This window comes from Taudactylus pleione, unplaced genomic scaffold, assembly GCF_031769625.1.
Source record: "Taudactylus pleione unplaced genomic scaffold, aTauple2 ptg000041l, whole genome shotgun sequence".
Lineage (NCBI taxonomy): Eukaryota > Metazoa > Chordata > Amphibia > Anura > Myobatrachidae > Taudactylus > Taudactylus pleione.
In genome coordinates, this window is record NW_028284443.1 from 50,291,693 (window position 1) to 50,352,640 (window position 60,948).

The 60,948-nt window shown below is 40.7% G+C and overlaps 2 protein-coding genes across 2 annotated transcripts; both read right to left on the reverse strand.

Annotated features, from left to right (window-relative positions):
• Positions 1-27,820: 27,820 nt before the first annotated feature.
• Positions 27,821-30,427, reverse strand: LOC148538158 (uncharacterized). The gene has a single exon (XM_088457587.1). It carries the CDS (start codon positions 30,413-30,415, stop codon positions 27,821-27,823), a length of 2,595 nt encoding a protein of 864 aa, XP_088313713.1. The 5' UTR covers positions 30,416-30,427.
• A 3,999-nt stretch (positions 30,428-34,426) lies between these two features.
• ADPRHL1 (ADP-ribosylhydrolase like 1) lies at positions 34,427-59,275 on the reverse strand. The gene is made up of 7 exons (XM_088456831.1): positions 59,019-59,275; positions 49,879-50,043; positions 46,648-46,773; positions 42,466-42,606; positions 41,837-41,964; positions 40,555-40,687; positions 34,427-37,588 (listed from the first exon to the last, which is right to left on the reverse strand). Exons 1-7 carry the CDS (start codon positions 59,230-59,232, stop codon positions 37,431-37,433), a joined length of 1,065 nt encoding a protein of 354 aa, XP_088312957.1. The 5' UTR covers positions 59,233-59,275; the 3' UTR covers positions 34,427-37,430.
• Positions 59,276-60,948: the final 1,673 nt, after the last annotated feature.

The window sequence follows — 60,948 nt, forward strand, 5'->3', positions numbered from 1 at the left end:
GTAGTGTGCGAAAAACACTAACTTAATGAATTGAATAATGAAACCACCTGTGCTCAAGCATGGAGATCCACCAGATGGGATGATAGTTATGAGATCGGAGGCCGTGAAGCCCCTGGTCTCCATCCTGACACTGGAAGCCTGACAAGGGACTTAAGATAGGCGTTGAAATACCGACGCCTATCTTAATCCCAACCCCGGAATCCAGGAGGACGACAGCCCGAACGAAGGTAAGCCGGGCGCCCTTAGTGTTATCTGTGCAGCGGGGGTTACATTTAGGAAGCATAGCATGGTTAGCGAAAGGTTTGGGGGGAAGGTTAGGGTTAGACACCCCTAGGGGGGGAGGGTTATGGTCAGGCACCACTAGGGGGGGGAGGGTTAGGGTTAGGCACTAAGGGGGGAGGTTAGGGTCAGGCACCACTGGGGGGGTTAAGGTTAGGCACTAAGTGGGGAGAGTTAGGTTTAGGGATGAAGGGGGAAACTTAGGTTTAGGCACTAATGGGGAGGGTTAGGGTCAGGGTGCGGGATGGGAAGGGATAGGGTTATCCTACAAGAAGGGAGGGTTAGGGGGAGAAGGGGAAGGATAAGTATACCTACCCGGCCCCTGTTGGGATACCAACCAATGGGATGCCACTATCAGTATTTTGACAGTAAGCATCCTGACAGCCGGCATTACGTACCGACTTTCCACCAGACATGTATTGTTATAAATGCCAATTTGCTAGATACAGTATATTTAAGTTACATACTGTAGTATGCCAACTTAACATTATTTTGTACTTTCCAGGTACTTCTCGTGCAGCTCTCCCAAGCTCAGTGGTGATTGAGGAGTTATCAGATGAGCAGGAAATTATCCTCACCCCAGTTGACCCAGTTTTGCTGCCAGAGGACACAACACCAGCCATTGCCATGGAGGTACAGCACCAGCTCACACCCATACCTATACCAACGCCATCTTTGGAAGAGATGGCCCACTAGCTGGATAGCTACCAGCAACAGCAAATAAACTTTATGGCCACGTAGACACAGCAATTAGACAACATCAGTAGCCAGCTGCTTAAACTAACAAATGTGGCCAGAGTAGAACAGGCTAAGTGAACCCGAATGGCCCACCAAATTGATATGTTGCTCCTTGACAGTAGTCAGGCTATTCATGCCCAAACTGAAGCCCTTATTAGTCTCACAAGGGAACTTGCAGGCCAAAGAGCTACCGAGTGTGTCAACGGTGAGAAGCCAGACAACCATCCCACAAACTGGATCACCAATCAGTCCCCCAAAGTGCAGTGAGCTCACACGTGGTGGTGTGGCTAAAGGGGCAGAGGTAATTTAGGGCCTAAAAAATTATTGTTTGGGGGGGGATTGGATCTGAATTGTGTTTTTTACTGAGTTTAGTAAAATGTGTTAAAAAAATATTTGTCATTATTTTTACAATATTTTAAGTTATATCTGTATTTATGAAAATGTGTTTTAAAATAAAAAAAATTTCAGTATTAGGCCTTACATTATTGTTAATGGATGTATTAACTCAAATGTGTGTACAGTATTTAGGGGTTAAATTGGTGAAATTATATTTTTAAAATTAATGTATTTAGATGTGTTTAATAAATGTTAATGGTCTTCTGTGTTATTTTAAATTTACACTAATATATCACATTGTACTCACCTATCTGAGGCAAGTCTTATTTTTAACAAGTTTTATTTACTAATTATGTACGAGTTTACAACTCACACCCTATTACATTTTGCAAGTTGTATGTTTTCCATGGGGAAACATCTGCATGCTACTTTGCACCAAACGAGTAGTGAAAATGCAAGAAACATACAGCATTGCATGTTCTCGCAGCCTACTACATGTGCGAGTTCTGAAAAACTGTGAGTTTTGCACAAACCTTGCACCTTTTTAGAACTCACACCTCTTACATTCCGCATACTTTCTGCTAGCTATTATCACCCAGGAATTACCACCAGTGGTGGCTCCAGAGGTGGGGCTGCAGCGCAGCTTAAAATTCAAAAAGGGGAGCTACACCAACTGCCACCCCAAATGCTGCCAAGCATTGCCAGTCAGGATTCACTGTTAGTTGGTGTGGCTCCCCTCTTTGAATTTTAGGCTGTGTTGCAGCCCCACCTCTGGAGCCGCCACTGATTACCACCATATTATTGTACACCGTCGCACCTCTTCTATCCTGCCATTGAATAATTATTTTTGCCTTTGTGTCACTGCATCATTTGACCTATAACCTACAAATGTGTCCTCATCAACCTATTGTGAATACGCCATACAGCGCGAGACGCCTGGTGTGACTGAGCCTCTCTGAGAGGAATAGCGTGCCATGTGTTTCTTTTAATTTTGTGTCGTATTCACATCGCAGATGCAGCAAAATACAGTTCAGAGGGGTAAATTTACCAAAGGTCAATTATTTGGTGTTTTTATGCGATATCCCGTTGATCTTGCAAATCCGAGCTTTACTAAAGGCAAATCGCAGGAAATATATCCAACTTTTGACGGCAATAGACGGCATTAGACCATCGGACCTAACAACGTATCATTTTCATAAACAATAATAGAAATGCCAGATTTAATGAGTATTGTGTTGTTAAAAACGATAGAACCTGCAGAAAAATCGCATCACAATAGAAGAAATAAACAGATCTGCCAATGAGCAGCAGGTTTGGCTGAAGCATACTGATCTGTGCAGGCTTTGGTGTGTAAAAAAGTAAATAAATGGTTAATTTAAAAATAAAACTTTGTGGGGTACTCCCCCACAAAATGGTAACAAGCCATGGACCCCTTAACCTGGTCTGATACTGGAAAATAGCGGAAAAAAACAGTTATATAAGGGTGGGAGTAATGGTGAGAGGCTTCAGATGTAAGTTCTTGCAAACAGGTCAAACAGAGAACCTGCTCAACCAGCTTTATCTAGGGGAGGTAGAAGGTGTCAGACTCACGGGGAGGAAGACTGTAATGAATATACACCTGTCAATCAGTGGGTGAGGAGCTTATGGCTTATAAAGCTTCTGTTTCCTGTGGGCGGTGCTGTGAAAGCTGGCCGATATAATAGACAAGTGATCTTTGTTAGGTAAGTGCTAGGGTCAGCAAAAGAGAAAAGTTTGTATGTGTCAAAGCCAATTTATATCAGAATTACTTTGTAAGCCTCATCTTGAAGGTACCAGTGCCACAAGTGGTGTCATCCCTGGGTGATTGTGGAAGTCAGATTCCATTTCCCACCCAGCCAACAAAACAGAATGGATAAAATATTAATGGGCTATTTGCAGGTTACGTCTACACAGAAACACCTATGGCTCAGAAGGAGACTTGTAAGCTGTTGCCAGCACAGCTGAATCTGCTAATGCAGATACAACAGGACCTTCGCTTCTCAGAAAGCGATGCAGCGTGTGTTGTCGATCTGTACCTGATAGCGAATCAGTGAGCTGCTAACTGCAAAATGGCTGCAGGAGAGGTGGGTTGAGATCCCAGCACAATGTTTGTATGGCAAACACCTAATCAGTATATATGGATTTAGGTGATTATATATATAAAAATGGAACTAAAACTTAACATTTTAAATATATGCCAATAATATATGCGGTAGGTAGTCATAATTATTGCTTAGAAGCAGAAAAAATGTACACTCTTAGTAGTTATATTTTATTGTCTATATCCGTGATTCATGTTACAACAGACTGGACATAAGAACTGAAGGGACTTATATATTTATTTAAACCTGTTCTCCTAATTATTTATAAAATATGATTGTTATACTATACACTTAAAAGACCCTAAACTTATGATTGACACACAAACAAAAATACTGAATGTCAAAAAAACTATACTCCAAATCAATTTTGACATGTGACTCATGTTACATATAAACAGGGGCGGATTGGGCCGCCGGGAACTCGGGAGAGTTCCCGCTGGGCCGGCTCCTTCCTCCCTTATGTGGCTTGCTGCCAGGCTGTCTGATATTGCTGAGGGGCAGGCTGCCATGTGATCGGAGCGCTCCGATCAGCAGCGTTCCCCGTTCGGGCTCCAGCAGCAGCCGGAGCTTCTGCGCATGTGCAGAAGCTCTCTATGAATATAAACGACAAGGTAAATGGTCCGTGGCCAAGGGGGAGCTGCTGTGTATGCCCGCCTACAGCAGTTCCTCCCATGGGCCATTGCGGAGCCTCCTCATGGCTCCAAGTCAAGCTGACAACTCGGCCCCGCCCCTCCCCTATCTCAGTGGTATCTCTTAGCACTGCCTGCAGCAACAGAGGAGAAAGAGGTAAGGGATGACAGAGGCTGGCACTGGCAGTAGCAAACACTGACTGGGTTACACAGGCACAGTGTCTGACAGTCAGTAAAAGTTACATGTATGTATATAGTGAGATGATATATATATATATATATATATATATAAATCTATTATACAGTGTGAAAGTAAAAATTACGTGTACATTGATGAGATGATCTCACTCAGATCATCCTCTCATAAATGTACTTGTAATGTACATGTAACTTTCACTTTTACACAGTATATTATATATATTATACATATATTTACTCACAGCTATGTATAAATATTCTCACAATGTACATCTAACTTTTACTGACTGTCACTGTATACAGATACAGAGGTACAAGTGAGATGATTTTATATACATAACAGTATATAACATAACAGTATATATGTAGCTTTGTGAATATATATATATATGTATATATATACAGGTTGAGTCTCCCATATCCAAATATTCCGAAATACGGAATATTCCGAATTACGGAATAATTTTGGCATGACTGAGATAATAAAACCTTTGATTTTTGATGGTTCAATGTACACAAACTTTGTCTCAGGCACAAATTATTAAAAATATGGTATAAAATTACCTTCAGGCTGTGTGTACAGGGTGTAAATGAAACATAAAATTATTTCATGTATGTACACAAACTTTGCTTGAGCCACAAAATTATTGAAAATATTGTATAAAATGAGCTGCAGGCTATGTGTATAAGGTGCATATAACACATATATGCATTCTGTGTGTATATTGGGGTCCCATTCCCAAGATATTTCATTATGATATGCAATTATTCCAAAATACGGAGTATTCCGTTATCCAAAATACCCCTGGTCCCAAGCATTTTGGATATGGGCGACTCAACCTGTATATATATAAATATATATATATATATATATATATATATACAATGGCAGAGGTACCCTAAGCTGCTATGCACCGCAACCAAGCACCACACATCACTCCTGGATTTTGCAAGAAGAAGTTTACTAAAGCAGGCTATGTTTCAAGGCTCAACAGGCCCGTCGTCGAGCCTTGAAACGTGGCCTGCTTTAGTAAACCTCTTCTTGCAGAATCCCGGAGTGACGTGTGGTGCCTGGTTGCGGTACCTCTGCCATTGTGTATGATTACTAGCACGAGCACCCGGGTCCTGTTTATTCTGAGGAGCTTTATGAGTGCCGAGCCGTTGCTATATGTATGTATATAATATATATAATATACTGTGAACACGAATATGTTACATTTACATTGATGAGATGGAGTGATATATATATATATATATATAATATATATATACATATATATATATATTAGGGGTGAGCGGGTTTGGATTTCTGAAATCCGAACCCCCCCGAGCCCACCCGATCCGAGGCCGATCCGAGTCAGGCTCGACTTTTCCCGCCTGACTCGGATCTGAAATCGAGGCAAAACGTCATCATCCCACCTTCCGGGTCTCGCGGGTTTTGGATCCTATATAAGGTACCTGCGTCTGCGCCATTTTCTCACTCGGCTGTGGACAGTGAAGAGGGAGGGTGGGAGTTAGGGCTGGCTGGGCTGTGTAGTGTAGTGTAGTGCAGTGTAGTGTTGTGCTGTGCTGTGCTGCGCTGTGCTGCTGTTGTCCATAGGGACTGTGTCCACTACTTCAAAGTCCATAGGGGCTGGCTGGACTGTGTTGTGCAGTCAGTTGTCCATAGGGGCTGTGTCCACTCCAAAGTCCTGTGCAGTGTCCCAGTCCTAAAGGGGTGCTGTAGTGTTGTCCAGGGGGTGCTCTGTCCGTCAGGGGTGCTCCCCCCAAGTGCAAAAAAAAATAATATTTTTTCTGTGTTTGTGAATTGTGTGCACTGTGGCTGCACGTGCATCAACAACGGAGCAGTGCCAAGCGTGCGCCTGTGTCCCATAAGTAAAATGCCGGCTGGCTTGTCCGTTAAAGGGTGCTGTAACCCCCAAAGGGCACTCCAAACAAAATAAAAAAATATTATTTTTTCTGTTTGTGAATTGTGTGCGCAGTAGCCGCACGTGCATCAGCAAAGTAGTGCCAAGCGTGCGCCTGTGTCCCATAAATAAAGGGCCAGCTGGATTGACCACTAAAGGGTGCTGTAACCCCCAAAGGGCACTCCAAACAAAATAAAAAAAAATATTTTTTTGTGTTTGTGAATTGTGTGCGCAGTAGCCACACGTGCATCAACAAAGTAGTGCCAAGCGTGCGCCTGTGTCCCATAAGTAAAAAGTCGGCTGGCTTGTCCGTTAAAGGGTGCTGTAACCCCCAAAGGGCACTCCAAACAAAATAAAAAAATATATTTTTTTGTGTTTGTGAATTGTGTGCGCAGTAGCCGCACGTGCATCAGCAAAGTAGTGCCAAGCGTGCGCCTGTGTCCCATAAGTAAAGGGCCAGCTGGCTCATTTCTTAAAGGGGGGTGTAACCCACAAAGTGCACTAGTCTCCAACAAAAATAAAAAATTATTTTCTGTGTTTGTGTGCGCCTTAGCCGCACCTATATATCAATATAACATAAATGGAGGACCAAACTTTCTCCGATAAAAATAAAATAGGGAAAGATCAAGAACCACTTCCTCCTAGTGCTGAAGCTGCTGCCACTAGTCATGACATAGACGATAACATGCCATCAACGTCGTCTGCCAAGGCCGATGCCCAATGTCATAGTAGAGGGCACATACAATCCCAAATGACAAAGTTCAGGAAAATGACCTTGAAAAAAACATTTAAATCATCTGAAGAGAAACATAAACTTGCCAATATGCCATTTACGACACGGAGTGGCAAGGAATGGCTAAGGTCTCTCCCAATGTTCATGACTAGTGGTTCAGCTTCACATGACGATGGAAGCCCTCCTCCCACTAAAAAAATCAAACGAGTTAAGCTGGCAAAAGCACAGCGAAGAACTGTGCGTTCTAAGAAGATATCACAAATCCCCAAGGAGAGTCCAAGTGTGGTGGTGGTTGCGATGCCTGACCTTCCCAGCACTGGACGGGAAGAGGTGGCTCTTTCCACCATTTGCACGCCTCCTGCAAGTGCTGAAAGGAGCACCCACAGTCCACTTGCTGATATGCAAATTGAAGATGTCACTGTTGAAGTACAACAGGATGAGGATACTGGTGTAGCTGGCGCTGAGGAGGAAGTTGGCGAGGAGGATTCTGATGGTGATGTGGTTTGTTTAAATCAGGCTCCAGGGGAGACAATTGTTGTCCGTGGGATGAAAAAGCCCATCACGGTTATGCCTGGGCAGAAGACCAAACATTCCACCTCTTTGGTCTGGCAATATTTCTATCCAAATCTGGACAACAACTGTCTTGCAATATGGACCATATGTAAAGGTGAAATAAGTAGGGGTAGGGACGTTAACCACCTAGGAACATCCTCCCTTATACGGCACCTGCAGCGCGTTCATAAAAAGTTACTGTCAAGTTCAGAAACTTTGGCTAAGACCGTAAGCAGTCCAGGGACACCTAAATCCCGTTGTCCTGTTGTATCCAAGCGCCTGCAAACCACACCGTCAACTCCCTCCTCGTCAATTTCCTCCTTAGTCAGGATCGGAAGTAGTCCTGCAGGCCATGTCACTGGCATGACTGACTCTCCTATCCGGGATTCCTCCGGAGGATCCTGCATTGCTACGCCTCCTGCTGCCGCTGCTGCTGTTGCTGCTGCTGGGAGTCGTTCATCTTCCCAGAGAGGAAGTAGGAACACCACTACTTTTACTAAACAATTGACCCTCCAACAGTCCTTAGCGAGGAGGATGAAGTACGACAGCAGTCATCCTGAAGCAAAACGTATAACTGAGGCCTTGACTGCTATGTTGGTGTTAGACGTGTGTCCGGTATCCGCCATTAGTGCAGTGGGATTTAGACAATTGATGGAGGTAGTGTGTCCCCGGTTCCAAATCCCGTCTAGATTCCACTTCACTAGGCAGGCGATACCGAGACTGTACAGAAACGTCAGAAAAAGTGTCCTCAGTGTCCTGAAAAATGCCGTTGTACCCAATGTCCACTTAACCACGGACATGTGGACAAGTGGAGCAGGGCAGACTAAGGACTATATGACCGTGACAGCCCACTGGGTAGATGTATCACCTTACGCAGCAACAGCAGCAGCGTCACCAGTAGCAGCATCTCAGAAACGCCAGCTCGTTCCAAGGCAGGCTACGCTGTGTATCATCGGTTTCAGTAAGAGGCACACCGGTCGACAAACTCTTAGAGAAACTGAGGGAAATCATCGCCCAGTGGCTTACCCCACTTAGACTCTCCTGGGGATTTGTGATATCTGACAACGCCACCAATATTGTGCGGGCATTACATCTGGGCAAATTCCAGCACGTCCCATGTTTTGCTCACACAATAAACTTGGTGGTGCAGAATTTTCTGAAAAGCGACAGGGGTGTGCAGGAGACGCTTTGGGTGGCCCGAAAAATTTCTGTCCACTTTCGCCATTCAGCGACTGCGTGCCGAAGACTGGAGCGCCAGCAAACACTCTTGAACCTGCCCTGCCATCACCTGAAGCAAGAGGTTGTGACGCGGTGGATCTCAACCCTCTATATGCTTCAGAGGATGGAGGAGCAGCAAAAGGCCATTCAAGCCTATACATCCACCTATGACATAGCCAAAGGAGGGGGTATGCACCTGACTCAAGCGCAGTGGAGAATGATTTCCGTGTTGTGCAAGGTTTTCCAGCCCTTCGAACTTGCGACACATGAAGTCAGTTCAGACACTGCCAGCTTGAGTCAGGTCATTCCCCTCATCAGGCTTTTGCAGAAGCAGCTGGAGAAAGTGAAGGAGGAGCTAAGACGGAGCGATTCCTCTCGGCATGTGGGACTTGTGGATGAAGCCCTACATTCGCTTTGCCAGGATTCCAGGGTGGTCAATCTGTTGAAATCAGACCACTACATTTTGGCCACCGTGCTCGATCCTAGGTTTAAAGCCTATGTGGTGTCTCTCATTCCGGCTGACACAAGCCTGCAGAGGTGCAAAGACCTGCTGGTGAAAACACTGTCAGCTGAAGCGGAACGTGACACGTCAACAGCTCCTTCTTCATTTTCTCCCGCAACTGGGGCTGCCAGGAAAAAACTTAGGTATCCTAAGCAACCCACTGGCTGGTCCGGACTGAAGGACCTGGCAACAATTTCTGACATGTCTACTGTCACTGCATATGATACTGTCACCATTGACAGAATGGTGGAGGATTACATCGGTGACAGCATCCAAGTAGGCATGTCAGACAGTCCGTACCTATACTGGCAGGAAAAAGAGGCAATTTGGAGGCCCCTGTACAAACTGGCTCTATTTTACCTGAGTTGCCCCCCCTCCAGTGTGTACTCCGAAAGAGTGTTTAGTGCAGCCGGGAACCTTGTCAGCGAAAGGCGTAGGAGGTTGCTTCCACAAAATGTGGAGAAGATGATGTTCATAAAAATGAATTATCAACTCTTCCAGGGAGACCAGCCTCCAGAACGTACAGAGAGACCTGTGGTGGTGGATTCCAGCGGAGACGAGTTAATTCTCTGTGAGGATGAGGATGTACACAACACTGAAGAGGGTGAGGAATCGGTGGATGAGGACGACATCTTGCCTCCGTAGAGCCAGTTTGTGCAGGGACAGATTAATTGCCAGCTTGTATGTGGGGGCCCAAACGAACCAATCATTTCAGCCACAGTCATGTGGCAGACCCTGGCGCTGAAATGATTGGTTTGTTAAAGTGTGCATGTCCTGTTTATACAACATAAGGGTGGGTGGGAGGGCCCAAGGACAATTCCATCTTGCACCTCTTTTTTTTCTTTGCATTTGCTTTATGTACAGTTTGGGGCCTAGTTTTTCAAACTGCCATCCTGTCTGCCACTGCAGTGCCACTCCTAGATGGGCCACGTGTTTGTGCCGCCCACTCGTATCGCTTAGCATAGTCATCCAGCTACCTCGGTGCAACCTTTTGGACATAAAAACACTATTGTGAGGTGTGAGGTGTTCAGAATAGACTGGAAATGAGTGGAAATTAAGGTTATTGAGGTTAATAATAGCATAGGAGCAGAAAAACCCACACATTCTGTGATTTTAGCTGTTTTTATGCTTTTTTTAAAAAAAAAAATACAGATCCAAAACACAAAACCCAGAACCCAAAACACGGAAGGGTGGTTTTGGCAAAACCAATCCAGATCCAAAACACGAAGAAAGATCCAGATCCAAAACCAAAACACGAAAAGTGGCCGGTGCACACCCCTAATATATATATATATATATATATATATATATACACACACACTGTATACAGTGTGGCACTAAAATTTACATGTGCAGTAATGATATATATATATAAAATAAATATATATATATAGCTTTGTAAATTATATATATTTATATATACATTTATGTGTAATATGTATATATATAATATATATGTTATGAATATATATCTGTATATTTAATAGAAGAGAGACATAGGGGATGGTGCTGGAGAGATGCAGGTTGGATAGTGCTGGAGAGACACAGGTTGGATAGCTCTGGAGAGACGCAGGTTGGATAGCTCTGGAGAGACGCAGGTAGGATAGCTCTGGAGAGACGCAGGTAGGATAGCTCTGGAGAGACGCAGGTAGGATAGCTCTGGAAAGATGCAGGTAGGATAGCGCTGGAGAGACGCAGGTAGGATAGCTCTGGAGAGTTGCAGGTAGGATAGCTCTGGAGAGACGCAGGTAGGATAGCTCTGGAAAGATACAGGTAGGATAGTGCTGGAGAAACGCAGGTAGGATAGCTCTGGAAAGATGCAGGTAGGATAGCGCTGGAGAGACGCAGGTAGGATAGCTCTGGAGAGTTGCAGGGAGGATAGCATGGTAGAGATGGAGGTAATGTTTCTTGAGAGTTGCAGGGGGAGTGGAACTGGAGAGATGCACAGTTGATAGAGCTGGAGAGACAGATAAGATGAGGGTGGAGAGACGCAGAGGGGATGAAGTTGGTGAGATGCAGAAGGGGATGAGGCTGTGGAGATGCAGAAGGGGATGAGGCTAGCGAGACATAGAAGAGGATGAGGCTGGTGAGCCATAAAAGGGGATGAGGCTGAGGAGATGCAGAAGGGGATGAGGCTGAGGAGATGCAGAAGGGGATGAGGCTGAGGAGATGCAGAAGGGGATGAGGCTGAGGAGATGCAGAAGGGGATGAGGCTGGAGAGGCAAAGAGGTTGTGAGGCTGGAGAGAAGCAGAGAGGATGAGGCTGGAGAGGCATAGAAGAGGATGAGGCTGATGAGCCATAAAAGGGGATGAGGCTGAGGAGACGCAGAAGGGGATGAGGCTGAGGAGATGCAGAAGGGGATGAGGCTGAGGAGATGCAGAAGGGGATGAGGCTGGAGAGGCAAAGAGGTTGTGAGGCTGGAGAGAAGCAGAGAGGATGAGACAGGAGAGGCATAGAGGGTATGAGGCTGGAGATTATTCATAACAGGTAGATTTAGAAGGATAAGGCTGGGGCAGAGTAATCTTTTTGAAGACACCTAGTCTAAAGAAACCATATAACTGATACAAATGATACCAGGTGGGGCTAATTGTGTTTATTTTCTTGTCGGGGATATTGTGTGCTTTTTTCCTGTGGTTGCAAATGTGTGTTTATTTTGCTGTGAGGGACAATGTGTGTTTTTTTCCTGTGATGGCCAATGGTTATTACTTTCTTTTTTGTGCAAGTCTTTTGTCTGCGCATGCATTTGAGTTACACTGCTTCTGCTTCCCAATGGTGTTCATACAGAGTTTCAGAAAAGATTCAGGCGTACAGTACGCACAAGTGTATTAGAAATGTTTTGGGCATTGCTGGGTGGGTACAGGGGGTTGGCTAATCAGATGCAGAAGTAATGTAGTATGGGCGAGTTATTGGAGTGACATGGGTGTGTTGCTGTAAGTGATTGCGTACAGAGACACTGACTTGGTCACATTGGACTGATGGTCTGCACCTAGCATAGGGCTGGTGCAAGTTTCAATGATGCAGCCAATGGTGGCATCTTAAGACGCACAAAGCATGGTTGCAGCACCTGTAGATACTGAAAGTCGGCATCTCAGTCCTTGCATATTCTGACGCATGGATGTACACCAATGAAGGGCTTGTAGCGGCATTAGCATAAAGTTGCAGACGCAACTGCAGCTAATGAAGGTAATGACTGCATCCAACTCAGAATCAGGCTCTTTGAGGAAGGGGAATCCTGCACCCATCAACAGACCCTGCTTCCTTTAGGGCTGCTTCCAGAAATTTCCCGGGCTGGTTTTCTATCCCAATCCGCCCCTGCATACAAATGTGACTCATGTTACATTTCTGTCCCCAGTCAAAGGGCTCTAATACAAATTACTCAAACCTGTAGAATCCACATGAATTAATCAATGTAGGCCTGTTTGTCTTCCTGACTAACTGTGAAGATGTATAAAATATTTCATCTGGTGATGATGGCCATTTCCAGTTGTTGCCTGCTTTCTCCATTGTGCTCACTAAGTATTCACCATCTCTGATGTCCTTGATCTAATCTGGGTAACTGTTTTCATCATATTCAACATAAAACTAGATACCAACATTCACTACATCATCTGAAGTCACTGTGACAGTTACATTAAGTCCATCAGTAGAAAGAAATGAAGTTGAAAATGTCTTGGCATTTGATATGTATTTTGATACAATTTAATTTTCATGTATTGTGTCCAATATTTCATGGAATGACCCATATATATATATATATATATATATATATATATATGTCAGGTGCATAAATATTGGGACATTGACAGAATTTTCATATTTTGCCCTCTATTCACCACCACAATGGCTTTGGAATGAAACAAACAAGATGTCCTTTAACTGCAGACTTTCAGATTTAATTTGAGGGTAATTACATCCAAATCAGGTGAACGGTGTAGGAATTACAACGGTTTCTATATGTGCCTCCCACTTTTTAAGGGGCCAAAGTAATGGGACTATCAACTCAAAAGCTATTTCATGGACAGGTGTGGGCTATTCCCTCATTATTTCATTATCAATTAAGCAGGTAAAAGGTCTGGAGTTGAGTCTAGATGTGACATTTGCATTTGGAATCAGTTGCTGTCGACTCTCAATATGAGATCCAAAGAGCTGTCACTATCAGTGAAGCAAGCCATCATTAGGCTGAAAAATCAAAACAAACCCATCAGAGATTGCAAAAACATTAGGTGTGGCCAAATCAACTGTTTGGAACATTCTTAAAAAGAAAGAACGCACCGGAGAGGTCAGCAACACCAAAAGACCCGGAAGACCATGGAAAACAACTGTGGTGGATGACAGAAGAATTATTTCCCTGGTGAAGAAAAACCCCTTCACAACAGTTGGCCAAATCAAGAACACTCTCCAGGAGGTAGATGTATATGTGTCAAAGTCAACAATCAAGAGAAGACTTCACAAGAGTGAATATAGAGGGTTCACCACAAGATGTAAACCATTGTTGAGCCTCAAAAACAGGAAGACCAGATTAGAGTTTACCAAACAACATCTAAAAAAGCCATTACAGTTCTGGAACAACATCCTATGGACAGATGAGACAAAGATCACCTTGTACCAGAGTGATGGGAAGAGAAGAGAATGGAGAAGGAAAGGAACTGCTCATGATCCAAAACATACCACCTCATCAGTGAAGCATGGTGGTGGTAGTGTCATGGCGTGGGCATGTATGGCTGCCAATGGAACTGGTTCCCTTGTATTTATTGACGATGTGACTGCTGACAAAAGCAGCAGAATGAATTCTGAAGTGTTTTGGGCAATATTATATGCTCATATTCAGTCAAATGCTTCAGAACTCATTGAACGGCACTTCACAGTGCAGATGGACAATGACCCGAAGCATACTACAAAAGCAACCAAAGAGTTTTTTAAGGCTAAAAAGTGGAATGTTAGGCAATGGCCAAGTCAATCCCCTGACCTAATCCGATTGAGCATGCATTTCACTTGATGAAGACAAAACTGAAGGGAAAATGCCCCAAGAACAAGCAGGAACTGAAGACATTTGCAGTAGAGGCCCGGCAGAGCATCACCAGGGATGAAACCCAGTGTCTGGTGATGTCTATGTGTTCCAGACTTCACGTTGTAATTGCCTGCAAAGGATTTGCAACAAAGTATTAAAAGTGAAAGTTAGATTAAGGATTGTTTAGTTTGTCCCATTACTTTTGGCCCCTTAAAAAGTGGGAGGCACATATAGAAACCGTTGTAATTCCTACACCGTTCACCTGATTTGGATGTAATTAACCTCAAATTAAATCTGAAAGTCTGCAGTTAAAGCACATCTTGTTTGTTTCATTTCAAAGCCATTGTGGTGGTGAATAGAGGCCAAAATATGAAAATTCTGTCAATGTCCCAATATTTATGCACCTGACTGTGTGTGTATATATATATATATATATATATATATATATATATATACAGGTTGAGTCTCCCATATCCAAATATTCCGAAATACGGAATATTCCGAAATACGGAATAATTTCTGCATGACTGAGATAATGAAACCTTTGATTTTTGATGGTTCAATGTACACAATCTTTGTCTAAGGCACAAATTATTAAAAATACAGTATAAAATAACCTTCAGGCTTTGTGTATAAGGTGTATATGAAACATAAATGAATTTCATGTATGTACACAAACTTTGCTTGAACCACAAAATTATTGAAAATATTGTATAAAATGACCTGCAGGCTGTGTGTATAAGGTGTATGTAATACATTCTGTGTGTATATTGGGGTCCTATTCCCAAGATATTTCATTATGGAATGCAAATATTCCAAAATACAGAATATTCCATTATCCAAAATACCCCTGGTCCCAAGCATTTTGGATATGGGAGACTCAACCTGTATATATATGAAGGTGCAGCACTCCCCTCTCAATAAATCAAGCAGAGACCAAAGGATCTCTTTGGTCTCTGCTTGATTTATTGAGAGGGGAGTGCTGCACCTTCATGCTTCTATTTATCCCTATGTGAGGGCACCCCTGCAGGATTTGGTTGATTATCTGGAGTGCCGGACCTGGAGACTTTACATATAAGGGTCGTGTCTTATCGACACTTGAGGGGTATATTTATTAATGTGACAGTTTTTACAGGTGGAGTTTTTGCCCATAGCAACCAATCTGAGTCTACTTTTCTTTTATCTAGCACCTTCTAGAAGATAATAGGTAGAATCTGATTGGTTGCTATAGGCAACATCTCCACTTCTAAAAATCCGCACTTTAGTAAATATACCCCTAAGGGCCTATGTAGGTCTAAGCCTTGGAGAGTGATAAAGTGGAGAGAAATTACCAACCAATCAGCTCCTAACTGTAATTTTTTCAAACACAGCTTGTAAAGTGACAGTTAGGAGCTGATTGGTTGGCACTTTATCTCCATCCACTTCATCTCTCTCAAAGGCTTAGACCACTAAGACACCAATACTAATCATCGAATAGAACACTTCAATCGAAGTTTTGACAGGGCTCCTGAGAGATGTACTGTAGTGTCCACACATTTTAACAAAAATTCTTGCTAAAAGTTTTAGAATTATATTTTATACCAGATTTACAGAGCATGATTTTCAAAGATTTGTATGAAAGGGTTTGATCCATATTAAGTATTTGGTTTCCAGAACAAATTTCAGTTTATTGACTTTAAAATAGACATTTCCTAAATTTAAACTACATTCTGATCAGACATTCTTGTTTATCCAATCCAAATGCTATACTCGTCTAGGCATCTGTTGGGATGTTAACAGATGTGGAAAAGCCAGATTTAACATTAAAATGAGGTGATTTGTAGGTGATTTTACTTAATACAGTATTTTGAAATAGATACATTGCTTTTAATTCTTAAATATAATGAGCATAAGATGTGCACCCTCAAGTGTTTTGGTTCGGTTTGGGATTTGGTTTTGTTTACAATTGATAAAAATAGCTAAAATCATGTAAATTGGATCTGTTTACATGCGATCCAAAATCCGAGATTCGGTTTTTACATCTAAGTTCCGGACTTACAGCAGATCCGAGCTAGGATTCAGTTCTACTCGGACCCCAGAAGTGATCCAAAATATTTAGCTATGCTTGTGTGTTTGTAGCCGCAAATAAAGGACTGTATTTTCATTTCCATGCCATTACTGCGCTAATTAGAAAACCTTTATTTGAGAGATGGTAGAAATAAATATCAGTCGGGACTATAAATGAATAAAAATATATATTTAATCACATACTGTATTGTATCTGAACTATGTATATAAACAAAAACAATCGCAATAATAATAAAGCTTATGTAATCAGATCTAATTTTCCACTTTACTAATAAAATGTCCAATATAGTCTTTAGTAACAATTATTACTTTAAAAGAACATCATTATTTCTTTAGTGCCTCATCAGTGTTCATACTGATTTTGAATGAGTATCTCTCACCCCATGGCCATAATCTAATGCATCCACAAAAGTCCCATGTATCTTTTGGAGAAATGTTAACATCATATAAACACTGTTAGGTTGTTGAATTGAGTCCAAAATAATTACTCCGTCCTGGCTAAGTATATTCTGTCTGACAGCGATCCGGCTTACATAAAGTGAGCCGTCTCTGTATGTACTCCCAGTTCGTCAGCAGGAGGCCGGTACGTGTGACAGCTGCAGGTTACTTATGATGCCAGTGGGGAAAGGACTGTCCATGCACTTACAGTGGTGAATTATCCAAAGACTGCTGATTCACCTATAGACATCCAGGATTCTAAAACCATCAAGGGAATCAATCTATCTGGGTTTTCCCTGACTCGTTTCGCCTCTTACCACCAGAGTTGAAAACAGTGAAGATACACTGGTCCATTTGTCCTTATATCCCCCAAGTCCAAAATCCGTTTGGATGGTAACTTTTATTATCATTAATAGACTCAGGTGTGTGAATATCACACCTGAGTTCCGGTCTCCAGCCTGAAATTCTCACATATATAACATATTGCATTTGCTATTTAGACACTGTCAACATTATTAAACATTCTCAATAGTTTAAAACACATACATACTCATACCTTTATAGTTCCTATCTGATATAAATAAAAAATGTACATTTAAATAAATGAATGAACCTTACTTGTTACAAAATTGGCAATCTGAAAACCTATACATTCCCCACTTGAGGATAGGCTCACTATTCCCTCGCTCTTACCTCTACCCTATTCAGGTTGTTGTACTTTATAAGTAGTTTTAATTAATACATCCCTTTTACTTCCCAAAAGGTATTTGAATAGTTCCTTAAAGCTACAATCAGAACCTAATGCATATGAATACCCCCATTTCTCATTTAGAACTCTTTTTGTTATTTAAAGTTACTTCTGTACCATTAAATCATTCCATAATAGCTTAAAATATTATTTACAATATATTTAGTGTATACACCTAAGCAAATTAAATCGTATTGTCCCCACAAAAAATATAGTTACAAGTAAATGATTATAATAACCTAACAAACCATCCCCTCTATTTGGGAATTGAACCCACAATCTCGAATACACCAAACCTCTACTACAACCTCTACTCCATAAGGTCACTGTGTCTCCCAGAGAATATTTGAACACACATCACCTATAATTCTTACTAACCGAGTAAACACATGCACTTCTGTGTGTGAACTGCCTTTCTCATCTTACATTTATACAAATAAGAATGCACCAATCAGCTCTATTCACATCCATCCCTCTACTACCTCAGCCACACAACAGATTGTTCAGGTGGTATACAGCCTATATCGGTCCATATCTAAAAGTATACAAATCCATATACCCCAATAAGTCAACCCGGCAATGAGTGGTATTTGCTTGATGGAATGTTCTTGTCATTAAGTATGAAAATCGACCTTTAAGATGCTTAAATATATTGTGTGATTAACCAATGACCCTATAACCTCAGTTTACATTTAACCATTTATTGTTTGCTCTGTGTCTAATTGGAACTACAGGTTGAGTCTCCCATATCCAATTATTCCGAAATACGGAATATTCTGTAATACAGAATTATTTTGGCATGACTGAGCTAATTAAACCTTTGATTTTTGATGGTGCAATATACACAAACTTTGTCTAAGCCACAAATTATTAAAAATATTGTATAAAATTACCTTCAGGCTGTGTGTATAAGGTGTATATGAAACATAACGAATTTCATTTCTGTACATAAATTTTGCTTGAGCCACAAAATTATTGAAAATATTGTATAAAATTACCTGCAGACTGTGTATATATATATATAAGGTGTATATAACACATAAATGCATTGTGTGTGTATATTGGGGTCCCGTTCCCAAGATATTTCATTATGATATGCAAATATTCCAAAATATGGAATATTCCGTTATCCAGAATACCCCTGGTCCCAAGCATTTTGGATATGGGAGACTCAACCTGTATAACTAATGAGATCTCAAAACACCTTACTGTTAACCCCTTAATTTATAATCCCATATTCATTCAATACTACCTAATGGATCAATACAGACCCATTTGACAAACCTCACTATCTAGATCAAGAAAAAGATTCAAAGTCTATATTTTCATTTAAACCTGTGGGATATAGAGTGTGCAATCTAAAAACCCATTTTTCTTCCTGGGAACAAAGGAATCTAAATCTGTTTTTTTAATATGTCTAATGCCTGTAATAGAAAGACCTTCTGGATTTCCTTCATGATGGGAACAAAAATGACGGGATACACTATACTGTTGATATTTCTTGAGAGTCCTGATTGTTCTACCAACATATTGTAGCCCACATGGGTACTGCAATTCTTAAACACAATATGTGGAATTACAATTTACGAGCTGGGAGTAAGCTGTGAGTACACACAGAGACGGCTCACTCTATATAAGCTGGATCACTGTCAGACGGATTGGGGGTAAATATTTTGGACAATTCAACAACCTAACAGTGTTTATATGCTATACGGGACTTTTGTGGATGCGTTAGATCAGGGGTGGGGTACCTTTTTTCTGCCAAGGGCCATTTTGATATATATAACATTATTCGCGGGACCAGTGCAGGCCATGTCCCTCCGTGTGATGTCACATTACAGCAATGCCAACAGCATCCTGAGGAGCAATTTCTTCCTCATTAAACAGAGATATTATAAAAAAAATTATTTTAATATCCTCACTATTCTATATACAAAAATAATTTTTCTTCTAAAGCGTGCCCTTTGCAAATCAACTCGCCCTAAGAGCATACAGTATACGTAAACAGCATAAAAAAGCATTTAGTAATAGGAAGGATTCTCTAAAATATATATTGCTTGTGTATATGCAGATATACTGTATTGAACTCTTTGGTATAAAGTAATTTATTATTTAAACACAATTTTATATACACAATACAAATATGTTGTACAGTAAATATGCTATATTTTCATCTGGATCCTTGGAAGACTTTGCTTAAAAAAATGTAATTCTCATTCTAGTATACAATAACAATAATAATGACTGCGCAAACCGTGGAATGCAACCTATGAGAGAATAGAATCTTCAGACAATAAATAAGAAACACCAATGATCCCCTCAAATGGCGCAAACAACACATATAAATAGCAATAAAAAATTATTCCTTACATCCAATATTTCTTTATATTATATCTGAATTAAGTTTATATATTTCTTATATGTGTCCTTACTCCAGAATCAGTGAGAATACAGTACTTCAAACAATAGGAAAAAAATAAAATGTTTTATCTCCCAATTGCGATCCTCAATCACTCGGATAAAAAAGAAGAAAGAACATAGTGCAATATTGCAATTAAAAAGGAACATGGTTTATTTTAACATCGCACTCACATGTAAACATAATTAGGGGAACATACATATATTATCAAGAAGGGTCTTGAGACCCATACAGTATCCAGTGTTCTTCTCAGAAAATTTTTCCAGCCGGGTGGAATGAAGAAGTAGATGGTTGGGGGCCTTCGCAATGATAAAATAATATATAAAATGTTATTTCAAAATTAAATCTTATTAAGTCTCCTCTTCTTATTAGAGGCCCAGTCGTCTGATTATGAAACAGCTGCAAAGTCTGTAGGATCTGGTCATTTTTATACAGCTCCCACATACTGTCCCTACTTGCAGGCTCCCAAAGTGCCGGGTGGTAGGCGGTTTCTTGCCGGGTGGTGCACCCGCAAAAAACAGCCTGGGGAGAACACTGGTATCTATGCATTTTAAGACTACTCATAAGTCAAATCCCTGCTATATGAAAGCCTTTTGGGGCATTCAGACCGTAGAATCAACATGGAGGAATAAAGATTTGGAGGTCAGATTATCCAAGACAGAAATTATATGGATATATAAATTAGGGACTCCAACCCCAAACGGTCTGAATGGCGAGTTTGAATTGAAATGGTTTTTATAAGATTAATTTTAACTTTTTTTAAAATGTGTTATAGTGCTGCCTTATATCTACTGCTGTTTTATTTGTTATATAATATATATATTTTGAATGCATTATATTAATATTTTATATCTATTTCAATATCTCTATTATATTTCTGTCTCTGATATATTAGTATCTAATTATTATATTTATTTATTTATTTATTTATTTATTTATTTATTTGTATATTCCACTCCAGATGATTATGGATTCATATGGACAAAGTTATTGTGTACTTAGGCTGTTTGGATTATAATGTACCGAAAAAACCAATTGGGAATTATAGGCGCTATATTCCCCGGGTCCTATAAATGATGGACACTGACTGACAGTGGAATTGAAAAAACCTTGCCCTCTATATTTACAGTCCGGATACTTATTGGAGCGCATGGTGGAACAGCGGACATATTTTTGGTTATGGTCTCTGTCACGGTGGAACGCATGGAAGTGCGTAGTACGGATTTCCGGTTCCGGCTTTTAGTAATGATGTCACTTCCGCCCGTATGCGCCGTAGAATGGAGCAAAAAATGCAGGACTCCTTGTGGGTTATTATCTTAATTAGTGTAGGTATATATACTCTATATTGTGCAGGATGTCACCATGCTACTGAGGAAGGACATAAGGTCCGAAAAGCTTTAAGCCTGGTGACAAACGTGTTGATTGTTTCTGACTGGGGAACCGCTGCTGCCATCTTTAACTGCCCAAAGGAGTAGGGAGAATCCCGGGACTCTGAACCTCCTACCCAAATCGATCTGGGAGGGTAACATATTTGATGAAGGAGTGATTTGATACCCCTGTATACAGCCTTGTGGCTACATGCTTTTTAAGTTTGTTTACATGTGAGTGCGATGTTAAAAAAATAAACCTTGTTCCTGTTTATTTGCAATGTTGCACTATGTTCTATCTTCTTTTTTATCCGAGTGATTGAGGATCGCAATTGGGAGATAAAAGATTACATTTTTTTCCTATGGTTTGAAGTATTCTCACTGATTCTGGAGAAGGAACACATATAATAAATTGATAAGCTTCATTCAGATATAAAGAAATATTGGATGTAAGGACTTTTATTTTTTATTTATATGTGTTGTTTGTGCCATTTGAGGGGATCATTGGTGTTTCTTATTCTCCTTCTAGTAGTCATAAACGTCAAATACTAAAGCATTGACCCCAACGTAAATCTCCCATCGTTTCCATGTTTAAGTCAGAACTCATTGAAATAATATAATTTGATAGAAAAGTGCCTTATCTGATCCAGAGAAGCGAGTGTAGAAATCCTACAAAACCTACACATGCGTTATTGTTATATTGATCCAATTCAGGTTTTATTTTCCAATGCATGGATCCAATCTAGTCACTTGCGGGTACTGTCAAACAGTTGAATATGCTGAGGTTAAGCAACAACTCAACAAGAGCAATGAATAAACACAATTTATTTACTATATTTGTGATGTTTTATGTTTGTAGAAATGATGTACACACCGTTCAGTAATGTAATATATATTATGTATATTAAAAGAACTTACAATAGTCCATAACACATGAATACAGGATGCTCACACACAATTTTACATAATACAACTCAGTCACATAGACATTTTAAACAGCACTTTATTATATTTCTTTTAAAGTTCATAATACAAGAAGATAGATGTGAACACAAAAGATATATAATAAATAAATTATACACACTAACATTTTTTTTAATTATGTAATCAACAGCAACATAAAAGGCTGGAGATTGCTCCTAATAAGAATCCCATTTGATTTTCTGCAAATAGTACAATACACATAGTATAATACAAATTGGACATCTAGGTGCATCCAGAACTTTTTCAAAGAGAAACATTAATTAATTAATGTAACTACCATACAGTAGTTATAGTGCTCATATGCTTTGTACAGTTGTCTAGCAAATAAGATGAAGAAATCAATACATTGTAATTAACAAAGCTGAGCTGCAGAATGAGAGCCTGCAATGCAAATGACATTTCCTTATGTAATTTGTCTACTTTTGTGTTATGCTCCCATTTGTGCTGATTAACAATATAATCTGGTGTTGTCTGCTGGGGTAAACAAGCTAAGTACACCCACTTGTAGAAATTAGATTTTTTTTTCTGGGACAAGATATTTGAATGAGACTGACAGTGTGGAGAAGGCCTATTTATAGGGGCTTAGCTGTACATTTTATCACTGCTGTAGGGGAAAGCACAATTTTTTTTTTCTACAAATATAATGTCCTGAATTCTACACAACCTTGACAGTAAGGAAGATGGCTAGGGATGCGATCAATATCCCGGCATGCGGGATGCCGGTGCTTAGAATACTGGCGCCGGAACCCCAACACCTGTCAGAATCCCGGTGCTGGTATCCTGACCGCTGGCATCCTGAAGGCAAGAGGCGGGGTTAGGGGGAGGGTTAGGATTAGGAAGGGTTAGGCACTAAGGGGGGAGGGTTAGGTTCAGGCACTAGGGGAAGGTTAGGTTTAGGCACCGGGAAGGGAGGGTTAAGAGAAGGTAGAGGGGAAGAGTTAGGATACTAAGTAGGGATGCCGGCGTCAGGATGTTGACCGCCGGGATCCTGAGCGCCAGCATCCCGTACCCAACTAATGGCTACTCAGTCTAGATGTTCAATGGGAATACCATGCTGCAGTTTCCATTTGCAATTTATGTACATTTTCAGAAATAGGGGGAGATGTACTAAGCTCTGGAAAGTGATAAATTGGAGAGTGATAAACTTCAATCAGCTCCTAATTGTCATGTCACAGGCTGTGCTTGCAAAATGACAGATAGGAGCTGATTGGTTGATACTTTATCACTCTCCAATTTATCCCTTTCCAGAGCTTAGTACATCTGCCCCATAGGGGTGAATTCAATATGCAGCTAATTTGATCCCTCTGTTCTATTCAAATAGCCTCGAAGGCAGGATGGCATGCTGCACTTAAGGGGGATTATTTTGGGGGTCTGATCAGCAGTGGCGTAACTAGGGCAGGGCGAGCAGGGTGTGTGCCCTGGGCGCCATGGGACCGGTGGCACGGGGGGGCACTGCCGGCCATGGTACTGGCCCGCCCTAGTTAGCCAGTGTAGTGCCGACCGCAGTGAGTGCGGTCAGCGCTACACATTTACACAGGACCGGCGCTAGGCTTCCAGCACCGGCCCTGTGTTGCACAGCTGAGCCGGTTCCCTCCCCCTGAGCGCTTGCCCAATAGCGCCAGGAGGAGTGTGGCAGGCGGGCTCATGCTGTGCATAACACACATCGCCATCAGCGCTGGCGGCGATGTGTGTGTTAACCAGCAGCCAATGAGAGTCAGACGATTCTCATTGGCTGCTGCTGCTACTGCACACACATCACCGCCGAGCGGCAGCGATGTGTGTGTGAATCAGCAGCCAATGGGAGTCTATCTGACTCTCATTGGCTGCTGCTGCACACACATCACCACCAGTGCTGGCGGCGATGTGTGTGCTAAACAGCAGCCAATGAGAGTCAGATAGACTGTCATTGACTGCTGCAGCCGCAGCGCCAACTGCTAGAGCCGGCTCGCTTCCGGCTCCTGCAGTGGGTAAATGGGAGACAAGTCATGACATCATGACGTCTCTCCCATAATGCAGAGTGCGCCAGCCCGGGAGGACTGACGTGCGGACGACGGCGGCGGGAGCGTGGATTCAGGTAAGAATTTTTATTTTATTTATTGTTTAATTTCTGTGTGTATTTATCGGGAGGGGGAGGGGGGGATACTACTGGGGGCACTGCATTGGGGGGGACCACTACTGGGGACTACTACAGGGGGGGATACTGCTGGGAGCACTGCATTGGAGGGGGACCACTACTGGGGAGGATACTGCTGGGGGCACTGCATTGGGGGGGACCACTACTGGGGACTACTACTGGGGGGGCTACTACTGGGGGCACTGCATTGGGGGTGGGACCACTACTGGGGACTACTACAGGGGGCACTGCATCAAGGGGGACTCCTACTGGGGAACTCTATAAGGGGCTTACTACTGGGGGCACTGCTCAGGGAAGACCACTACTGGGGGCACTGAAAAGGGAGAACCACTACAGGGGGCACTGAAAAGGGAGATCCACTACAGGGGGCACTGCATAGGGAGGATAACTACTGGGGGCCTGCATAAGGTGCACTACTGGGGGCCTGCATAAGGGGGATCACTCCTGGGGGCACTGTATAAAGGGCACTGCATATGGGGGATCACTACTGGGGGGCTGCATATGGGGATCACTACTGGGGGCACTGTATAAGGGGAACTAATGGCAGGCTGCATAAGGGGAACTACTACAGGGGGAACTGTGTAAGGGGCACTGCATATGGGGGATCATTACTGGGGGCCTGTATAAGGGGAACTAATTGGGGTCTGCATAAGGGGGACCATTACTGGGTACTGGGGGTATTGTATAAGGGGCACTACTGGGGGCCTGCATAAGAGGCACTACTGGGGGTCTGCATAAAAGGGACCACTACTGGGGGCATTGTACACTGGGGGTACTATATAAGGGGTACTACTGGGGGCCTGCATAAGGGGGACCACTACTAGGGGCACTGCATAAGGGGGACTGTATAAGGGGCACTGCATTAAGGTGCAAATGGAAAGAAATGTTACCAGTGACAAGAAAGGGGTGTGTCATGCTGACACGCCCCATTTTTCAGTGGCCACGCCCCTTGCAACCACGCCCATTTTTCACTGCACGCGTGCCTTGCGCACACATAGGGTGGAGGGAGGGCTCCTTTTTTAAATTTGCCCTGGGCTCCAAATACCCTAGTTACGCCACTGCTGGTCAGACCCGAAAATAAATCCCCAATAAATAGCCTGTTAATGCCCAATAACATGTGTTAACGCCCGTTAACTTGTTAATTTAACAGGCGTTAAAAAGATCTTGGGTAAAAAAGGGGCAGGAATTGAGTATCCCCTGGCATTAAAGCCTGAGGCTACCACTCATTTTCACCCTTTGTTATATTAACAGGGCTAACTGAATTCCCCACATAATCTTAATAATATAATAAAAGCATATGGTATGTATGATAGTTAGACATTTCACAAAAACAATCTCAATGTGTCCTCACGCTTTTGATTGAGGCATGACTGTGCAGTATTTAAGGAGAGAATAGGCAAATATATGTGCAAGGCAAACAACTGCACTTTCCCCAAAAATAAATTGTCCTGTTAGGAGTCAGGACTCATATTCTTTTTGGGAATGTAGCCCAGTGATTTCAGTATCAGTGATGTTTTATTGTTTCTTCCACTACTGGACAATTGCATACACTTAGGGATCACATCCTTTTTACCTATTTTTGCATTTGAAATTCTCACTCTCAGAATTCTGCTCTCGGTAGACTGATACTATTGATGCTATTATAGGTAGATAATTTGAAGAGGTTAAAATACATGTAATTTATTTGAGCACATATACAGTGACATTTTAGAAAAACCTATACACCTTAGTCAATAATTTACTCTAAGGCCAGTGCCAAGTGCTAGTGAGTGGTTGGTCCCTTGATCCAACCTCCCACTCAATTGTGAAAAAAAACCTGACTGCTGTGATGTGTTACTTACTATGCAGAGTGCAAGGCAGTCTCCCTGCCAGCTACCTTCCTTCACTGCAATGCAGTCTGTGAGGCCAGTGTCTGTACACTGAGCCTGTGCAGGTTTTTACTGCTCATTGGCTGGCCGTTTACAGCGGCTGAGGATCACTTTGATAAACTAGTCATCCAATGGTGGGGAGCTCTGTGAGTGCATGCCCTCAGACCCCCCCCCCTCCCTGCAATCTGGCCCTGGCTGTGGTGTGGGCCACTGGATCCACAGAACCCTAGAGAGGAGCACCTGCTGCACTGCCATTAGTTTCATTGCTGTGTAAAGGGCAGGTAGTACAAAAGGAGATATAAAAAGCAGCAATCCCATGAATAAGTCAGGTGTGTTCTTTAAACTTTAACCACTGTGACAGTTTATAAGTAGCAGCTATTTACCTTACTTTTTTACTCTTTTAGCCATCATTGTTTAATTTTCATAGAGATTTTGAAAAAGGAGATATTGATTTGAATGATGATAACTAGAAAAATGTGATGCTTAAAAAGTATATAACTTGCTATTTAGAGAACTAAAACGCCTTCTATGTTGGATTTTACAGCTTCTGTATAATGTACTGTATACAGTATATATTGTACAATATTAATGTATCCATTTAAGTGTCATGCCTTAGTACAGCTACAAAGAGGTATATGAAAAACATATGTCTTCAGCTCGGTACACACTAAACGACCTGTGTACCCAGCAGATGCGATGGAACGGCATATCATGTGGTCCATACACACCACACAATCTAGTGAACGACCGCACGATATGTTGTACCCCCGCTGCATCCAAATGCATGGGGTCGTCAGTCAAATCTTCAGATTGAGCAGCAGGGACGGCAGATCTGAAGATGTGACGGATGACTCAACGGGAGCGTGCACACTGTACACACTGGAGGATTTGAACGATTTGTCATTCAGATCCATCGGAAATCTGCAAATCTTTTAAAAAAATGTCTAGTGTATACCTAGCTAAAGAGTTTCATTCAAAGTACCAGGTTGGGATTTCTATACACTTGATGTACCTTCAACAAAATCCTAGTTTGCTCCTTCTATAATTATTTAAAATCTATCCAACATTTTAAACCACATGCTACAATTCTACAGTTAACAATTCTTCTGATTTAATTGCTTAAAAATTGTAGACTAAAATATTTTTTGAAAGATAATTATTTTATTTATTATTAAAAAAAATAATTACAAACAATCTGCAAATAAAGAGTAATTATACCATTTTAATAATGGTCAGCATATCACAGAATCTAGATAATTTCTGAAATATTGAATCAGATAATTATTACGTTAGAGATGAAAATGATAATGATGATGCAATGACGCTTTTTGAAATTAGAGCAGCTCAGCATGATAATGTACTAAACTAGTTCATTTATTGGTATAAGGCTAATCTCAGCAAGCAAATCTCATCAAACACATCAACATGTCAATTAATAACTATACAAATTGTTTGAGCAAACTTCTTACATAAAGCTCTCAAGAATATTTCTGATGTAAATGTCCAGCACTTAAAAATATGGTTGAACATTTGTTTTGGAAATATTATATGATTATATGGACAAAAAGCAGAAATCAATTGCAATGTTTAAAGGTGTCACAAGCAGTGACAACTAGCGGTTTAAATGATTGTTTTGATGATATTTCAGTGTCCTTGTAACTCTGCACTTTATATTTGGACAGTTCATTGATGGTGACATTATTTTTGCTATGGGTGATACATTTTATGGATTGCTGTTCACTTGTAAGATCCCTGTGAGAAGGTATTTGATATTTGGAAGTTACTCTTTTATGCATTGTATTGTTGTTATCTTTCAAATGGTCAGTTGACTCAACATTAGTCATTGTTTGTTGTTGTCCTTTGTTTTCATGAATCAATGTCTTCATGTTCAAGGACTGTTGTTTTGCTTTTGTGTTTCCTAGAGGACATTTTTCGCAAGGTGCAAGAGATGGTTCACAAATCTTTTCTTCACGTTTTTGGTCATGTTCCATCACTGATAAAAGTTTGCTCTCCAAACTGTCATCTTGCCTGACAGTGTTTAAAACCGTCAAGATCTCATTGTCTGTGCTTTCTGTAGCACATAATATTGAGTCCTGCTCACTGTGAAGATCGATAGATGATTGAATTTGATACTTAGAGGTCCCTCTTTTATCCACTGTATGGTGGTTCTCATTCAAATTATCATCTGACTCCATGTAGGTCATTGTGTCCTGTAGTCCGATTAGATGCAATATCTCTGACTTTAAAGACTGTTTATTCGCTTTTAAGTTCTGTAAGGGACATGTCTCACAAGGTAAAAGAGATGGTTTGCAATTCTTCTCTACATGTTGTTGTTCCATAATTGGTGAATACCTGTTCTCCAATTCATTAGCTCGTTTAACAGATTTTACAACATGTAAGATTTTTTCATGAATTTCTGTGATTTTGCACAATGCCATTCCAAACTGAACACACGGTTCTGTGCTACAGGATGCTTGCTTTGTAAGACTAAGGGTTGAAGGAATATTTTCGCGCAATTGCTCTAGTACATAATAGTCACAGCACATCCCATATCTAGGTTCAACATGAATGGTTGCAGAAGATTTACCTCCTGTTTCATCAGACATGGGTGTGACATGGTCATTCGTCAATGAAGCATAAGGAATGCTATAAATAGGCTTTGAAACTTTAGTTTTTTTATCAATACTTTGGAGCTGCTGTTTATTTTCCTTTTTAAAATCATTATTGGAACTACAGTTATTGGCAGTATCATTAATTTCATTTTCTGCTGCTCTTTCAATATTTCTACTGTACCTATAATCACTACTTTTGTCTTCTACAGCACTGTGCTTATTTCCTAGTTTGTGGTTGTTGTTGTTGTTGCTTTTGTATGTGTATGTGTCCTCATTGTCATATAGTTCATGTTTCGTAGCTTTGCTGCTACTTTGCAGCTCATTATTTGTATTGCTGTTAGTAATATCATTGTTCCAATTGGTATCCAATTGTTTATTATCCACATTGTCTACACAGGGTTTATTTATTTCAGTGTTTCCACAATACGCTCCCCTTTTAGCTGGGGGTTGTATATAAGTTACTTCTTCAACTTGGATATCACCAATCATATTCAGTGTATCCATAGAGCTTTTCTCTGTTGTTTCTGCGTCAGACAAATTTTTCACTTCTAGTTGTATTGCTTGTATTCCTTTCTTATTGTCCTCCAATGCACTTTGTATAATATCTTTTTTAACCCATGAACTTTCTTTGTCAGAGGAGCTGGGATCACTGGAGTGTACATATCCTATTATTCCTGTAAACCTTTCGTCCCCATGTATGTTTGGAGCAATGTTACTATCTCCTGCCACACCCAACTCATCACTAGTGGTAGAGGAATGACTTGCAGGAAAGCCTTCCCTTTGCTCACACATACCAAGTTCATTTTGATCATTCCTGAGTGTTTGTTCCTCTGAATCTATCACCGTGGAAGACAAGCCTAAAGCCTCCTTAGTATATGCTTCCATAATTATACTTGTTGCCAGGAAGCTGGGAACGGTCTGTTCCTTTAGATCTGCACATTCAGGCTCTGGCAGCTCAATACATGTAGCACTCACTGTGGGGGTCTGTAGCAACTGAAAATCTGCTTTATTAATGTATTTAGTGTTATCTGTAGAGATTTCTGTTTTCACTGTATGCTCTTTTGAAACCAATGAAGGTTTCACCACTAGACATATTTTGGAGTTGTGTTCAAACTTTTCCTTCAAGGCACAAATAACTGTACTTTTTGTGTTTATTTTGGGTTCATTCAGTTTGGTAGATTCTGGTTTTAGGCAAGAAGTCTTGTTCTTGTTTTCTTTTTCTTCTGCAGCTGCAAATTTATTCAGGATGGACTTCACTCTGCTTTTCCCATTGCTTTTATTCCACTGACTCTTATTAATCTGGAAGTGCAGTTCATTTCCTGTTTTTTCATCTTTGTTAAATTTAAGTTTTGTGGAATCTAATTTTTTGACAATGCTGCCTGAGGAAATTCTACCGATACTTTGGTGTTCTCTAAAGGTTAATTTTCCTACTTCCCTTGGCCTTTTCATAGGAGGTTCATGGTTTGGGTTCATAAACTTAGACTGCAACAGCTGAAATCTGCTTGGGCGTATGACATTCTTGCTGTTAGCTTGTTCTTGCTTATTGTGTTGTGTCATGTTTTTCTGAATTTTGTCTGTCTGCTTCTGTTTGGTTGATGTTATATCACCGGAAGCATTCGAATTGGTGATGTAGTACAGTAAGCTACTGAGAACAGCTAGTTCGCCTTGATGCCCAATTTTTTTCATCTTCTTTTTCAAAAGCAGTGGGTCTACTGAGCTTTTAACGCCATGAGTCATTGATTTTATGGTGCTGTATAAAAGAAAATGAAGGGCCTTTGGAATCATTAAATCAAAGACTAACTTAACTTAAACTCATGCTACATGTCTACTTGTTGTCTGTGTTGGTAAGTGCATGAAGGTCACATTACAGCACTCATGCTACAAACGCCATGCTAGATTAATAGATTCACAGCTTTTCCAAAAAAGCAATAGTTAAAGATGGAGCAAGCTGGGAAAAGAGGGATGATTCTTAATTTTAGTCACATGAATTAAGCCACAGATGAAATCACAAAGGCTGCTGGTATGAATAGAGGTCTAAGAGTGATTATTATTATTATTATTATTATTATAATTATTATTATTATTATTATTATTATTATTATTATGAATGTAGATAATAATAAGCTATTAAGATCTATTTTCTACCTTATTGCATTGGATTTGTATATAACATAATGGTTAATATTATCTTATTAACTAGTTATATAAACGTATCTGTCATATGATGATTAATACTTTGAGTACAGCACTAATATGCAGTTAGGATATGGTGTGGTGCCTTGTTAAACAACCAAGTTCACTCCATGTTGCTTTTACTTTACTCTAGCATGTAAATGAGATAATATCTAAGTTAAACATTTGTAAATTATGTAATTAAGTAAATCTGCAAAATTCAGGGTGCTCTCATAGCTACCTAATAATACAGTGCACACTATAATTTATCAGAATTTTTTTTAAATCAGAACCACTAGACACAAGACTAAAGTGTAATGTCTAGTTTATGTGTCATTTGCATCCTATATATAAATAGTTATAGGCTTAAAGTCAGACTGTTGGGGGAAAATGTGGCAGTCTTTGGTCTATTTTAAAACTGATGAACACCTGCAATTTAACTATTTTATTACCAGTACCTCTGCACCCAAAGCCCGGGGGGTTGTCTTTGGGGAAGGGAACCCCTTTTTTTTTGAGACGACACTTCCCTAGAGATTCCAGACCAGGGATGAACAGATTTGGGCTGGCTGCAGTTATTACAGGGGGACCCCACTCTGTGTGTCCCCCTGTTATAGCATCAGCCCCTTGGCTGGTTCAGCCTAGTGCTGGTTATTGGTAAATAGGGGGAACCCCACACAGTTTTCCACCTATTTCCCAGTAAATGCTTAGGCTCAGATATCCAGGTATGGTTATGCATTTGGGGGGACCCCACATGTTCTGTATTTCTAATTTTAACCATTTATTATCATCATCATCTAACAAAGCCTGCACAGATCATAGTGATCTGTTCAGGGCTTCACCCAAACTTGCCTGCCACAGTGAGGACTATTGTTTGGGTGGGCATCATTTTATGGTCAGGTTTTGGTCATTTTGAAGCTTAGTAAATCTGCACCTTCTAAACTTGACTATGTAAAATAAGCGATAGTTGTTCTGATGTTCTAAAGTCAGTATTTTGGTTGTTTTTTCCATTGGTTTTGCCATTAATAAATGGACTGTTCGCATAACTGATGGAAAAACAACCAACTTACCAAACTCGAGCTTTAGTAAATATACCCATTAGAATGTTTTTGATTTTTATATATTGTGCATACTGTATACTGTATTGCATGGTAAATATGATGATAGGTGCAAATGTAGACCACATGTTAATTTTGCTGTTAATTGCTTTGGATGTAAAGCTTTCTTTTTTGTAACATCTGCTATAGCATACAAACTTGTCCAAACAGAACACTAGCCTAGTACATATATCCATTTAGCTGCATCAAACATTAAATATTTTTCCTAAAACTTTCATTTACATTTGTATAGCTCTCCAGTCCTATCATTTATGCACATTGTATTGTGCTGTATATCAGTGTTGAATAACTTGGTGTGTCTACAATTTAAACATACAAAATACTAAACTGTATCTGTTTTGTACAAACATACACGACATAGATTGTTAAGGAACACTACAAACTTTCATGCAGATGCCTGATGAATTTAATGAAATGTTATGATTCTGTATCTATAGTCAATGGATTCCAAAACTACATATTGCAAACATTAGAAGTTTGCTGATTATATGGAACCACTTAATGAAAATATGATAACATTTAAAAACAAATTGTATTGAATCCTATTTTGCACCTATTTGTTGGTCATTGATTACACCACTTCCTAAATCTCAACCTTTCTAGAACCGAAGTTCTTGTCTTTTGCCCATCCAAGGCCTCCTTTCAGCCCCAATCTCTCGCTGATGACAATAACTCAATTTCCCTGATCATCAAGTTCGAAGCCTAAAATGTCATTCTTAGCTCTGTCCTTTCTTGTTCCCCCACATCGAGCCCCTTTCTATAACCTGTGATTTCCATCTCCACATGTTTTCTAGGATCAGGTCATCACTCTTGAAGCCACTATAATACTAATTATTTCTCATATTGGTTACTATAATCTTCTCCTCACCAGTCTACTGAAGTCCCCTTCAGTTTAGCTTTAACTCTGCTGCCCACCTTAATTTCCTCTCTTGCAGTTCCACTTCTGCTGCACACTCTGTTAATTGCTCCAATGGTTCAAACATGGGGTTTTCTGTTGGGTAATTCACATGTATATACATAGAAATGTGCACGTATGCTGAGCTTTATGCATCTCTGTGGATGGACTGCCCCAATCCTATGTTCCTAGCCATCATCATTATCAGTGCACACTTGCAGCAGCCTTGTCCCTGGTGCAAAAGATCCCTTTGAAAACAGGTGTAATTATGTTCTAGCAACAGGCCCTCTCTGGACTTAGCCTAGGCATGAATGATCAGCTACCATCCAGTTAGCAGCAAAGTCTACTAGAACAGATTAGTTTTACATGTGTAACCTGTTTATAGATGGTGTTTTCAAACAAAAACACAAATATAGCAAAGCATTTCCATTGTCATAGAATGTTCTGTGCTCTACATATACTGCATACAGCACAGCATGGGCCAGCATGAGATCATTATGGCAGTTCTTCTTGTAAAAGCTGACACAGCACAATTTGATGTAAGTAGGGCTTCCAGATGTCCCAGTTTTCTGAGGCCATCCCAATTCATCCACCCAAAATGACTGATAAACTTAAATACACAGATTGGAAGTTGTAACATGTTGCCATCACTATTTTATATTTTATGACACCTACAAAGAATTATGGGGTGGGTATCATGGCAAACTTCAGGTGACATCAATCATAGATTTATTTCAGTAAATATTAACCATTTATCATGCTCACATTGTAAAATATGACTCTTTCATGGTTTATAAAATACATGTTTTCGTTTTTTAAATTAGGCTCTCCATTCAGTTTAATATCCATACACTGCCAATCCTTATTTTACCACCCTTTATATCCAACTACTGTAAGTGCAGCTTCACTGAACACTTAAGGGTGAATGATATTTCTGCATGGTGGTAAAATAGTGAGTAAATCAAGGTGACTGATTGGTGGGAGGTAGGTTATTAGGTTATTACATAAATACTTTAACACTAGTGACATTTTAACATAATTCAATAAAATAGAAATTGCGAAACTTGTATATGAAAAGTAAAAGCATCAAAACTCATCAAATAAATGCTAATTGTAAGTGTAAATATATGATGAACAGAATGTTCTAAATAATCATTAAACATGTTCATTTTACAGAATGCAATTGTAAGCACTTAATGCGCATTTAAATTACTTTTTGGAATCTATAGAAAAACTATTCACTGTTTCAATCCCTTATTATTCCTTTTGTAACTAACTTGCTAATTAGTAATGTCTGCCATAAAATTTAGTAATAAAAGATTTATTAAAGACTGTGCTGAACATTTAACATTTCACTTCCCCCACACAATCAAAACCCATAACAGCTGAAGTTAAAGCATAGTTTATTCACAAGCACATAAAGCAATAATGGAAATACCGCTTCCAAGAAACTTTAAGGACTTTAAGGACAATGCTTCTTTAATTCACCTTTTACATATTAATGCTTCAGACCCGTGCTCACACCACAGCACTGCACATTCATCATTCCAAACATAAAGGACTGAAAAATAACATTACATTACACTGATTAAATGATCAGGGGAGCAGGAAAGACTTTGGGACAGTGAGTTCTGTGACGGACACCAGACATGTTCCCTACTATGGTAGTAGCCACTGCACCACATTTGCAATTGCAAAGTGGTCAAGATGTATGTGCTCCTTAAATTATGCTAACATTTTCACAAAGCCTCTCCAGTGTGCCTAGCCTGGCAGGGTACATGCTTCGTTTCTTGGGTTCTGAAGGGCGCACAGCTTTTTGAAGTAATCCTGAGCATGTAGAGGTCAGGTCTTATTTTAATGGCAGACATTTTGCACCTTCCACTTGCACTCTAATGTACATATTCATTTCAAGGCATAATTTGCCCAATATAAAAGAAGCTTCAAAACCCAGAGAAATTCTGCATGTGATAATTAAGTTACCTCAGATCATTCATTTAATCTGGGAAGGGTCTGAACTTTTTATGTGATTTTAATTTTAAACTTTTGCACAGCCCAATTATTCGGATTTTTCCATTTCCATGTAATCTCCATTTGAAAACAGGTGTAATTAAAGTATACACACAACTTGTGCAACAGTTCTGGCAACAGGCCCTAGCCTAGGCATAAATGATCAGCTACCATCCAGTTAGCAGCATGTACATGTCTAAACTGTTTATAGATGGTGTTTTCTAACAAAAACACAAATATAGTTTGAAGATGTGTCTCCCACCACGATCAGAGACAGCACATGATTCATGAATGAATACCCCAGATCTATATGCACCATAATTGTGCTGCACATCCTGTGTAAATTAGACCCAGTGTGTGCTAATATTAATGGATTGCTAACAACCTATTGATTGAGAGGACTGGGCTCCATTTTTATCAACATTCAATATTTAAGCATACCCAACAAGTCTTTAAATTATTGTAGTCACGGATTTTATATACTTGGGAGTTTAAGAAAGCTAACTATACGCTGGTATACAGTACATTCCATTACGCTGTGTCATTAGTCCTCTTGTAATCTAATATCTGGTGATATTGGGCATTAATGTGGCAGTGTTTTATCCTGCTACCATTGTATATGAGGAGTGCACCTCACCCAACATCGTCTATATACTGCATAATATATATTTGAAGACCTGCAGTTATATCTCCTGTGAGACTATCCACAGAAGAACATTTGTAAATACACACATTATTTTGATGACTGGTTATGTCCTGATTGATATTTCAGGTTTTCTTGCATTGTATAGTAACTACAGGAGCTTACAGATGTGCTGGTCAGTTATAGGGGACACAGCAGCTTTTGTACTATTCCAAATCATAATGTACGATTGCTATGAACACATGACCACATTTATATGCTTGCTATGCAAAATTGGAGACTGTAATATGAAAGATTATGGTAACATCATGGGGCTACTGAAGAGGCATATGCAAGTCCATGTTGTGGACAGATCATTTATAGGACTATGCAAGCTCCATGGCCGAGCGTATGTATCTACATTACGAGTAATATGCATCTCACTCTCATCTCCACTTGCTGCTGAATGGGCACAACTAGGTAACCTGGGGTTTGCACCTACTGTAGGTGAAGTTTAGTAAGGGGATGGGTGCTATGGGTGCTATGCAGAGATCCTTCTGTTGTGAACACATGCAAACTGGGAATAAGATGCACACGCGGCTGGGAAAGCTGTTTTATTTGTGGGTGGTCAGAGGCGGGTGCAAATTGCGGATGATTATGATGATAATGATGACGGTTGCCAGCATTAGTGAAACACTTGAGATTGGCTGTTTGTGAACAAGGCGCTGACACTAGTAGGTGATTTCTCCATCGCTCGGTCATAGATTATGGCTTTGTGAGTGTGTTTAAACACATTTTGTTTTTAGAGAGGCTTTTGTAGTTCAACTGAAGCCTAATAGTGAAGAAATTTGGTGTAAATAAATGTAATGGTTTATGCAAGTGGAACATAAAAGTCAGGGATGTGGGCTGGCGCAAACCGGGCGCATATGCTGTTGTTCCCAATCGGGTCACATCCTGAGCTCTGCATATGGTTGGAAATATGATATATTTCCAATCACCGTTATTTAAGAGTAATTTACACTCATTTTGCAACCAACCCCGCATCAGCATCATAGAGTTATGTACAGATCTATGTAATTACTTATATGGCACTTATGTACACAGATTCATTTGGCCACTTAAAAATCTATTTTGTGCAAATCTAATAAAAAGTTTTATGCAACCGCAAGACTTCATATTTTTTAAACATAAAAAAAGAATATTAGTAGCTTCTATGACAGCAAGCACAAGCAAGGAGTGTCAACTTATGCAATAAGGCAAAACTAAATCTACCATTCCAGTGTACGATTGATCTCCAAATGTATTACTGTAGTATTTTAGTCCCTCCCACTGTCTGTTTTCTCGGTCATTAAATATTATATAAAGTTATGCACATCAACTGAGATCAAATCTGCCATATAAACTATATGTGAAACGGTAAACCTCATGTGTGTAAAAACGTCCGCATCAAGTCTTCAAAGCCGCATGTTTCCATTTTTACTGTAATTCCCCTTCTGACATCAAGTGACATAACCTAGCAGTATGTATGTCCCACAAGCAACAAGTGTGGTGTCCATATCTTCCTTCTGTGTATGGTAAGTCATTGAGGTAGGATAGCAGAGCTAATTAACAGCTAACAATAACAACTTTAAAAGAACTAAACAACTAAAAAAGCAACAGTGAAAACATTTACACCCCCTCCCTGCTCACCGCAAGACTACACTACATCAGTGTTTGTTTATATTTCCATTATATAGTGCTAAGGAAATGAAAATTGCTGCATTACTTTTCCTTTGAGGAAACTTGGTAGAGTTTCTCGCCCAAGTACTCAAGTCTTTCTTTCAGTTCCAGTTCCTGGTACAGACTCTTTGGCACATTGCTTGCACCATACAGCAATCCAAACAGACATCCCGCAATAGATCCAGTTGCACCACTCTCTCCTGCAACCAAACAAGGAGTGTTATATAGAACATCCAAAATTAGGTGAATCATATGAGTCATAAAGCTCCACAGTTAGATAGATGATCAAGATTTCAAGATAAAAGCAAATGAGCCCATTCGTGCTGGGCTGGCATGCAAACCGCTTTATATTCACATGTAGTACATGGCGACTAGTATAATTGCTTGATAGAACCTAGACAACAGGGGCCATCTTCACAACATAAGCTAAATCAGAGAGGGAGTAATAATATCATAGTTTGTCTAATATATGTCTTCATTTGATGGAATTTTGGAATATTTTTGTATATTTTGGAATTCTTCTCTCCCCAATGAAATTTAATAAACTTGAGGAAACCTCTGTTTAACATGACCTTCTGCTAAAGGTGAAAAGTGCTATAAAGCTATTACCAACAGTCTTATTTTAGCAATTTTCTGTTAAACATCAGGCAATTATTATATAATATGTTACATATTATTTAGAATAATTTAGCTACAATCATTTTTTTTGTTTTTTAATTATATTTTACTTCTATCTAATTTTGTCTCCATTGTACCTTTCATAATACAGAAGGACTGCATGCAGAAGACAGGCATCTCAGGCTTGAAGGTCTAATTTAGTGAATATGAAGTGTAAACAACTAACTTTAGGATGAGATAATGATTTGTATGATACAATATTGATGTTGGCTTTAGCGTTGTAGAGGCTTTAATGCATTATATTCTATTGCTAATTATATTTATGGTTAAAAGTACATAGTTAATCTACATCTACAAATCTTACCAGTAAAAAAAATTAAAAATCAGTTGAATTACCATAGAATTAAGATGTCATACTACTAGTTACAACTGTATTTTACTATACAACTATATACTGGAATCTAAATGTCCAACATCTCTTCTCTCCAAAATCACATCTACAACTACAAACATATCAAAGGGGCCAATCAAGAAGAAAGAGTATAGACATGGCAACCTATGGCATCAGACATCAGCCCATAGTCACCATTACAACCTCAGAGTCCAGTTAGGTGAGAAATGATTGTGCCAATGTAAGTTCTGATGAAACCTCATAAACCTGCCATAAACGCAGACAAGCATGTGGACTTACTCACAAATCTTATATATGTACCAAGATAAGTCAGGCTCTTCCACTTTACCAGTGACAATACTGTAAGTCTTGCAGTTGCTCATACTATATTCCCATGCTTGCTGGTTTCCTCACACAAAGGCATTAACTGAGTTACCTAGAGCTGCTGAGATTCCCACCACTGCCAATAGGCTAACCTCTTAAGAGACTCCAATCAAAGACTTTGAATATATAGGTCCCTATTTAACAATGATCCTTATTATCAGCGGCACATTTTGTTGAGTATTTTAGAGATACTAAAGAATATGTCATTGGTATTTAACATTACTTACCCCTCCGGCGAGGTCAAGCGACATCCCCCTCCTCGGCGGCATCCTCCTCACTGTTGCTGGCAGCCTTTCGCTGTCAGCGTTGTGCCGTTGTGTCATGGCCAGTCTGCTTTGTGCATTTCACTTTTGCCCGGTGGGGACTCATCAATGCCTGAAAGACTTTGCTGAAGCTGGAAAGGCTGTTGTTGCCTTCCCATTGCCGGCAATGGGCATGGTATTGCTATTGCCATCTATAGATGGCCTAAGCGCTACAGTGACAAACAGCAGTAAGCTAAGCTTACGACTGTTTGTTAAAAACCGAAAGGAGGACGTAACCCCTATAACGAGTGCTAAAGGGGTTATGTCTTGTAGTAAAATGGGGCCTTTAGTTCTGTCACCAACAGTTCCCAATGAATCACATTATTAAATACAGAAACAATCAATCAATCAATCAATCAATCAATGTCCTGTGACTCTTGACTCAACAATAATTTAAAACTAACTCAGATGCTGCAACTTACACATTTCTCATCAGCCACAGCTGTGAATACTGGCTGTAAGTCACACTTATTGCAGAGGCCATCCTACATAACTGGCTTTCCTACTCCCTACTACTCAGTAAAGTCTTGTTATATGCCAGATGTAAGAGAGCTGCATGCTATGAGCAGAGTGAGTTCAGGACCTGACATTGCATGAGAATAGCATTGCTGGACACTGAAATTAAGGTATAAGGGAGATATTTTTGTAACTACTAATTTGATGTGCATTCCAGTGAATCAGGTGCAGTGTAAAGTAATAATCTTGACATTTGAGGACTATGGGCCTGATTCAGAGTTGGGAATAGAGAGACGTCTCTCTCTCAACTGATCATCTTGGTGAAACCATGCTGCCCTGCAGGTGGGGCAGATTAAAATGTGCAGAGAGACTTAGAATTGGGAGGAGTGTTTCCAAACTGACATCTACAGTCAGGTCCATAAATATTGGGGAATTGACAGAATTTTTATATTTTGGCCTCTATTCACCACCACAATGGCTTTGAAATGAAACAAACAAGATGTGATTTAACTGCAGACTTTCAGATTTAGTTTGAGGGTAATTACATCCAAATCAGGTGAACGGTGTAGGAATTACAACGGTTTCTATATGTGCCTCCCACTTTTTAAGGGGCCAAAAGTAATGTTCTGAGTCTGGAGTCTCTATTTATTGTATGACTGCGTACGCAAATTAGCGTCATCCTTAGAGGTTTATAGGAAGGATTTTAGAAGGTACAGGCAGGGGTATATAGAGGTTCATTTTAATATCGTCAGTTGCTGCCACTATGAAAACGTCACCATGGTGGGAGTGAGCAGAAAATTCCTAAACCAAGGCAGACATAGGGGGTACCCGCTGCATCAAAAAGAACAGATAAGTTATATTTTGGAATTCCACCCATATTGACTATTGAAAGAAGTAGGGCAAAAACGATTTGTCTATTGTATTCAGCCATGAACAATAATTACTATTTGCCAGTTTGTTGCAATTTACTTGTGTTATGTTTTTGTTGTATTTGTTTTTTACAGAAGTGACTTACCTCCATGGAACATGGCTCTACTGCACAGCTCCTTCCAATCCCCACCGGCTCCCAACAAAGCATCATATGCAATCATGGGAGCGTCATGTCCTCTTCTTCCACCACGGCCCTCTGAGCTCCATTTCTTATATGTCTATATGATAAACTCATATTAGCTCACTGACAATGGTGAAATGTAATATCACAGCAGAAAAGGCCAGACGGCAGTGTTTTCACCAGCATTGTGGGGCTGATGAAGAGTTGGAAGCATATCTCTTTTATTAGCATAAAGTATGCGTGTCTGTGCTGTGCACCAAAGCTGTATTTGTATATATCCATATGCAGATTTAGTCACATCTTCTTCCATGTGCGACTCCTTACGCCTGGAGAGGCGGGCCAGGGGAGGGAACAAGTAGGCAAACATATGCTGGGCAAGTGCAAATACACTGCAAAACCACCGCACTATGCTTTCTATATGCTGCACTAGTTGGTCCAGGCCTAAACCTGGTGTACATGCTGGTGTTGCAGAGGTGGATGCAGTGTGAGATGCACATAAATGTCAAATTATGGAGTATTTAGGTGGATGTCATGAGCCATATGTAGCCAACTCTGCATCAGGCCATTTAGTTGTATATTCCCATTTGCATTAAATAGAGCTGGGACAATGACAGCACCCAGCCCCGTTATCTATGTGGAATAAAAATTATAGGGTGAATGCCATGTGGAATACTCTAGGTCCAATAATGCAGACAAAACAACTATTGTGTGGAATGATATGTAAATGTTGCTAATCTCTAGTTTAGACTTTTATAGCGACAGTAATGGTGCCTACACACTACGCGAATTTACTGAGCGATTACACGATTACGACATCGTAATCGTGCAATCGCTCAATAATCATTCACCAATCGTGCACTATAATGTTGGAAACGACCAGCGATGTGAGCTCCCGCTGCTTGTTCCATCGTGTCCATCGCCTGAACATGCAGGCCTATCTGTCGATAACAACAGATTGGCCATGTTCAGGACTGATGGAGGGTGCCTACACTGAATGACTGATCGTTCAGTGTTGGCACTACTAGGGAACAGGAAGAATGGTTACAATGTCGTATTCTTTACTGTCTTTCCTAATCGCCCAGTGTGTATGCACTATAACTCTTAAAAAATAAACATATTTTAAAAGATTTTTGAATTTTGGAGAACAACATAAATCTGATGAGCGCACATGGATTTTGGATTAAGCCACCCATCTGATTATTTCTTGATCAAGTCACTAAATGATAACAATATGTGAAAGGCTTACCTTGTCTCTTTCATCAGCATCATACTTATCGGGAAAGGTGGGCTTGGTCACATTGTCTTCCTCCATTTCCCTTTCTTCCAGGTAAAATTGCCATTTAGCTTCAAAGTAGAACCAATGCTCTTGGTACTCTAAACAGAAGCAACATCCAGAAAAATAAGCTTTAATGAAACTATGAAATGTCGGTGTAGTGAAGAAGTCACCTGTGTTAACAAAGCACCTATCTTCTACCTAACTTGGCATTCAGATTATTTTAGGTCACATACGTCTTCTGCTGAGACATCTCCTAATCCACCAAAACCATGTCCCTAAAACATAAGGCTTCAATTGTAAGTCCCTGACCCTTATTGGCCACAGATATCGGCACTGTCCCTCCTGCTGATGGATATGAAAGCTCATACATGCGAACGGAGCCTAGCGAAAGGGTCTGAATCAGGCCTCAAGTCCCTACATTTTTACCTCAAAATATTGATTTTTTCAAACTTTTTGTCTGGTCAGGTGGTGGTGAAAAGAAATTTGCATTAAGTCATATGAAGAATTACCGCGCATTAACTTGCGGGCTAAATGAATAGGGAGACATTTTTTTTCACCCGAAATTCACTTTTATGCACTTTATTACTTTATTATCTTACCTGCCATGTGACGAATAGTTTTCTTACAGTACTCCTCAGCCATTGATATCACTTTCAGCATTTCTCTTCCCCACTGTACTAGAGGCTTTCCTTGTACGGCGTAAGAGGCAAACAGCGCAGTGCACAGTGACCCCAGAAACCCTGAATGTATGAATACACAGACATATCCTGAGACAGATTATACTCAAATGCATACATAAATATATCACGTGTAACAAATCATTAGACGCTACTAAAGCGTTACTAGATAAAAACTGCAAGCTGATCCAATGTGAAACAGAAAGTTGTAACATTCACAACTGTAGACAAACCTTAAGATTCCCAACAATGGGTACGGTTCCTACCATTACCTACTCCCCCTGTTAGCTGCTGGATCTATGGGGACTGAGGGCCTGATTTAGCAAGGATAACTAATGCGATCGCAGTTGCAATTGCATACGCAAGTCTGTTGCAAAGCACTCGCACGGACTTCATGCATACACCCACTTCCCCTCTCGCACATCCGTAATACCTTGCAATCTAGCTAAAATATTGGTAACATCGAGTACCATGGGAGCTACTCGCACAATTAAGGCAGGTCAGACCTCACTTAGATATTGCTAACTTTCCTGTACGCAGTGAACACTCAAGCTATGTATGGCATTGCAGTGGCTAATTTATGCACGCCCCTGTATTGGAGTTCAAACGCACTGGCACACCGACATTCGGCCGACCACTCCCCGTAACTACCCACAAACGGCACTTCCTGTCAATCACTGTACAAAGAATCTGCATCATCTCTGCAACCGCATTCCTGTTTACAGTGAGCCACTTGCACACGCGCACTGTGGTGCATACGCATATGCAGAAAGCAAATATCGGCCGTCTGTGTACGTATTAGCATCTGTGATCCTCGCTGAATCAGGCCCTGAGTAATGGTAACAGAGGGCATGGAAGGACTGAATATAAAATACACATTAGCCAAGTGTTAGAAGAACCTTTCAGCTTCAACTTTTGTTGAAAGGATTAAAAAATAAGGCCTCCTGTTTACTAAGTCTACATATGGTTTGATTTCTTGATAAAGGTTTTGGATGAAATTAAAACATCAACCACATACAATCAAGTTGGATCAGGTGAATAAACTCTATTTCTTCTTTCATCTGAATTGGTGAGTGCCCTTCTGTAAATATATTTGGTATATCCCCTGATGAAGTCTTGGCAGGACAAATGAAGTCCATGGACACCTTCCTTTATTTTGAATCTAGCTTTGATCCATTTTTTGGTTCAATACAAAGCAATAAGCTGTTTCTATCAATATGTGATTTATGCCATTTTCATTTGTTTTTCTTTGGCTAAATAAACTTGTGTTTTGCATATTACACTATTGTCCAGCTTTTATCTATTTTAGATCACTCCATTTGGATGAAAGGCACTGCCTCAGAAGCTTACAGATACCAGCTGAAGTTCTAGTTACAGGATCCTGGGACCCTCTAGACTGAGGTGTGGGATAATGGCTGCCCACAAACTTAAGGCCGGGTACACATCAGAACGATGTGTATCTTGGCCGATGACATGACCGACAGAATGAGATGTCGGTTGGCCGTACACACTGAACTATATAGCGAACGATTGCACGCTATATTGATCATGCCAACATTCAGCTGTATGCTGTCGGCCACTGAGTCATCCCATCTGCTGCGCAGCACAGCAGATGGTATGATCCCGATGTCGGCGGGCTGGAGTGTGCGGTAATAAGTACTGCTCCAATCAGACAACATATCGTCTGATGTGTACTTATTATCGTACGCTCTTGTGTGTAGGTTGAGTGTAGATTGTATCCCCTCTTATTCAGTGTAGAGTAAATGCTTACATGGCAATATAGAATATAATGTTATCAGGAGCCTGTAGGCATGTACTGTAGATTTTGCCATAAACAGATCTATAATCATCATAACCATTTTTTTCTCTTCAGACCTTAGTTGTTATGTAGGAGTACATAAAAAATACAACATTTTACTATGCAGAAAATTCTACTGGATTTTTTTTTACTACAATTCCATATTATTTTTCACCTCTGTATTAATATTATCACCAATCAGAGTTATTTATTTGTTGCCTATTGCAGCTCTGTTATAATCTGTCTGACCCTGCATTTAGTGGATGATTTAATAGGCCAGGAGTGTTGTCTGGAAGGAGATATCCTGCTAACAGCACTAGTTTTATGTGACTTGGAATCTGAGACTCATCAGAGAAGCTGGACAAACAGATCCAAAGAGTTTTTTTAATTACCTACTTTTCTTAATTAGAGACGAGCTAAATCAAATTTTGTAGTGGAACAAGCCGTGAAAAGTTCCAGTGATACCATCTTTGGGTTTTTCTGTTGAATAACCATTCTACAGTACATGTATGGTGCCACAAGTGAATAACTACAAATAGCAGCATACCCCATGTTCTCAACCTGCCTCAGTCTAGGGATATCACAAACAGGGGGTGTGCTGCTATAATAAAATCCAGCTGATCAGCCCAGGAATGGTGCCTTTGGGGTGGGGTGCTTTTTATTGCATATAAATAAAATCTTGTATAATGTTAATATTATTAACATTTACAGAAGTGTCCTTGTAACTGTGACTTTGCACCATATAACCTCGCACCAGGTCCTGTGCGTCTTTTCGCTCAAAATTCACATACAGTAAATAAAATAACTGGGAGTGATAGAACTGCATTTCTAGTTTATACTGACCAATGGGGTGTGCAACATTTGTACACCTGTGTGTGACTGAGTGTGTATCTGTGTAAAAAGGCCTCCAATTCGAGTAGCCACGGCTTTTCCTCACAGCAAGTTCCGTTGTGCTTTATCTGCGTTATGCACCTGTGCAGCTAAAGTCGCAGCCTAGCATCTCTAGTGCACTGTGAGCAGAGTTTTGCTGCGTTTGCAAACGACAAAGACACAAAATTGAAAGAAAGAAAAATATGGTATGCTACACCTGGCGGAGCGTCTCAGTCATGCTGGGAGTCTCGCGCAGTATGGCTTAAAGATGCCCAGTGTATGAGGACACATCTGTACAAACACAGGTTACTGAATTTAAAGATCCATATGGACGGATTAATGAGTTTGCAGTACAAGCGCTTTACAGCATATAGTTGGCAATATTTGAAAACAATTTTCTCCTGGCAGGTGCATCTTTTAGGTAACATATGGCTATGCTTAAGGATACTTTTTTGCTCTAAAATCCTGATCATCATAGGGGAGGACAGAGGGAACACAAGTCAGAGGGCCTGTTGTCATGGTGCCAGTCATGTGACGTGTGAGCCATGCAGCTGCCATGGCTACATTGTCATTTCTCAATGAAAAGATCACTGCATAATACCACCACTGAAATACATTTTTGCTACTTATTATAGCTCCTATAACATGACCTATGTCAAAGCTTACTACCAATCTGTTCAAAAACCGCATAGTTTAAATGTTATGTTTTGTTGCATTTACTTTCTTTATCCACCCCATAACATAATGAAATGACTAAAAAAGAAATCATTTGGGTGCTGGATGTGTCATGAGTTGTCAATATGCTGCTATATCAGGCGTAGTCCCACCTGGGATGCAGTCAGGAAGCCGACGGTCGAAATGCCGACCGCCGGCTTCCCTACTGTGCAATTCCGACAGGGGACTAAGGATAGGTGTCAAAATCCTGACGCCTATCATTACCCAGCATATCGTACGAATGTAAGCCGGGCGGCGGGCGCGGACAGCCTCGGGGGGGAGGGTTAAGTTAGGGGCTCCCGGGGGGACTTAGGGTTAGACCCCCCCCTGGCAGGGTTAGGGTTAGGCTAGGGGAAGGGGGGGTTAGGGTTAGGCACCCCTGGGGGGAGGTTAGTGTTAGGCACCCCCCTGGGAGAGGTTTAGGCTGCGGGGAAGGGGAGTTTAGGTTTAGGCACTTACAGGAGGGGTTAGGGTTAGGCACTTGGGGGGGGGGGGAGGTTAGGGTTAGGCAACCCTAAGGGAGGGTTAGGGTTAGGGGGGAGAGAGGGTTAGTAATAGTGATTTGTATGACACATCCTGCTGCATTTGCGTTCCCAGCACTGTGACGGATGTCGAAGGCTGGGATCACCATCGTGACCACGCAAGTCCAGGCTGTCATTTGATAAACTATTATTTAAAATCATGGATGATGTATGACCCCATGCATAGGGTGCACATATTACCTGTTGGGTGATTATGAGTCATCCTCCCACATTCAATGCTAACTTCAATCAAGGTCTCCAGTCTCTCTGGCTTCCAGTATCTCATACCAATGCACATGGCCTTGGTCGCCGCTCCAAATCCGGAACCTAGAACATATGAAAATTCCACAAATGATATTCTACACCAGGATTCTATTTACCAGTGTTTTTATTTACTTCCTAAAATTTCAACAGAAACATGAGTTGTAGATATTGATAAACCATTCCATCCACCAATTTATATTAATGCCATAACTACTACTTTTTAACATAAAATTTGCAAAAATATCAATTCTTCATGTTTTTTTTTATAATAGTCCCCCAGTGAGGACATAATTGTCCTTTTTATCACTAAAATATTACATTAGATCAAAATTTACGGAAAAATATTGCAGAAAGAGAATTTACTAAGGGCCTGATTCAGAGATGTGCACAAACCTGATGGTTTGCATACATCTCCGATATTTTGGGGTCTGCGAATGCTCAGGTCCTGTTCTGCACATGTGCAGAATGGGTTCTTTGATCTTGTTCGCAGATTCCCCAAGCCGCAGCATGATTAACAGATTAACACGATGGTGATCCAAGGTAGCGTCTACGGACAATGCACTTAGGGTCTGTTTCAGCAAGCAACGCAAAGGAGAGAACGCATGCACTTGGCCAATGTTTTTGTATTGCGCATGCGTATGCATCAAATTGCGCCTGCACGAACTAGCCAGTGCGATCAGGAAGGCGTACGCAGACTACACGCAGCGTGTATGAATACCCCTTCAGATAATGATTGACAGGAAGTGCCGTTTGTGGGTGGTGATGGGGGGTGGTCGGGCAAACTAAGGCGTGCCTGTGCATTGGGACGCCAATGTAGGGGCGTCCATAATTAAGCCAGTGCGGTGACAGATGCAGTGATGAGACTCCATGCACATAGGAAGTTGCCAAGATCCTGCGCGAGGTCTGGTCAACCACTATTATGCAAATGTGGTCGATGGTTCTCGATGTTACCGATGTTTATGCTATCTTGCGTACTGATCAGGCTTTGAGTAAAGGGCAGCTTAATATATAGGGCTGGGCGTCTGCATCTTGTGCTGCTGTCTCCATGCGTATGCATTGATTAGCATTTTCTTGCAGTGGATGGGTGGGTGCGTGAGTTCTCTCCTTTGCATTCCTTGCTGAATCAGGCCCTTAGATCACAGGTGCAACAAGGATGTGTCTATTTCCTACAGGCACCTCCTGCTGCAGTTGTATGTGGGTTGGACTGTATTGCACAGCCACTTCCTTGCAGCTGTGCAATACTGTCCATCTCTGAATCATGCCCTAAGCTAACTTACCAACTTCAGCAAACCAGTCTTAAATCAGTTCACACATGTGCAATATGAGACCAGATTTTGGCCTTCAGTTCCAATTGGTTAAAGAAAAGAAAATAATGCTAACTATTAAAAAAGCAAACACACATTAAGACAAGATATCATGCCCTATCACATTTGACAATACCTGTTTTAATTGGCAATAAGGCTCTGTCTTAACCCCTTGAGAATTAGGAGCTTTGGTCTCATCACGCCATAATATATACGGCTGTTTTCTGGGAAACTCAAGGCAACATTTCATGTGAGTGTTGTTTAAAACAGGGTTTGTTTTGCAACACAATCCTATAAAGAGAAGATTTGTGAAGGGGCCAGACTCTTATTGTCCCATGGATGGTTCTACCAGCTTTGTCATGGAAGAGCGATTGTAAAGCTGGGTAAACACTTGTGCACCCGGCAATCGTGCCCAAGTCCAGGGACACCCTAGACATCGCATGATTGCCTGTACACACTGCAGCGATTAATGAAGGACAGAACGATCACTCATTCCATTCTTCATTAACATGCATGGCGCCGCATGCGATATCGTTAGGTTTAATGTGTAGCACCAGTGGGGGTAGCAGGAAGGCATCCAAAAGCCCCTTTTCCATTAAAAAAATGTTGAACAGTAGCAACTAAGCGTTATTTACCAGGGCCAATCCTCACATTCTGGAGCTTGGTACATCTAACAATATAGTAGTGAAAAAGGATAAGTACTACAGCAGCTATTGGAGATAACTGATATGTTCTCTCCTAGATACGTTCTGCTGATGCATGAAATTTGAAGATATCACCCAAACAAAACAGGTGTTTTCGGGGTATATTCTGCTAATTTCTTTTGAAAAATATGCACCTAAGAGAGAGCATCTGCAAGACAATGGGACAAATTTCACTCAGATTAAGGTGGAGTCAGCTATGAGGTGGATTATTATTATTATTATTATTATTATTATTATTATTATCATCATTACTTTATATGGTACCACAAGTGTTCCGCAGCACCTTACAAAGTCCATAAAGAAATAGGTGACCAGTGGCTTACAGTACAATACAATACAGGACCAGGACATGGATAATATATATTGCTACATTAGCGACCATAACACCCACATAAGCAGCAGAGCATAAGCAACCAAATTTTAGGTGCCATAGTGGGAAGTAAGAAGTAGATTAAAGTAAAGTAGGGAGAAGCACAAGAGGGTAGAGGGCCCTGCTAGTAAGAGCTTACATTTTGAAGGGGGGCAGACAAACAGGTGCGACACACATGGGGTAGACGGGGAGGGCAGCAAGTTAAGATGAGAGCTGGAAGGCTTTAATGAAGTAGTGGGTCTTGAGAGCCCATTTAAATGATTGTAGAGCAGTGGAGAGTCTGATGGGGAGAGGGAGAGAGTTCCAAAGGTGGGGAGCAACACGGGCAAAATCTTGGATGCGTGAGTGGGAGGTAATCAGTTGGCATGAAAGGTGGCGTGCATTAGTTGAACGAAGAGGGCGAACAGGAGAGTGAAGGGAGATGAGATCAGAGATGTTAATGGGAGAAGATTTGAGGATGGCTTTGTAAGCAAGTGTGAGAACCTTCAATTGGGTTCTGAAAAGGAAGGGGAGCCAGTGGAGGGCTTATAGAAGAGGGGAGGCAGATGTAGAGTATTTGGAGAGGAAGATGAGCCAAGCAGCAGCATTGAGGACAGAATGGAGAGGAGAGAGATGGGATTTGGGGAGACCAGATAGGAGGAGGTTACAGTAGTCCAGTCTTGAGATGACCAGTGAGTTTATGAGGGTTTGATTATGGTACCATTGCTTAGGCTTCTATTTCTGGATGTCTCTATTACACACATAATTATATATCTGTTCCTAATTACAATGGCAATGCTGAAATCCTCACCTTTTTCATTGAAAGGGGTATGCCATGCTAGTAAGTAGTTATCCGGCTTTAAATGTGAGCATCCTTCAATGGTTGCTGGGTCTGGTTGGCGTCCTTCCAGCTTGTCCACGACATCAACATACTGCTTTACCATATCCCTGTACAAATCTTCCAAGCACCAGTAATCTGTCATTCAATTAGAAAGGATTAATTAATTAATTAATGCAACACTAGAGAAAAAAATAATGGGGTCTATTTACTAAGCAGTGTTATGCTGGCCATACACGATGCGATGCACCGTGTAGTGTGACTGCCGATCCGTCAGCAGACGGATTGTGCTGTCACTGCCGGCATTCGTGCGGTCCCTGCAGACCGCACGATATGCGGCTACCCCTCTCCACCATTTGAATGGGATTGTACATCGCATCTCAGGTCAGATGGTTTTGCAGGAAGACCTGGGGATGCGATGTACGATACCGCGGGAGCGTGCAGCATGATATCAGGTACGATATCGTGCCCATACACGACACGATATAGCACCTATATCGTGCCGATCCGTCGGATCGGCACGTATATCGTGCCGTGTATGGCCACCTTTAGGAGACAAAGAGAAAAGTGATAAGGTAGTGATAAGGTGCCAGCCAATCAGCTCCCAACTGTCATCTCACAGGCTGTGTTTGAAAAATTACAGTTGGGAGCTGATTGGCTGGCACCTTATCACTGTCTTATCACTTTTCACTCTGTCTGCTAACACTGCTTAGTAAATAGACCCCAAAGCATCAAATGTTTACACATATGACTATTTAGATCAGTGTTTTACAAACATTGTCAGGCTACTGCCCTCTTGTTTCCATAAATTGATTACAGTGACCCCCACCTATAAAGGCCACTACTCAACACAAATCGTTAATATTTTGATTAAAGTTTCTATTGCATATAGTATATGCACAATGTGTATACTTTCTTGAGAGAGAGAGAGAGAGAGAGAGAGAGAGAGAGAGAGAGAGAGAGAGAGAGAGAGAGAGAGAGCAATTATATCAGCTTGGGAGCCCTTTAACAATTTTTTGTAAACTATTATGGCCACACACGGAATATTTAAATATTTTGCATTTAGAGTACATATGAATAAATTTGCCATGGCATTTGATTATATTTTTTACACAGACTTACAACACAGCTGGTTACCACCATTGATACATGAAATGCAGAGGAAAAGCACTGTCATCTGGTTTCCTTGTGCCACTCTATATATCAATAGTACCATTCTGCTCTTCTTATGCTCCCTTAAGTTTATCAAATTACTTCCCCATTTATTGTAACCAATTACCCCAACTCCCTATTCTACCCAATTAACTCCACCTCTATGCAAATCACTCAAACTTCTTTATTTCCATTGATTCACAATTAAACCCTCTGGCCGCAGACCAGCATTGCTGTGTCACTGGATCATATACCATTTGACACATTTCCCCACTGCAATCTGGCTGCACCTATATGCAATTCTAGGGTGAGATTTATCAAACCTACTAAAAAGAAGTTGCCCATAGATTCTAGCTATCAGTTATCTAGTACATTCTATAAAATGATAACTAGCAGCTGATTGCTTGCTATGGGCAACATGTTCTCTTACGAAGGTTTGATAAATCTCAATCTAGGTGTTGTTCCCAGAACAGCCTGTTTTGTTTCTCTCTCTCTTTCCTCCATTCTCTCTCTTCAACACCCCCACCTTTTCACCTTCTCTCTTTCCTCCTCTTACTACATATATCCGCCCTACCTTTATCTGTCTATTTACCTATTCAGAACTTGATTTTATTATATAGACTATGTTTAGCATTTTTATTTTCACCTTTACTAGCTTACTCTTTGGATGTCCGCTCCTTTTCTCCATAAGGAGGTATCTGATGAGTAAGTATGGGTAATAACAGAAGTATTTGGAGACTGTAGATATGTGTTATGCCGGGACTCTCTGGTAGTAAGATCCAGGACCGCCAAGATATATGGTGGCCAGGATGATACAGGGGGTATGGCTAAATATGGGAGGTTTGGTCTCTTTGCCTCGGATGGTTGGCATCTCTCCTTCCAACAAAATGGCTCATCAGGGGATACTTCACTCCCTTACCAAGATGGCTGTCAATAGCGTATCTGCACTTGCGTGCGCTATCTTGCCATTGTGTATGAACGACATGAAAGAGAGCAGACGGCTTCCTCATGGAAGCTAGTCACAACCTGTCAAATGATAGCAATAGTGTGTTTCTCCGATTTTTAAAAACAATTTTAAGACAGGAGACTAATTTAAATTATCATCAGCTATTTTACTGAGTTTAGAGCTGGTGTGATATGTATATGTGCAATGTGTATGAGTATGGTGTGCAACTGTATATAGGTGTGTGCAGTGTGTGTGTGTGGTGTGCCAAGTATGTGTGTGCAGTGTATGTATGGTGTGCTATGTATGTGTGTGCAGTGTGTGTGTGTGTGGTGTGTTATGTTTGTGTGTGCAATGCGTGTACAATTTGTGTGTATGGTGTGCTATGTATGTGTGCAATGTGTGTGTAATCTATCTATATGTGATATATATACATCTATCACCCAGGAGATCCTGTGTTTGCCCCTGGTACACAACGCACCAGTGGTTAAATTGTAGGCAATGACCACTCAGGTAGCTTAACCAGGCTCTGGGGCTTATTTTGTAGTAGTAGGTGTACAGCCATACTCAATATCTGGATCTGGATGGAGCGTTGCCTGTAGCGGAACAGGGGTGCTGACAGATCACCTCTCAGCATGGGTACCAGTTCAGGGTTCTGGAACAATTGCCCAAGCGGTTAACTTCACAGGTCTCTGTAGCTAAGAGGAGGACGTCTGTTCTCCTCCATGTCGCTCATACACAATGGCAAGATGGCACCATGCATGCGCAGATACACTATTGGTGGCCATCTTGGTAAAAGAATAAAGTATCCATTGAGGAGCCATTTTGTTGGAGACTGCGCAGTAGCGCACTCCACTACTAACATATTTGCCTTATTCCACCATTAGAGCAGAATTCTACAAATTTTACTCTGGTATAATTCAGCACTAAGTGTTTTGCATAGCATTTCCCCAATAATTATGTTCTGCTACAATCACACCAACAGAGTATAATCAATTAACACAGTTGTCTTCCCGGCTTTATTTATAGACAATACTTTCAAAAAAAGGAAGAATCTACTGTACAAATAAAATGCACAATGGCCATTCCATGGTCTGAGAAAACAAGCGTGTAACCTGAAAATTATATTGCAGTAAGTAACTTGCCACGAAATTCCGCTGCAACTTATGGACAAAATATTTTATTGAATGGGCTAAAGCTATTACGGCATCATAATGGCATGTAAACTAGAAAGTGCCACATTGCTGACCTGCCTACATGAAAAAGATCAGCTGGACTGATGTGGAAATACCATAATTGGACCTGCCTTAACCAGTAAGAAGGTAGGCCTTGTTGGTGATTATAAATGACAGGTTCAAACAGACAAGCAAAATTCTCATACATAAATCAAGGTCAGAGGTCACAGGCAAAGGTACAAAATGAATATAACAAGACTAAACCAACCCACGACTACAAACAATACAAGGTCACAGTAACCCAAAACAACTCATACAGAAACCAGTGCAAATTCACACAACATACACTACATCACCTGTCATAGAACTCTCTCTGCTTTGGTCCATTTAACTCATAACAATGTTATACTTAACCCACATCTTACCAGTTGAAATAATATATAAATGATAGCCTTTATCGCAGATAGTTGGGTTAACTACAATATAAGAAACTGCTGATGGAGTGAGAGAATAAAATTGTTATCACCACACAAAATACTACATCTATAAAGGAGTACTTAAAAGGTGCAGGCAGTATATGTATCCCCCCCAAACAAAAACACGATGCAGAAATTATCTACCAGTAAACCTGTGCTTTAACTGATCCCAGGTCTTTATATTAAATCATATCTGAACCTGACAACGCCTATCTCCTGAGGACTGGCTGTGTTTATTTTCAGATAGCTAGCATTCCTACTCAGTGATTTTCTGAATCTAATTTTAGGCCACTCTTGGCTGAAGATTAGACAGTGGCATTAAAACAAGTGGCCAACTGATCAAACAAAAGACAGAGAACATTCCGATTTCTATATATCTATATATATTTAGATTGGGAAGAGACTGTAATACGTAGCTGCTTACTACACATGTATTTTCTGCTAGATGCCTCATGTTACATACACCCTTTTCATTATGATTCACATTAGCAACTAATACTAACAGTCTCATACACACAGCTGTCTCCCAAGCTTACAAAATATGTCTGTTTTTTAAATATATTTCGTGTACTAAATTCCAAGGGGCCTATTCATCAACACTAAAATAACATTTTTAAGGACATTTTCCTTAATTACCATTTCTTTAGTATTCATTAACACACTTAACACAGAAGATATCACTGGTATCTCCTGGTTAAGTCCGCCTGCATAGAAATTAGGCTATTCATCAAATTCCGAAAATTATGTATTTTAGGAATTTGATGGTGTTATTATACGCCACTCTCAGGTGGCGTATAGCTGGTTACACTTACTTGCTTTCAGCTGGGCAGGTCCTCCTCCGGCTCGCTCCATTGCTCCTGGTTCCTCAGGCACATTTTGTTTAGATCCAGTTACCGCAGCTCTAATCACTGCTGTGCATGTGCTGCTTCTGTGAATTGAACGGCGCATGCGCAGCACTGATTACGGCTGCAGTAAGGTAGGAGCAGGCAGGGAAAAGTATCTATTATCCTAAGAGCTGTCATAGCAAAAATGACAACTTTTCGGAATAGATACTGATGGAGAGGAGGAATGATGAATTCCTCTGGTAAAGTAGAGCTCAATGCGAGTTCTAAACCTAAATACCTCCAATAATATTCTAGTAATGATGAATAGGCCCCCCAAGTCACTTGCTCATATTTATTACGTTTTGTTGCACAGCAAAGCTTTAGGGAAAAAGCTTCAATCACCATTAAATTATTTAAGTGTAACCCACTCAATTATGATGCTAAATATAAATCATTATACTAAGCTCTAAACTTGCTAAAATAGCTGATAATAAATTCAATTACACTCCTGTCTTAAAATTGCTTGTAGAAAGCTGAGAAACACACTGTTGCTGCCATTTTACTGGTTGTGACTCGCTTCCATGATTATAAATGCTGCAGAGAAAGGTTAGTAATTGTTCCTAAAATTACCTGTTAGTAACTAAAAACACACTGGAAGGAGCAGAGTGTTTTTTTTAGTTTCTAATAGTTAATTTCAGGAGCAAGTAATATTTGAATTATCAGGAGTGATTTTATTTAGACAGCTATATTTTTGCTGGAGGCACCATCTAAGGAGGCATTCTGTCAATTTCTTTTAAACACTATGGGCCTGAATCTGAGTCACACAAAAGAGTATATTGGTAGTCGCCCGTCTGTGAGTTTATGCAAATAGCCTGCAAACACTTTCCCTTACGTACATTTGGGCGGCTGAATGAGCAACGACTAAGATTCCCACTTTTAGTGTCCGTGCACGCTGTAATACTGATTGGCGTGTCATCACACGCCACCATTGGTCGCACCATCACAAGTTCAACCAGCCCCATGGCAGGTCAGTTTCACCGTCTGACCACCACCTCCCATGCTTGCGGCTGTGTATCTGTGAAAGTGGCCACTTGCTCTGACATGCATGAAATAAACTCAATTACGTGAACATCAGCATTGTGCGTGGCTATGAATCAGGCCCATGCCACAAAATCATTAGTACAGTAGTTTTCACACCATCATAGCAACAGCCAAAGGAGTAAAATACTACAAAAGACGAGGGACGTAGGTGGATGGTAGTAACTGTTTATCAAATGACTGTGACAGACATTTGTTCATATCTCACATCACCGGATACACAATATTCTGCTTTTATTTTCCCAGTACATCAATATTATTAACCAGTACTAAATTAAATATTAAAATACCATCAACCTCAGTTGTTAAATTCAGCCCAGGTTACAGCAACTAGTAAAAAAGTGGGGAAAACAAATGATGACTATTGTTCAGTAGATAAAACAATCTTGAGATGCCTTAACTATTGCCATTACTGAACTTTTACAAAATCATATAATTAAATATGTAGCCTGGGAAAAATTACTTTCAATAGATCCAAAAATAAAATGCTAATATTATGTAATAGGCATGCATTCAGAGTTTTTATACTGAGTTGTATCTAGTAAACAATAATTTTTTGCTTATTAGTTGCTATGAATTGTGTACTATTAGAATCCATCAGATATTGTGGCTATACACTGTGCGATATGTCACAGTGCACGGTCACACGATATCTGGGTTCCTCCCCTGGGGATCAAACATTTCCCCTTTCCACCTATGTGAAGGAACAGGGAAAATGTTGGGCAGGGCCGGCTCCAGGGGTCAGAGCACCCTGTGCTGGCCCATCATATGGCGCCCTCTCATTGCGCGCGGCTTCTCCGCATTTGGGGGCATGGCCTAATTACTATAGGCCACACCCCCTATGTGACGTTATTTGGAGGCGTGCTCGCATGGCACGCCTCCAAATAACGTCAGGCTGGGGGTAAAGCCCAGCAATCCGTCACTAGCTGGGCTTCCCCCAGCCCTCTTCCGTCAGTGAATGGATGACGCGCGCATGCGCGCGGCATCCATTCACACTCTGGGGTCTGGCACCACCGCACAGCTGCGGCGGTGGGGGTCCCCAACCCCCCAATTAGACCACCCGCGGGTCACTTCAGCCCGTGGATGGAGCAGCGGGACAGTACTGAAATCGGGATGCTGGGGAAGGGTGCCGCCCTCTAGGGGTGGCGCCCTTGTGCGACCGCACTGGTCGAACACCCCTAGAGCCGGCCCTGATGTTGGGCGGTTGGCAGCAGCAGCACATATACTGCCAGATGTGGCAGACCAATGATCAGATCAGTCAGTTTGTTGGAAGATATCTCATGTCCGACCATCAGATCATCTCTGATCGGTCACAGCCATACACTATGTGATTATCAGCCTCATCTGATGATAATCAGCGGATAGGTGTGATAATTGCATTATGTATGCCAGGCATTAGTCAGTGACTTGAGGTCAGTGGCAGATCCAGGGGGAGGGCTGCTGATCAGAGCAATCGTCCCCCATAACACACACACTTCCTCCAGATTAGTATTTTGGTTAGCCTTCCTATCCTCCCCAGTGCCTCATCTCTCCGGGGGTTGAGCACTCAGTGATGCTCAGTGAGTAAGGAGACAGAGATTGTCTGGGGAGGTTTGTGTGTCATGGGAGACAATCACCCTAATCCCCCCCCTGCCCCTTGGATACATCACTGTTTGAGATGTAGGACAAGTGCACATCCTTTTCTATTTCTGAATTCTTTATTATGTTTTTTTTTACCATCTTTTATTGTTTTCAGACTTTTCTGACATTTAGTAAATTAGAGTAAAGACAACAGTACAGTTACACCTTCTACTATAAAATCTAATGTTTTTTAAATCTATTTAGGTGTATTTCTGATCAAAGAAGGAGAACGGTGCGCATCACAGTTAGTAAATGATAAGATTTATTTAGTACAGCACACATAGACAACTTACATTCAAGTTTCCAGCAAGCAGCATACACTCGCGGAAGGCGAGGATCGGTACCAACAGCCTGGATATAGACAGCAACGCTTGTAGTTTTGCTAGGTGTTAGCGGTACTCGCGTCTCAGCTCGCTCCCCCTCTTACAGACTTTACCAAAGGAAACGGCAGCGTCACAGCGCCGTGACGTCACCAAACCACGCCCAAACGCGTTTCGTCACGGAGACTTCATCAGTGGGTGTGGCTATTTAGGTGTATATTTATGAAAAGAAAGGAAGTTCTACTGCTGGAAACAATGTGTGTTAAGTTACTACTCTGGGCCAATTTTTACCAGGGCAGCAAAGAGCAGCTGTTGGTTTTCTTAAATTTCAGTGATAAGTGATCATTTATTGCTGTCACAAATTGAGTTAAAAAAAATAAATCAGATTTATCGTCACAATCATGGACATTGCAAGCCTTGCTTTCACTTCAAAAAATGTTTTTACTATACAATCAAGCTCAATTACAGTAATACCTTGTTTTCAAATATTTTCTAATTTTAATGTCTCTAAAGGTGTAAATACACTAATTTCTTTGTACTAATGTTTTACCTTACTAAAGCAATAAATTGTTGGTTATATTTTTCAGACAGGTTTACCCATTGAATCTATCACAACTACTCAATAACACTGCTTATACTGAGTAAAGGTTTTCAGAATTTGCCTTAATAAGGGGCAAGAGACTTTAGAAGAATGTGTTTAATTGGGTTTACCAGTTTAAAACAACTTTGCTTGTATGTACATGCTCTGTTTAAAATGTTACTATAATATTGCTTTTTCACTCTTTTTTCCTTCTGGGTCTTTGTTTATTTCCATAATTACTGCCAAGCAGTTCCTAACTGTCATTTCCAAACACAGCCTGTAAAGTGACAGTTAGGAGCTGATTGCTTGGTATTTTTTCTCCGTCACTTTATCTCCCTCCAAGGCTTAGCACATAGACCCCTATGTATGCTGGTGACCTGGCCAATTCTACATAAGCAAAAAAGCAACACTGATCAATATGGAGGTGAGTATGTTTTTATGTACAATATTCTAGTTTATTATTATTGTGCTATTCAAATTTCCATATAAGTTATGTTACAATGTATTTTGTTAAAATTGCTTTTCTTTTCATATTAACCCTAATATATCATTGCGTACAGTAGACCTGTGTTAATGATTGGAATGGATGTAAAATGTAATGTTTTCACAACTGCAATGGCTGTTGCCAGATGTAATAAGAAGGTTTGGTTAGAACCCCCCAACGTTTCATATGTTTTTGTTGTTAACTATGAAATTCTCTCTGCAGCATATCAATGTGTTTTGCCATCTAATCAAAGAATAAACCAAATGATCTAATAAAGATACATTGTTTTAATGAAAAGGAAATATTGTCTCTCTATAAAAGAGGAAGCATTCTCCATTGTACAAATACAGTGCAGTTCCCTAAGTTCCATTCCTGTAAGAAATCCAATGTACTTACATTCATGATACCTGCTCCAACTGAGGGTGTAAATGGTCTCCTTACCTGCGACAAGAGCCTCTGCAGTAGCCATGTGCATCAGGGTGTTGTGACTGACTGGCCATTTCTTTTCTGACAACATCAACTTCTCCAAACCTCCAAGTTCTTTCAGTTCCTCGTGAATCTTTACACCTGAAGCACTAATTTCCCAGTTGAAGTTTCTATAGCCTAAAGAATCCCCAAAAGCAGCTAGAAGCATAGCAGCTGTAAATTTCTCCATGATGAGTGTCCCTGCAGTTTGTCCTTCTCTTTGTCTGGCAACCACAGGGTCTAACTTTAGTGTTACGCTATGGCTGGCAGAGGTCCTGCCACTGGCTATAAAAGGTAATGCTGCCCTTATCACACGCTGTCATATCCTCCCCTTTAATGACATGTCTGTAACTGGTCATTGTCTTTTCACACTAGTTAGAAAACTCAATTACCATCACTGACTTATCTTTTTATCATCATTCTCCTAAGGAGGTTGGATAAAATACTGCTTTATCCAGAAATTATTAGGGGAAAAAAGTATATACGTAACTTACTAGTGCTAGAAGAGCCATTTCTCTGGTATATGTGTCAAATTACTGCTTCTCCCTATGTAAGAGAGGATTTATCCGGCCTTATCCTACTTTGTGCACTATACTGTAGTCCCATAGAAACTATGGGGACAGTGGCTTAACTGTATGCAGGACATCACTGAGGAGGGAGACACAGCTAAACTGCGTTGGACAAGGGAGTATTGATGAATACTTGTGGTAACTGGCATGTATCACTTTGAGAAGCAATGATACAAAATTTATAATATGCCATACAGCAGTGTCCCAAATGCATAATATACTATATAGAAATGCCCCAACAATATGCCACAAAGCAGAGCCCCAAAATCATAATTTACTTTATAACTCTGCCCCCAATTCACAATATGCCACACATCTGTGCCACAAATTCATTATATGTCCTACAGCTGTATCCCCAATTCATGGCAATGCCTCCAATTCATAAAACATCCACATATTTGTGTGCCCAATAAATAATATGCCACGCATTTATGCCCAAATACATATGCTACACATTTGTGCTCACAATAAATAATATACCACACCTTTGTGCCCAATACATAATATGCTAGAAAGCAGTGCCCCAAATTTATAGTATGCCACATAACCATGAATTAAGCCACATAAATATCTCAATATATATACCACACATGCCCCAAATTCTTTATATGCCATACAGCTGTGACCCAATAAATATTTATGCCACTCATCTGTGCCCCAATAAATGTCAGTACCCATAAACCCCCACATTCACCCTGCCAGCACTCATTAACCCACATACACAAACAAACTCTTTCAGTAGTCATTAACATACACACACGGTCACCCTGCCAGGACTTATTAACACCCCTCACACACACACTTAAGCTGGCCACACATCTAAAGATCATCTGTCCAACCAGCCAACTAGTTGATTGGTTGGAATGAAAATCTGGTAAGGTATACAATCAGCAATTTGCTCCCAAATGCTGGAAAATGGACTAAAACTATTGTTTGAACAAATAGTTTAGATCAAACATTTAACAAACTTGTCTGAAAGACCATTTTCATCTGTTTTCTGGTATTTAGGAGCAAATTGATGATCATCATTTACTCCCATTCCTTACCAGATTTTCATTCCAACCAATCAACAAGTTGGCTGGTTGGATGTAAGTTGGTCTAGTGTGTGGCCAGCTTTAGTCTGCCAGCACTCAATAATACACAAGCACACACATATTGCCAGTGGCAATTAACACACACACGCACACACTCACCCTGCCAGCATCCATTAACCCACACACACACACTCACCCTGCCAGCATCCATTAACCCCCCCACACACACGCACTCACCCTGCCAGCATCTATTAACCCCCCCCCACACACACACGCACTCACCCTGCCAGCATCCATTAACCC

Bases quoted from the DNA above. Each gene is read 5' to 3' on its own strand.
- ADPRHL1 (XM_088456831.1), bottom strand. From the start codon at position 59,232: ATGGAGAAATTTACAGCTGCTATGCTTCTAGCTGCTTTTGGGGATTCT. The intron at 46,774-49,878 runs GTGAGGATTTCA...CATATGTTCTAG, and splicing joins TACCCCTTTCAATGAAAAAG to GTTCCGGATTTGGAGCGGCG. The intron at 42,607-46,647 runs GTAATATGTGCA...TCATACATTCAG, and splicing joins GACTCATAATCACCCAACAG to GGTTTCTGGGGTCACTGTGC.
- LOC148538158 (XM_088457587.1), bottom strand. From the start codon at position 30,415: ATGACACAACACAATAAGCAAGAACAAGCTAACAGCAAGAATGTCATA.